This window comes from Mya arenaria, chromosome 9 (assembly GCF_026914265.1).
Source record: "Mya arenaria isolate MELC-2E11 chromosome 9, ASM2691426v1".
Classification (NCBI taxonomy): Eukaryota; Metazoa; Mollusca; class Bivalvia; order Myida; family Myidae; genus Mya; species Mya arenaria.
In genome coordinates this window covers 70,287,835-70,359,923 of record NC_069130.1, presented here as the reverse complement: position 1 = coordinate 70,359,923, position 72,089 = coordinate 70,287,835, and the positions used below count along the sequence as shown (strand labels likewise).

Here is a 72,089-nt window from a genome sequence, read left to right as displayed (position 1 = left end):
TTTCAAAAACTTAAAGCACGCAAATGTTCACATATAGTACATGGCTAATCTGGAGTAAATTTATTTTCTATGAATAAGGACCATTTCCAAAGCTTAAAGCTCGCAGATGTTTACATATAGTGCATGGCTAATCTGGAGTAAATTCATTTTCTCTTGATGAGGACCATTTCCAAAGTTTAAAGAACACAAATATTTACATAATCAATGTTTGCCTGTGTTATCTTCTCAACACATGTTCGCTTGAGACTGTAATCCACCAGATCGTGTGTTCAGTTAACCATGGGGCTCCAGCAAAAATTGTAAGGTTGGATCATTAAAATAGTCATAGAACAATAGATGGTTGACTATTCGAACCAGATTAAAAGTTATAGCTTATCTCAGCCACAGATACAATTCGGTTGGCCTAATATAGGCAGTGAGGATAGTAGGCATTCAGACAATTATTTAATATGTTAGATAGTGACAATCTCAAAATTGAGACTATTTAATGTTCATCATCGCATGTTATAACAAAAATGGCCTCTTTGACAGAGTACACACATAATCAAGGAAGCGCAGAGGACATGGTAATGATGAAAAAAGGAATAAAGCGTTCAATTGGACTGTTATACATTTTTTCGTTTACCAGGAAGGGATTGGAATATTCCCAGGGCTCCGAAACAGGTGCAGGCTTGGACTGTATTTGTAAATTAAAACACAGATTGATCTGAGTGAGAACGTTGTTTGCTTACCAGTCACCGGCCTAGAAGCTAGGTTTTAAATTTCTGTGAAAATTTATAATGTTACGTCTGTATTATGATTTGTATGTGAAAATGAAACATAATTCGAACTACATCAGAAGATTTTACAATGGATGTTTTATTTTCATTTCATCTTACAGTAAATAAAGGCTCTTCCGCAATGACTCGTTGGTATAATCGTAGTCCATGTATTTTTACACTAGAGACTTTGACAGTGAAGGAAAAGTACGCTATAATTGGTACATTCAGTTATACTAATGACTAAAATGTGTCAATTTGACCCTTGTGTGCGTCTGTAGAATACTAATGACCGTTTTATATCGCCATCTATCATTCGGAAGCTTTATATATACAGGGACAATTCCACATGAAGATGTGCACGCAAGAAACAGCAATAGTCTCCTAATTATGCTTTGTTCTCAGTAACTGTTTATGACCGGATCTCTTGGGTGTCCATAAGGACCTTCTGCAAACCCATATTTATATTTTCAACTGTGTCATAAGTCATATATTATTTTAAGTATACAAAACTAAATGCAAAATGCACAGATATAGATGCTTAAAAGGTATGATATGACCCAGCGGTATTTCTTTTACTAAATATTTTTTATACGATTGGGGATATTTCAAATGCAAGAATGGATGGATTTTGATGAATTTACAGTGTTCCACAGCATATCAAAGACTGTAATGGATCTTGAAGAAAAAGTTCTGCTGCAATCGATATCTAAGGGCAATTTTGACCGACACATACCTATTAGGCCAAAAGAATACATATCATTATTGTTATGGATTTTCTATAATATTCCAATTACAGTCACAGTTTCTAACATGTGACACTATTTCGACCTCTTCAAGGTGACATCTCTGTCCAACCAAGAAACAGGTCCTGCATGTATTTAAGGAATGAATTGCGGGCTTGATGTCATTATCGGGGTATGAACGCAATTGTGCTGGTCAAAGTGTGTGTTGTTCGAAGGACTCCACGCGTACTTTGACCAGCCCAATTGCGTTCATATCCCCGATAATGACATCAACCCCGCAATCCATTCCTTATATTTACACATTGGAAACAGACCACTTCTATGTAAATATCACATGAATAACCTGCTGTGTTTAAACCATAAATAAATAAGCTGGCTATTTCATCCAAGTTCTGACGAGGAGACATCAGAGGACAATTTAAGAATTTGAATATATATATATTGCTTTACATTTAAATACGTATGCACGTGTCTAAATTGAAGGTAAATTGGCAAGAGATGTGTGTGTATGAGTAACTTCAGTACACATTTAATTCATATCAGGGGTTCCTTTCTACATTCCTGCCGTATGTTTTCATGGAGGTTCAACAATAACTTTGCTCTGACCACAGACGCTGAAGAATATTGATACACTTTTTTCTAAATACAGATTAGACTACAACAAATAACGAACATCACTTAAACAAACCATTTCTATAAGATTATTCAACAAAATATTGATTTCTGGTGATAGGTTAGAATGAAACTGTGATCTTACCCTTCTAGTCGAAACAAAGAGAGGTACAAGATAAAGACCCAAACTCCAATGCAACTTCTAGAGACTCAAATGCACCATAACCACATACACAAGTACAAACACCACAAACCAACCACATACACAAGTACAAACACCACAAACACAAGTTCAAACACCACAAACAGACCACATACACAAGTACGAACACCACAAACAGACCGCATACACAAGTAAAAACACCACAGAAACAAGTACAAACAACACAAACAGACAACATACACAAGTACAAACGCAACAAACATACCACATACACAAGTACAAACACCACAAACAGACCGCATACACAAGTACAAACACCACAAACAGACAACATACACAAGTTTAAACGCAACCAACAAACATACACAAGTACAAACACCACATACACAAGTACAAACACCACAAACATCACATACACAAGTACAAACACCACAAACAGACCGCATATACAAGTACAAACAGATCGCAAACACAAGTACAAACATTACAAACAGACCACATACACAAGTACAAACACCACAAACACCACGTACACAAGTACAAACACCACAAACAGACTGCATACACAAGTATAAACACAACAAACAGACAACATACACAAGTACAAACACCAAAAACAGACCGCATACACAAGTACAAACACCACAAACAGACCGCATACACAAATACAAACATCATAAACAGACCACATACACAAGTACAAACACCACAAACAGACCACATACACAAGTTTAAACGCATCAAACAGACCACATACACAAGTACCAACACCACAAACACAAGTACAAACACCACAAACACCACATACACAAGTACAAACACCACAAACAAACCGCATACACAAGTACAAACACCACAAACACCACGTATACAAGTACAAACACCACAAACAGACTGCATACACAAGTACAAACACCACAAACACCACGTACACAAGTACAAACACCACAAACAGACTGCATACACAAGTACAAACACCACAAACAGACCGCATACACAAGTATAAACACCAAAAACAGACCGCAAACACAAGTACAAACACCACAAACAGACCGCATACACAAATACAAGCACCACAAACAGACCACATACACACGTACAAACATCATAAACAGACCACATACACAAGTACAAACACCACAAACAGACCACATACACAAGTTTAAACGCAACAAACAGACCACATACACAAGTACCAACACCACAAACACAAGTACAAACACCACAAACACCACATACACAAATACAAACACCACAAACAAACCGCATACACAAGTAAAAACACAATATACAGACCACATACACAAGTACAAACACCACAAACACCACTTACACAAGTACAAACACCACAAACAGACTGCATACACAAGTACAAACACCACAAACAGACCGCATATACAAGTACAAGCACCACAAACAGACCACATACACACGTACAAACATCATAAACAGACAACATACCCAAGTACAAACACCACAAACAGACCACAAACACAGATCACATACACAAGTACAAACACCACATGCACAAGTACAAACACCACATACACAAGTACAAACACCACAAACACCACATACACAAGTGCAAACACCACAAACAGACCACATACACACGTACAAACACCACAAAAAGACCACATACACAAGTACAAACACCATAAACAGACCACACAAGCATCATAATATGAAGTGATTTTCGCCTTGCAACGGTCAGTGAAACGCTAGTTCACTAGGACACCAGTCTATCAGGGCTTACACTAGCTTGTATGGCCACAACTTCAGACTTCTCAAACAATTCTTAACAATTTCAAACATAAGCTTTATTAGAGCTAGCATCAACTTCAGTAAAAAACATTTTGATTATTAATGTACGTTCAAGAATAATTTTGCTCTATCACAACGATGAAAAAGTTATGTTTCAATTTTATTCTGTGACTTATTTATAGTACCTTACATTATGAAATAATTCGTTTACAAACAGGTTTTATGTAAAAATATTGAATGCCATATTTTCGCAGTTCTGTTTAAACGTTTTCTGTGAAGGTATTAAACGTTTATTTACAATATTTCATAATTCATTCACAAGCAATTTCTATGATGTCTGTTTGTTAAAGCTTCTGTCAATAGTTCATAGCTTGGCTACATACATATTCAATTAAATTCTCAACAGTCATTTAAATCAGTTCATTCTTCTTTAATTATCATTTTCTTTCATATAATCAACGGTAACAAACATTATTTTATGATTGAGTTACAAGCAGTTTTACGTGATAGTATTATGTTTTAGATTTTCATGTAAAATAACCATGAAAATGTATTCCTAGCGTTTTAAACTTAAAATGCTCATTCACTTATTATATGTTTACTGACTGATTAATTCAGGATGATGCGGGGTTGTTTGTCGTTGTTATCATGACGGCTTAAAACACACACTTTCTTTGAATAATATGTAATATGTAAATTACAGTTTGGTTAATAGGAAATAAATACTTGAATCTACTGTATTAGTTTATTAGTTACTTACACGGCTATTGTGGTTACTTGATTATCGAATGATGTCTTAAGCCTCTTTATATAAAAAATACGTTAAACATAACGCAAACTATACAACAGAGTAACTAATTTAACTAATGATGGCAAGAAAAGGTACACGCGTAAAAACTAAAAATCATGATGAGACGTTAATCATTTTTTTTTACGAAATTATTAAAAACAATATTCGTTCAACATTTCACGATTTGCATCAAGTAGTTACAAAGACAAAACGTATTACTGAAATGGCGATTGAAAAACTAACATAGATGTACCATAATCCGTTGGGCACCCCTATATTCATGGACTGTATATATATATAAATATCCATATAATTATATTGAATTTGAGCAATTGTAATATAAACTTTTCCCGTTGATTAGTATGTGTAGAGAAGCGAACTACGTAATAGGAATATGTAAAATCTCGACTTGTACGCGATGGTTAGTGCGTGTAGGTAATCAAACACTGCCGCAGAGTAAAAAGGACATGTAATATCGCACCTTTTTCCTGATGGTTAGTGTGTATAGGGAAAGGAACACTGTCACACATTGTTTTGACAATATGTAATATCGCAAGACATGCGAGTTTGCACTTTATACCCGATGGGTAGTAATTGCGAACATTGTCACAGTGTAATACAAACATACAATAGTGCACCTTTTATCCAATGGGTATTGTGGAATAAGGTGGTGTAACGTCGCAACTTGTACCCGACGGAAAATATGCGTAGAAAAAGCGAGCACTGCCCCAGTGTTATAAAGACATGTAATATCGTCATTTGTACCTGATGGTTAGTGTGTGTATGACAAGGCAACTGCCACAATGTACTAGTAATATCGCACATTGTACCCGAAGTTTAGTATGTGTTGGTAAATCAAATGCCACACTGTAATACGGACATGTAATGTCATAATTTGTTCCCGATGATTTGTATGTGTGTGTAAAAAAGCGATCACCGCCACAGTTTAATTTATTATTATATCTAATACAATCCCATAAAACACAATTTTAAAAGGTTGTTCAATGTTTTGGAAAACATTGATCAGTTATGTTCTAGGCATAACGTGTTTTATTGCCGCATTTTATCGGCTTTTATCATGAAATTTTGTTTTGTCCTAATTGGTAATTCCGTAATAATATTTAATATATAGTTCTTAGTCACGCTATGTACTAGCGCATATATCTTGCATTCTGAATTAAATATTCGAGCAGTTGCATTGCTAATTTCGTGAAAGATAATTTCTAAATCTAATCTTTTTATTCTAGCTAACTGTATATCTTACTTTCTGGCTCACTTTCTTTATTAGATCAATTTTCAAATACTCAACTTGAAACAAAATGTCAGCAAGCATCAGAACAAATACCACGCAGCCTATTTTGTTTAGCAATGATCTATCGTGATATTTACGAGTGTCAAATATGTTAACATCGTCGGCACAATGCTTACAATGTCTTTAATTTCCGTGAGTTTTTCAAAATAGGCTTTAGACATCCCTCAAGCTTTGAGATATATATATATGTTGGAGGTGTTCCGATTGTGGTTTAATTTCAATGGTTTCAGTTCTATTTCTTTACAGATTGCGCCCTTCTTGTGTAGAAGTCGGAGCGATTTTGAGTGCTTTACATTTACATTTTGTAATATAGGCAAAAACGTCGATGCGCCAATATTTGAGTTTGAAAAGATGTCCGTTGTTGCTGTTGTTATCTGTCTAAATTCCTTCTCATGGTAAAATGTTAACACTACTGTTAACAGTCTATCAAAATAATTTCAATACCGTTATGAAGCTCTTTGCAAAAACAAATAGAACGAGCATTAGGACAAAATACCACGCAGCCTGTTTTGTTTAGCAATTATGATATTTACGAGTGTCATATATTATTACACCGTCGGCGCAATGCTACAATGTCGGTAGTTTCCGTGAGTTTCTCAAAATAGGCTCCATCAAACTTGGGAATATATATATCTATGTTTGAGGTGTTCTGAATATGGTATCAGTCGACGGTAGCAAGAGGTAGTAAAGTCAGAACGCAAGATGTACAAAAGTCATAATGAAAGATGTACAAGTCAAAAAGCAATATGTATATATTTTTTTTAATGCTGTTCAATCACAGGTCGGTAAAATGCGATGACTCTAACACTCACTGATAATTATATATTAATATTTAAGTAAACAGTCTCATAAGACCGGGTCATTGTGCCTTTCAAAACAAATCGCCTCTATTATCAATTGCAGTATTGCATATTCGGAATCACGGAGACAACACACGCCATAAAGGATATTTATAACACCGGATTTCAGGCCTGTATATGGCGAAATAACCTGTCGCTTGTGATTGTATAAGATATTATCTTAACATAGCCAGGGAAACAAATGGCCATTATGATATGTTAAAGTAGAAAAGTCATGCATCACCATCTGTTCTTCCTTACAGAGATATAATCAGCCAAGTAATGGCAGTAAAATTAGAGTATCTGATACGTAAGAGATTATAATGTGGATGTCTTACATTACTAAAAGGGTAATGTTGAAACTTATTTTAGTAAGTATTTGTTTGATAAGAAAAACGTTAAAAATGTTTCTAATATTCAGAAATCAAAAACAATAAGTATTAGCATATCCATTTCAGCAATCAAGGTACAGGGTACAAAATAAGTCCAGGGCGTGTTTTGAGCGAGCCTAACATGACATCGTTGTGGTTATGCTAAATCTGGTATTCTGGCTTCAGTCCATTTCTCAATCTCTCCATATCAATCATTTATTAATACAATATAAAATAGATTTGCCATTTGAGTGTTTTCTTTTGTCCATTTTATTGCCGATTTCAGGCAACCTATCGTTCCACTAGGTTTTTCTTAGCCCATTTTAAGAACACACTTGAAATGTTAACGTACAATATAGGTCATATATTGAAGAAAGCAATGAAAATGCCACAACGGGATAGTGTTATTAACTTCCGTGTAGCCATTTATGGAATGGTTGTATATTCATGGTTGTCAAATGTTTTCTGAAATGAACTCCTTTAACGATCCTGTAAACAAGGAATTTAACTGCCGTATTGTCATCAATCTCTAGATATTGATCAGTTTCGAATCCTATGTGGAAGTTATTTATTAACTGGTTCCTTTGCAAATTGTACGTTTGTAAATTATTGATTTGACATTTTTTGATTTGGACAATAACCATACACGTGTAATGCAGTAGTGAAATTTTAAAACCGACCCGTTTGAAATATACTTTCATTTGATTTGATTTTTGATATATTTATATATTTTTTATGTGAATATATTTTTTGTACCAAAAGCGGCCGTGCTGTATGTAGGAAACACTATTGTAGTTTTTTAGTCTTTATTGTCTCTCATAATTACACAACAATGTTAAGGAACGTCTGGCGACCTGACTGACGTCGTCTTAGGAATGCTCCTTCAGACTCTCTCAGTGGTTCTCTCACGGTGATATGTGTAGAGCTGCTTAATTACTCAGTAACTGGGTGGAACTGGTTATGTCGTTATAGGTTTGATACTAATAGATATCTCGACGTCTCTCCTTTTTATGAACTTGCCACTACCAAAGAAAACCGGAATCGGAAGTACATAACTACTGTAAAACGCTACCTTACTGCTTAAAAATACAACCGTACTGTACAAGTACAGGTTACACATAACCATAAAATATACGACCTGTTACATACTACCCCCTACAAAAAAATCAGTCTCCTGACTGATCATGGTGACTTATGTTAACTACTATTATAAAAACGTGTCCTCTAGAAGGTAATCTACCTATCTATCTAAACATATCATGGCCTTGTACTGATTTAAAAACAAAGAAATGTATAATGTACATGAAAATGTACTAATAACATGTCTTATAATTTGCTTAGACAAAACTTCTGTCAAAAATACATTGAACAATACAACATCAGTAGTGCACTATACTACTGACAAGTAATACAAACCAAAGTTAATATTACATAATTTTAATGATATTGTAAAAAATATTAAAAAAAAATATAATAGAACACAAAATCTATATGTTCCATATTTTCTCTCCTCCAACAAAAATTTTTTTTTTTTCTAAAAATTATCTTACAAGAAAATAATAATCTACAGATTCTATCAACAAAATCCTAATACAACAAGTTAAAACAAACTTGTGTTGGACAAATAAACTGTAATGTGTCCTAAAGATTATCTAACAATGTTTTAGAGAATATTAAGAACTATATAAAAAATACAATGTCAGTTAAAAAAAGAGGAAATAATACTAATAGTTGTAATATGAACTTATTATGAATTAATCACAGACTTGAGCAGTTCTGTCATTGTTCTGTTAGTCTCTTTCTGTACATCTAGGTACTTGTCCATAACTAGTTGCTGCCACATCTGGTAGGTGTCAAACCAAGCAGGTATTTTCTTCACTCTCGACGATCTTCTTTGCGGTACCGGTGGAGGTGTTCTTAAAGGTTCAGTTGCTGCTTCTGCACCTTCTTCTGCATCATCTACTTCATCTTTGTCTTCTGCCTCTTCTTGAGTCACTATATTTTGTTCATCTTGATTAGATTCTAATTCTACTATATCTTCTTTTTTTTCAGTAACTTCATTCTGACCGGCCGGTCTCTGTACATTTTATTCTCTTCTAACTACAACAATCTCTTCTTCTGAATCACTCGATTCATCATCTTTTGTTCTATCCTCATCATGTGTGATATTCCCCACATTTTCTGGTTTAGAGGCCCTTTGTGTAAACCTACGTGGCGTTGGCACTGGTCTCTCCTGCTTCTCTGCTTCTTTAATTTCTTCTGTTTCTTCGTGTTCTTTCACCAGTAAGAGATGGTTTCGGTGAAGTTTCTACTCACTCATATCTTGGCTTCTTACAATAAACACCGGTATGTCTCTGTTTGGTTGACTTACAATATCATATACGTCTTGTTCAAATTTGTCTGACAGTTTGTGTGGCCCATTGAAAGCTAGTATTTTTACTAATACTTTGTCACCTACATTAATGATCGCAGACTTTGCCTTTTTGTCATAATATAACTTCTGTTTGTTTCTTTTCTGTTCTAATGTCTTGTTGGCAATGCTTCTAGCAGTATGAAGTTTCTTCTTTAAATCACTAACATAATCTGTTGAAATCTGATCTTCATTTTCAATATGGAATAGAGTGTCAATTGCTAGTTTTGCTTTTCTACCGTACATCTATTCAAAAGGTGAGTAGCCAGTTGACTCGTGCTTCATAGCATTGTATGAAAATGTAAGTGACGGTAAGTACTTTTTCCAGTTTTCTTTCTTTGCCAGTTCTAAAGTTCCAATCATGTTAAGAAGTGTTCTGTTAAAGCGCTCTGATATGCCGTTACATTGTGGATGGTAAATTGTAGTTCTGATCTTCTCTATTCCCATTAACTGACAAAGTTCCTTGATAATTTCACATTCAAAATTTGTTCCTTGATCTGACAATAATTTGGTCGGTGTTCCAAAAATGTAGATGAAATTGTTTAGTAGAGCCTCTGCAGTTGTTTTCGCAGTCTGGTTCTTTGTTGCAATCGCTACCGAGTACTTTGTGAAGTGGTCTGTTATCACAAGAATGTTTCTCATTCCTCCTTTACATGCATCTACTTTAAGGAAGTCTGTACTAACAATCTCCAATGGGTATGTTGATTTGAGTGGTGCTCTTGCATTTGTTGGCGATTTTCTTCTGAGACATCGGTCACATTTCTGTACCCAGTTTGTGGCATCTACAGTGTATCCTGGCAAAAAAAATCGTTCGGGGATCAATGTTATTGTTCTTTCTCTTCCAGGGTGACCGACTTCATTGTGTAAACCAGCCAGTACTTGTTTCCTATATATTGATGGTAATACTAGTTGTTGAACCTTTTCTGTGTTTTCTACTATTTCTCTGTATAACAGTCCTCTTTTAACTATAAATTTCTCAAAATGTCTTGACATAGATAAATGCTCTCTGTTTCCAGTCTCTATTGCTCTCTTCGGAAATGTTCTGTCTATGGTGGCCCGTAACCAAACTCCTATAATATCATCTTCTCTCTGCTGTCTTCGAAGTTCCCTCATTTCTATCTGTGCCATGGTTTGACTTAGGTCGTAAGCTACATCCATGATGTTCAAGTGTTGGCAAGGTAAAAATTCAACTTTGGTGTGTTATAGTTGGCATTACACATAGCTTTTATGGTGTCACCTTCAATTCTAATTTCTTTCATCTCATTTCCGTCTTGTATGGGGTATCTTGACATTATGTCTGCATCTGCATTTTTTGATCCAGGTCTATAAATAATGGTAAAATCAAAGTCAGTTAATTGTGAAACCTATCTCTGGCCAGTTGCTTCCAGTTTTGCTGAGCTCATAATGTATGTTAATGGATTGTTGTCTGTATATGCCACAAATTTTACACCAATTAAATAGTCTCTGAATTTTTCTGTAATTGACCACTTTAAAGCAAGGAACTCTAGTTTTAATGCTGAATAGTTCTTTTCAGATTTTGATAAGCTTCTGCTAGCGTAGGCGATAACTCTTTTTCTTCTTTCTTGTTCTTGGTACAGTACGGCTCCAATGCCACTATTCGAAGCATCTGTATGCAGTTCAAAAGGTTTGTCGAATATGGGATAGCCTAAAACTGGTGGAGATGTTGGTAGCTCTTTGATTTTCTGGAATGTTTCTTCATGTATATCTTCCCATTTCCATTCTAATTTCTTTGCTTTCTTGTTTTTCTTTGAAGTTGAGGTTGGTGGTAAGAAATCTAGAAGTGGTTTTGCTATCTTGCTGAAGTTTTTTATGAATTTGCGATAGTATCCTGCTAGTGCCAAAAATGATCTCAAATTGTCCGAGTTTGTTGGTCTTGGGTAGTTTTGGACTTTTTCACACGTTTCGGGGTCTGCCTCTACTCCATCTTCTCCTTCGACATGGCCAAGGAATTTAACTTTTTGTTCAAGAAAGAAACATTTTTTTGAAGATAATTTGATCCCTGCTTTTTGTAATCTAGTCAAAATGTTGTAATCTTTCTAAATGTTCTTCAAATGTGTTGCTCATAATAATAAGGTCATCCAAGTATATTATGCATATGTTCATGTTGTAATCGCCTAAGATCTCCTCGACAATTCTCTGAAATGTAGCCGGACTATTACAACAACCAAACGGTAATTTGTTAAATTCCCAGAATCCCAGGTGTCCTACAGTGAAGGCGGTTCTCTCTTTGTGAAACTCTTCTACCTCAATGTGGTGATAATCACTTTTCATATCAAGTGTGCTGAACCACTTCGACCCATGTAAACAATCTATTACATCTTCTATTCGTGAAATAAATAATAAGATGCCTTAAATTTCACTGTGCAGTCCACACAATAATATTAACAAAGACATTTTGAAATACATGTATTCTTTATATGAATTAAAATAAAACCTATACAACACTATATGTATGATACATGTTTAATTCTTTAGACATACAAATATATCAAAAACAAGGCCCTGACAGGAATGTTTGACAACTTACTTAGGAATGCTCCTTCAGACTACCTCAGTGGTTCTCTCACGGTGATATGTGTAGAGCTGCTTAATTACTCAGTAACTGGGTGGAACTGGTTATGTCGGTATAGGCTGCAAACATGCATATCAGTATTTTAGTTAAAGTTTAGTGAAACATAAGATAAACGAAGATTCATTGCCCAAGTTTCAGAAGAGAAATAAACATAATTATAATAAATAAGACCGTTATTCAAACTTAGAAGAAGAGACCAAATATTCTTTTCAACTTATGGAATATAAAAACATGAATATGATACAAACTTACCTTGATACTAATAGATATCTCAACGTGAATATATTTTTGTACCAAAAGCGGCCGTGCTGTATGTAGGAAACACTATTGTAGTTTTTTAGTCTTTATTGTCTCTCATAATTACACAACAATGTTAAGGAACGTCTGGCGACCTGACTGACGTCGTCTTAGGAATGTCCTTCAGACTCTCTCGGTGGTTCTCTCACGGTGATATGTGTAGAGCTGCTTAATTACTCAGTAACTGGGTGGAACTGGTTATGTCGTTATAGGTTTGATACTAATAGATATCTCGACGTCTCTCCTTTTTATGAACTTGCCACTACCAAAGAAAACCTGAATCGGAAGTACATAACTACTGTAAAATGCTACCTTACTGCTGAAAAATACAACCGTATTGTACAAGTACAGGTTACACATAACCATAAAATATACGACCTGTTACATTTGTAAAGCCGTATGTGTCATACACATATTGCTTAACATCTTGAATAGTATTAATTTGATTACCGTTAATACGTTGCCCTTTAGATCATAAGCTTAACAATATTTTTAAAGCCGTGCTACGGGAGAGCTTTCCCCAGAAAATTATAAATGTATTCGTATACATATATTCAGCAAACTGTTGCGATTCTGACAATTTATTTATAAATGAAATTCCATGGTTTACTGTAATTTATTCTTAGGAGTTGTCTATGATAGTGGACTCTGGAGTACCTAGTTTCGGTATTTAAAATAAAGCCTAAAAAGGCACTGAGTTCGGCAAACAAAGGAGACGCGACGAGAGGCTATCACATTTAGCCAGGGATACACAACCTTACTGACATCGTGTTTGTTGTAGTGGGGAAATTGAGCAATTTGAGAAGAAGTTTTGTGTATTACCAGCTGTTCCTCTCTACAGAAATAGAAATAGCCGAGTAATCGTAGTACATGGTACGTTAGAGATCACAGTGTTTTTTTTAATCTGCCAAAGAAGTTAGTTTGACATTTATTTGTCTTTAATGTATTATTGTTAGTTGAGCAAAGTAGTAAGTCATGCTGTGAAAGCACATATTATAAGATTAAAATATATATAGCCATAATAGGAAATCTGTCGTACTAAACAAGCACAGGGCGTGTTGGGAACTAGCTGAAAGGACTAACCCTTTCGCTGTGTTTATGTTCGTGCTTCAAGCCATATCTTAGTTATTCTTCATCTAACAGTGAGTTTAATTGTAAACCCATTTTCTAAGTAATAGTCACTCTCCGGACGCCTATCTACCAATTATTGATTGGATGAGGAGACGTTATAAAAGTTCAGAGAAGAATAAAACGTTATACTTATTATTATAAGAAAGTCATTTACTTAACGTTGCAAGCAAATTGATTCTGCACGAACAACGTTTGTAAAAAAACAGCTGTGTAATTTGTTTATTTGGCATGTCTTTCTTGTTTCGAGAATTAACGATACATGTATAATAAAAGACTGCAAATTAATAAATTGTTTTATAACGTGCATACGTGCAATGTTAAAACTTCTAAATTATTCTTTAGGCAAGTTTTGCAAATCGTCAAAAATGATCAGAATTTGATTACTTCAGAAACGTATCACGTTTTAACAAATTTCCTCTTGTTTCAACTGCAATAGTATGTATCAGGATCATAACGAACTGCTGATTGTACAGGTAATTGCCTAAATATAGCCAGAGATACGCCCATCCATACTGATATGGTGTCCTTAGTACCGGGGTAATTGGTCTATAAAACAAGATAATCCATGCATTACCAGCTGTTACATTCTGCTGAGAAATGGCAGTAACATTGCGGGTAACTGGTTCGTAGGAGATTATAGAGTCAATGATCACGTAATTCAAGTACGCAATACACATGTCATTATTCCGACATTTAATTGACATTTTTTGTATATTATGATTTTTATTTCCTTAATTGGCTGCAAATGAAAAGCTTTAATGACACAGACGACATCTTTGAGCTTCATTAAACTGTACGTCAAATCAATAAAACTTGTTTGGACGTATCATATTAAGGCTCTGTTTCACAAAGTTGATGTATGTTTTCTTGTTTTTCGAACAACACATTTTTTCTAAAGCCCAGCTTTTTTTGTCAAAATATTGCACCAAATGTCATTATTTTAATGTCTTCCGACATTACCATCCTTCTGTTTCCAGTGAATTACGCAAATAACTCAAAAATAAATATCTGCTAATATGTTTAAGCCAGTCTTGTTATGACAAGTTTCGTTTGATTTGATATGACACATTTATGTGAACAGTTTCTATTAAGCTGCCAAGCGCGATGTATTGCAGCTTGGCAGATTTTATCTTTACAGGTTTTTCCACACGACCTTGCGAGCAGTATAAAGCTAATTGATTCAGGACAGAACTGGACATGTATCTTTTTCATTACGAACTGTGTTTTCGATTATATGTTGAAATATTATCGAACTATCATAAAAAGTTGTATTTCTATTTTCAGGGTCAAAACTGTTTTTACCTAACTTAGGCAATAGGCATCTATTTAAAGTAAGCCAGCGACAGCTGTTTGGATTTTCATCATAGATATGTACTGTAAAGTCTTTCTGGTTAACAATATTGGTATCGTTCCTATCAGTATAATATCAAAAACCTTTTGGAGTTCTTTGATCAGAAGCATAAAACTACCAACAGTAACATATATATGAGTAATGACTTATCAATGAGATGTCTACGATCCGTGCAGAGATACTATTATATTACTATCAAGTTTACTTTTATTTATCGTAATAAAAAACACTCTTCCATTAATTATGATCGGGACACATGAGTTTGACTTAAACAAGTCACTGTAAAATATCAGACATGTTACAGTCCGTCCAAGATAACACGAAACGGTATTTTAAAGGGTTCTTTATTTAAAAGCGACAGATTATAAGCCAGCAGTAGTTTTTGAAGTTATGTTTGTTGTCATTCTTACATTATCATATTTTGTCGTCATAGACTAATCAGATTGGTGTTTGTAATTTCCATGTCATAACGGGGCTGCTGAAGTGTAAATGTTAAATGTTTTCTTTTTGTGCACAAATTATTGGTTTAGGCTTCAATGTGGCTAACATTGGTTAGTTTTGTTCTTATTGATAACTGTTTAAAAACGTGTACGGTTGGGTTTCATGAACTAGTTAACCCTACCCAAGTGGATTAGTTGTATTACCTTTATTGAAGGGCATTGAAGCAAAAAAAACATCGTTCGTTTTGACTTGTACGTAGCTTTTATATGTATATATCTTGCTATATTGTATCCTGAATTCGTTTGGCGAGCAACTGCATTGCTTGCTTCGTGAAAGATTATTTCTTAATTTCAGATACAATCGTGTTTAATCTATGTTTTTAGTCCAGCTAACTGTATATCATACTTCCTGGTACACTTTCTTTATGAGGTAAGTTTTCCAATACCCACCCTAAACGAATTATGTCAGCAAGCATTAGTACAACTAGCACGCAGCCTATTTTATTGAATAATCATGATATTTACTAGTGTCAATATTATTACACAAGTCTACGAATGTCGGTTAATTCCATGAGTTTTATTTTTATAATTAATAAATATGGTTCAATAGTCATAACAAATCCGTCAGGCTTGGCTGTGTTTTGGCTGTGACTTAAATTTCTTCAAATATTTTACGTTTTCAAATCATTTGGAAGGAGAGAATAGCATATACTAGTCGCTTTTATTTTTAATAATGTTTTTCTTTATTTGTTCCCAGTTTTAGTACAATGATGCTTTTTATTATGAAACTCTATGATCACACAGTTTTAAACCTTTTAAGGTAGACTGTGTGAGAAGCGTTTGGTTTCTAACGATGACTGCATCGTATCTTTGAAAAGTATTTGCATTAGGTGCTCTGAATTGTTTTCCTCCGTCTGCAGATAGAGTTGGGATCTCTAAGCATTGAAGTACTTGAGGTTTACCTTTTCGTTTTTTATTATTATTTGTTTTATTGATAAGTTTCCTCAAGTTAATGCATACTTTGATAAGATTTAACTTTTGCGTTTAATCTTTATTAAGAATTGTTGGGATAAGAGTGAGGTTTGTGCACATAAACTGGTTTAAACCCCCAGTAAATTTACATTTTACTGACCGTTTTAAGGCGGTACCTAACAATTCTTAATAAAAATACCAATTATATATATATATATATCTATATATAGTATTTATGCACTGTGCTGTTTGTAGAGTTGTGTGCTGTTCTATGTTTCTTGTTTGTGAATTTGTGTTCTATGTCTTTGGCGTTGCCCATTGCCACTAAACCGGGTTTATGTTTAAACTTTGCTACTGAGCATGTTACTGTAGCTTGTTGCATATATACTGGGGAAAGATATATGATTGAGGTGTTCCGAGTGTGGTATATTTCGATGGTTTCAGTCTATTCCTGTATAATTTTTCGATTTTGCGCCATCTTGTATAAAATTTCGTGCGATTTTGAGTGCTGTTTTATGACTTGTTACGAAGATATAGTAAAGTCTGATTGACAGATGGATAAAATTAAGAATGAAATATGTACATGTCTGAAAGCAATATGTATATTCATCTGTCAATGTTGTCCATATACTGACTGATAAAATACGGTGAATTCAATATTCATTGGTAATTTTATATAAATATGAATGTTATCTGTCTCAGTAGGCCTTGACAATTGTGTCTTTCAAAAAAATAATCGCCTCTATTTTCCATTGCAGTATTGCGTAAACCGAATCGGAATGATAGCAGGTTTTAAGGCCTGTATAAGGCTTTCGCTGGTAAGTGTACAAGATAGTGTCTAAAAAGATATAGTTAGCTAAGCAATGGCAGTAAAACTGGGGCATCTGGTACGTAACAGATTAAAGTGTGGATAACTTGAATTACTGACGAAAATATTTTGAAACTTGTTTGTCTTTTAAGAATTCGTTTGAGTAGATCAACAAAACAATTGTTTCTAATATTTCAAAAGCACAAACAATACTGCTTAACATATCCATTTTAACGATCAATGTACAAAGTACTTAATGAGTCGATGGCGTATGCTGAGCGAGCTGAAAGAACTTTGCTTCGTTGTGTTTTTACAAAATTTGAAATTCTGGCTTTTATCCATTTCCAATCACTCCATATTGATAATTTATTAAAACCATATCAACTAGATTTGCCATTTGATTGTCTTTCCTCTATCCACTGTATTGCTTATTTTCGGTAACCTATCGTTCCAATTGTTTTTTCTTAGCTCCCCTCAAGAACACACTTGAAATGTCCGCCAACAACATAAGTCATATATTGGAGAAAGCAATAAATGTGCCACAACGGGATATTGTCATTAACTTTCGTGTAGCAATTAATTGAATGGTTGAATATTCGTGGTTGTCAAATGTTTTTGTAATGAACCACTTTAACGATCCTGTAATCAAGGAGTTTAACTACCTTATTGTCGTCGATCACGATATCTAGATCAATTCCAATTCCCCTTCTGGAAGTAAAATAATTGATTTGGCCTTATCTGTTTTGTAAATTAACCATACAGTCACGTGTTATGCAGTAATGCATCTTTAGAATAGAGACCAATTTGAAATTCAGTTTTCTTTGCTTTACGTTTTGATATTTTGGTAATTACATATATATGAATATCTTTTAAAGCCATCTTTGTAATACAAATATTGCAAATTGATATTTGATTATCGAAAATATAGCACTTTAAATCATGAGCTAAACAATATTAGTTGAAACGTGCTACTGGAGACTTTTTTCATACGTCTGCAGGTATTCAGCAAAACTGTTGCAAAACCGTTATCGTTTTTTGTGTGGACAACATTTTCATGATACTGCTAACCTCTACTCAAATACGAACGACCGACATTTGTGAACTATTTGTCCATTTTTTCACAATAAAATTTAAAAAGATAATTAAGTTTAACTGTTAATCAGACCTAAACAATTTATTAAATTAAAACCTTCAATAAAGGCTTTAATTTTAATAAAATTGAATTTATACCGTATCGGTTTTAGTGAACCAGACACATGTCAGACGGTTTTACTTACGGCCTAAAAAGTCGTAATTATGACCACATGACATTATATGCAGAGCAATAAATTTATAACGAACATTCCCATACATAAATTGAAGTAACTGTATTTTGAAGTTAATCTTATAACACGTTCAGAATAACTCAACAAAAGGTTGGACTGTAAACATCACAGACTAAATCACAGAATTTTGGAATGTTTAAGCACTAATGAAACGTTAATACAAACAGAAATCTTACCCAAAGACGAAGGATCAGATTGGCTTGCACTTATAGTCTTAAAGAAGATTGTTCTGGAACATTATACCAATAAAAAACTTAAGAGTTTTCGAGTAAACACTATCAGAATTGTGTATATTCTAAACCGCTACACATGAATAATTCATAATATTCTAGAACATCCTTATGAAATCCTGACATGTATTCTGAAAATATCATAGAGGGAAAATATATAATCAATCAAGTTCACCTAACAAATGAACTAGGTTTTTAAACAATGAAGTACTGAAAAAAAAGCATTTGCATGTAAAATAATATTAATGTGAGTATTTACTGGTTAAGGTTTGGCATATGTTGACTAAATCTTAGAAGTCGGAATGCTTGAAAATGGTTCTTTCGATAGTGATTCTTCAAAAAGAAATAAAGAAAGACCTTATTCTGATTATAGATACCCTCAATTGTAGAATCCGACCTCATTTTGTTACAGTCATGAACCCTAAGGTTTATTTCAATTATAATAAACACGGTATGTTAAGGGGCAGTTTCCTAAAGCGCAATGAGTGCAACATTTATGCTAGGGTACGCGGAGCAGGGCCACACTGCATTGCATTTGTACGTCTGTTCAGTTCCTGTGCATGTGTAGTGAACTATTTGACCTGTTTACACATAAAGTGCTGACGTCACTGGTCTGTGGGCAGATCTCTGGGAGTTCGAGATCAGCTGTTGTACAAGCAAGACGTGCTAAATAACTGCTTAATAAAGACTTCACGTGTTTATCCATAGGATTAAATGGTAAGTTGGGTTTGGTCCAGATTAATTTTAGGGAATTCTTTACATGTGCAGAAATCGGCGGGCAATATCCGGCCGAGCAGATTTTTATGCAGCACTGGTCTATTATGGCTGTACCCGATCAAGGGGAAGTTGCTCTGCATGAGGTACCTGCGACTTCCTCCGTAGTCGTAATTATAAACTTCTCACTAGTAGTTTGACATGCAGTTATTGAATCTGGTGCTGTTGTTTTTAATCGAGTTGCTGTATTGTTTTCTTTTTGTTGTTGGTTGCTGACAGAGGTTTGGGTCGTAACACTTTCAAGATAAGTAGACTTAGGGGTCGTCGTTAATGCAGTGACACAAGTTCCGAGTGTGTCATAGATATAAATGTCTGCGCAGTTTCAGCAAAAATTCCTGCGCATTACCACAACAGATCTAGACGCAGCATTCTGATTCGTCACAAAGTACTAAATGAGTCCAGGCGTGTGCTGAGCGAGCTGAAAGGACTTGGCATTTTTGTGTTTAGGCTAAACTTGACATTCTTGCTTTCTTTTATCCATTTTATTGCCAATTTCCGGCAAGAACACAGTTGAAATGTCAGCCAACAATATAGGTCATATATTGAATAAAGCTATAAAGGTGCCACAAAGGGATGTGTCATTAACTTTCGTGTAGCTATTTATGGAATGGTTGGTTGTATATTCATGGTTGTCAAATGTTTTTGTAATGAACTCATTTAACGACCCTGTAATCAACAATACGAATGTTGATGTTAGGCATCAAAGACGCGGCTGAATGGGGATTGACCCAAATGGACGTCATTATCACCGTTTACGTTACCATAGTAAACATCAAGCATATATTGCGGACAAAATAAATCATTTATAAACCTTACGGATGTTGGCAAATCATTATGCGATAAATATCGAGCATGGTTTATACTTTCGACTACGGTAGAATACAAAGCATTTCCCTCATTCAGTATACAGTCTACACCGACAGCCGTTAATGAGGACATGTGGTTTTGTTCGTAACTAAAAAAAAGCCAATAATGCAACCAGAGCCATAGCGGTTCATTGCATGCCATTGTATGGAGAAAACAAAATTTGCCCTTGGTGAAAATGTCCTAAAACACCTCTTACCATAGTGAGTTTTCGCGTTTTCTTTCCCCGCGAAAAGATGGGGGAGGATGCTGAATTGTTGTATCACGTGAAAAGTATCGATACCCAATTGGTCAATAAAGTCATGTGACAATATATACAATTGTTAACATTCCGAATAAACACGGACATAGCCGAACTATGACGGTTTAATAAACTTTCTAGATCGTAGTTACTCGGTCGTCTCCGGCATGCGTAAATTATTTAGACTGGTACCTTGCATTTTCACCGATAAAATATTGGTGTCGTGTCGATTCGGCCGAGATATCATTTCTGCCTGATCCTATTCGGCCTACTTTTATACATTAATGTTTGTTTTAAATCTTTTGAATTACGCTTTGAACTTTCATTTTATATCAGTTAAATTTAAATTGTGTAAATTTCGTTATTGCGACTTATATTTGTTAGTAAAATCGTGTGAATTAAACTATGTACTTCCATTTTATATCACTTAAATTTAAAATAGTCAATTAATGTCAAATTAATGCACTTATATTTGTTATCAAATGCATAATTTAAACTATTATTCACAATATGCCCGTAAATTCGCACATGCTTATTTACTACCACAGCGTGTATATAAATCGTTTTCACGGAAAGTAAATTTCTAAAATAACGAACTCGTATGACCGGCGACCAGTAAATACAAAAACACAGAAAATAACTTTTTTTAATTTCCTGTTTTAAACATTAGGCTTATTCGTTTTATATGACGTTTTGGAAGTTTTACACGCATCAAAACGGTTATTGACGACAAATTTTAAGTAAAGTTGAATAAGAGTTGATATCATTTACAAATCTTCTTTAACTAAAATTTATCCGTATACACTTCCCCATTGACAATTGCAAACATGTATCCTTATAGACGCGGCCTCCAATGAGTATTGTCATCGGTAACGAGATCTTGATTAGTTTTGAATCCTCCCGTGGAAGCTATTTATTAATGGATTCCTTTCCAAATTGCACGTTTATAACTTGTCTAATTGAATTGACGTTATTTGATTTGAAAAAAACAACCATACCTGTGACTGTGTAATGCATATATAGTTTCCTTTGTTTTTTCTTTATTATGATTCCTTTTGTTATAATTGTGATTATTTGATTACTTTTATCTGAACCTTCTGGATAATACAAATATTGCAAAATATTTCAATAATATTTATTTGATTGCCGTAAATACATAGCCCATTAAATCACGAACCCATCACTACTAGTTTGCAATTGCTACGGGCGAGTTTTCCAGAATATTACACATTTGCGTGTATTCAGTACAACTTTGCAATACTGACAATTTATTTGCAAGCATAGTTCTGTTGATTACTGTAATTTATGCTTACTCTATTTATGCTAGAGTTTGCTATAATAGTGAAATTGCGTACCTAGCTTCGGCATTTGGAATACAGCCTAAATTGGCACTGAGTCCGGCGTACCAATGAGAAGCAGCGTGCCACCGTCACATATAGCCAGGGATACACAACCATACTGACATTGTGTGTGTTTTAGTGGGGAAATTTAGCTATTTGAGAAGAGGATTCGTGAATAACCAGCTGTTCCTCTCAGCAGAAATAGAACTAGCCGAGTAATCTTTACATATGGTACGTAGGAGATCACAGTGTCCTTTTCTCGAATCTGCTTAAGAGGTTTGTTTGACATAAATTTGTGTTCGATCTATTATTGTAGAGCAAAGTTGAAAGAGTAAGTTGTAAAAGCACCAATTATAAGATTATGATTAAATATAGCCATTATAGGAAAGTCCGTGGAACTAAACGAGTCCAGGGCTTGCACGGGGTAAGCTACAAGGAATGACACTTTAGCTGTATTTATTTTGAGATAATTATTCGGGCTTCCAACCATATCCCAGTTACTCTACATCTACCAGTTTGTCTTATTATAATCCCCGTTTTTTATCCACGTAATAGCCACTCTCCGGCTGCCTATCTACACATTTTTTTTCTTCGCTTACAAGAAATCTCTTTGAAATTCCACGAGCAATTATAGGTCATGTATTGGCGAACATTCTTGGATCGCTTGTCAGATTGTTTATACTGAACTGCCATTTCAATTATGTAAACAAGGCATTTAACTGCTGTATAGCAACTTCTCATTATCATTAATCACGAGGTATAGGTTGGTGTAGAATCCTTGATAGAAGTTCAAGAAGAAGAAAACGTAACATCAATTCATGTGTAAGTTATAAACATACAGTTGTAAGAAAATTCCTTCCGCACAAATACGCTTCCAAATAACAATCGTGTATTTTTTTCTTTTGACATTTCTTTCTTTGTTCGAAATTTAACCATTACGTATAATGCAAAAATGCAAATTTAAAACATAGTTTTATAATGTGCAATATAATAACGTCCGAGTTTTTATGATACATTTGAATTCTAACTCGATTCTAATGCAAGTAATGCAAAAAATCCAAAATGATTCAAATAAGAAAACGTCAGAATCGTATCTTGTTTAAACACCATCCATTTTGTTTCCATTGCAGTATTATGTTTACAGAAGCAATCATGATAGCAGATGGCATAGTCTTCAACATCAGTGGATTTCTTGACGAAATTTCATTTCACAGGACATTGTCGAAATAAAGCTGAGATTCTCCCATCCATACGGCTTAATGCAGTAAGCGGTTAATTGATCAATAAAAGAATATTGTTTATGCATTACCAGCTGTTCCTCTCTGCTGAGTAATACCAGTGACATCGGGGCAACTGGTACGTAGGAGATCATAGAGTCGATATCCGATAAAAATGAACAAATACATTTTTAAAATTATACGTCTCTTTGAAATGCTTGTGTTTATAGAACATTGTTAAAGTGGTTGGTAATATTAAAACAGGACAAATAAAAATACGAAACGTACATAATATCTATCGAGTTCATGTCGCGTACCGAGCGAGCTGAAAGAACTACTTTTTTGTTGTTGGTGTCGTTATGTGCATGCTGTATTTGATCTTCAAGCTACGTTTCGTATATGTTAATATATCGATAAATTTATGAATTATTGGTTATGACATTATTTGTTTTAAAAACATACTTGTAATGCAATAATGCGAATTTAAAAGAGCAGAAAGTTTAATTTTTTTTTTCTGTAGGTTTAGTTTTGCTTTAACGCTACAGGTCCAAACATTTTTAAATGAAAAAGAAATCAATTTAAAGACTGTTATTTTGAATATATCTGTTATAACTGATAATAAGTTTTAGTCTGTCTTGGTATGTCAAGTTTCGTTTGATTTGATATGACACAGTTTCTTTTAAAACCTTTAATCTGCTATACGCGATGTATTGCACTTTGCAGTTTTCACGTTTACATTTCATTCCATTCCATTTTGCGACCAGTATAAACACTAAGGCGGCATTGTTTAATGTTGTTTACTGCAGGGTAAAATACAAATAACAGTTGTGACACATTTTCTACACGCTCAAATAATGAAATGGAAATATTCAGACAAACGCATTATTGATTATTATAAGGATAACGCAATATAATGTTTTCTGTTTGAAATAGGGTCTTTATACTTCGTGCCACGTTTGTAATTCAACAACGTCTGAAAGTGTGTTTCTTTGATAGCATTAAAGGACACTGCATTGTAAAAATAGGCAAAGTTAAAGATTTCACCGAATTCATGATTTTATTTTAAACAATGGCTTATATATTTTAGCAAAACAATATATCCTGGCAAAACAGTTACTGTGTGAACACAGTTTTAATAAAATAACAATTAGGGTAATTAAGTTGTCATGGGCGTAAAACGCACGTGGCTGCAAAACGGAGTCGAACCATTTTATATTAAAATTTGAAAAATATTGTTTCTTATAGTATGCCCAGGTAAACGATGTTTTGTCAGAAACATGTGGACGACTGAAAAAAGTGCCTTAGACAAGTAAGCATTGATTGTTAATGATAGCGCATTTATGTTTATGAACAGAATTTCAAACTTTGAACTGCATTCATTTTTTTTATGAAACTGTGGCCTTGACATACATACGTAGTAGGGCCACACTGCATTGCACATGAACGCCTATACCGTCCCTGGACATGTGCAGAAATCGGACGGGCAATATCCGGCCTCGCAATTCGTTATTCACCACTAGTCCATTATGGCTGTACCCGACCAAGCGGAAGTTGCTGTGCATGTGGTACCTTCGGCTTCCTCCGTAGTTGTAATTATATACATCACTTTAAGGGTTTTGCGTGTTGTTGTTGAATCTGGTGCTGCTGTTCTTAATCGAGTTGTTAGGGTTGTTTTGTTTTGTTATTGTTGTCTCTCGTGTTTCCGTTGCATTTGGTGCAGCTGTTTTTGCTGCTGGTGGACTGTCAGGTCGTAACGGCTTCAAGAGTAGTTGATTTAGGGGTTGTCGTTTTGACGTGACGTTAGTTCCGGTTGTGTCGTCATAGATACGAATGTCTGCGCAGCTTCAGAAGTTTTCCTGCGCATTACCACATCCGACGCAGCATTCTGTTTCGTCACATCCCCAGTAATTTCTAAGCCAAATATAAAGATAACTTTATTTTCTTCACGAAATGGATAGTAAATTAATGTCAGCAATAAAAGTTTACTGTTCCTTTATATGACTATACTATCTGCTTAAGTATCCAATAAGTATAATATATGACGACTATTCATTTTTGTAAAAATGTCAAAATAATTCATAACCTGTTTATTTTCCGAAGTCGACCAATTAATGATAAACCCAATTACCCCGAAACCGTCTAGTCTTCTGTAAACATAGTTGATACTAACCGGCCAAATATTTCCAGTGCAGGACGCAATATTTACACGTTACGTCATCCGGAAGTTGAAATGTCACGTGAAAGCTGCTCGCACCTTTCACGTAGCTCTTTACGAGTTCATAGGATGCACGGTCGTCTTCGATGACAAACACATGCTGATCCAGACACTCTACGGACACGGCAGTATCGCTGTTAGGAAGGTGACACACTTTGCAAAAATAAATGATTGGTTGATAAAATAAGTTTAATTATTTGGTTAATCAATAAAGTTGGTATTTGAATCGGTTTTCTCTGGTATTGTAAATAAGGATGCCCCGTCCCAGGTTTGATTACCGGCCTGGTTGTATGTAGGTTTAGTTGCGGGTCACCAAATCGGACAAGTGAGTTTCCTCCGGGTGCTCCGGTTTTCCCAACAAGACAATACCACACTTTCGCATAACATCGAGCTAACGGAAATGATATACTGTGAAATCATTCATGTTCGTGGGGCATTAATGTTCGTGGTTTTCGTGGGTTGGGTAATCCACGAATTCAAGATCCAACGAAATATACACCCTTTATTCACTTTTTCAATGGCCATGTTATGTACATACTCTAGTTTATTCGTTAGAGAGGCCGCAGTATACATCGTAAATATCCATCTCACTGTATATCTTACTATCATTGTTTTGTTAATATATTATAAATTATCTTCCTTTAACAAATAATAAACGAAATCATTTTAAAGATGTGCTATTCATGAAAATCTCCAGGTTCACAAGATGTTACTGAGCACCCATCGTGACAATGTACAAAACAACGCGTTCAATATACTTATTAAACATTACGTGTGAATAAATATTGAAATGAGATGATATTCTCTATAGACCTTCTGCTCTAGTAGGGGTACCAGTGTTGTAGACTATTTGCTACTTAAATACGATACATTTGATTTTATTGACAAATTCACTGTTAATGAATTAACGAGTTTTCTGATCATGCCTGTATTTCTTTCGCGTTAAGTATAAATACAAACGATGATAACGATGCAACTACAAGTGAGATCCCCCCTAAAAAGGGAGAGTCCAAAATTATATTTGACAATGAGAAAATCCCGTTATTTCAAGGTCAACTCATGAGTAAGAGTGACGTATTATTGCACCTTTCCGCGTCATTTCACACTGAGCCGGTAGAGAGCGTAGTAAATGAATTCTCTGATCTATTGTTTACTACCGCGGACACGATATTTGGCAAGACCGTGGGAAAATCTAAAAGTACATATAAACAATCAAACAAAGATTGGTTTAATAAGGAATGTTTTGATGACAAACGAGAATTTAAGCGTCGGAGGAATATATATAATAGAAATAAGACTGACGATAATAGAACAAACTTTATTGCAGCGCGCTCTAGATATAATAAAACCAAAAAGAAGGCATTTATGAAATTTCGAAGAGAAGAAGGTATAAAGATAAATAACTTGGCGTCAAAAAATCCAAGACAGTTCTGGAAAAAAATAAAAGGGAGATCTCGCAAAACGAATGTACATGCGGATACTTTAACATTGGATGACCTGTATACTCATTTCAAAAACTTGGCCGGCGACGGCGTTTCGCATCCAAATAATACTCCGAGATACGCAGACCCTAACAGTTCTAACACGGCTCGAGATGTATTACTCGACACGGAAATAAATGAAACGGAAATAAGAATTGCCATAATGTCCCAAAATAATAATAAATGTGCAGGCATTGATCAGATACCAGCCGAAATCTTTAAAGCGTCAATAGATATAATTCTTCCATTTATGAAATCATTGTATAATCATATATTTCTTAATCATGAATACCCTGCATCGTGGGGTAGGGGTATAATTGCACCCGTTTTCAAAAAAGGAGATGCAAACGAGGCTAAAAACTATAGAGGTATCACCCTTATAAACACAATAGCTAAGATTTACTCGCAAATCCTACTTAACAGGTTAACCAAGTGGTCTGTACAAAATGAAAAACTTACAGAAAATCAATTTGGTTTCCAAAAGGGCAAATCAATCTCAGACTGTATATTTATCTTACATTCGATCATTATGAAGACTCTGAGTGAGAAGGAAAAATTATATTGTGTGTTTATTGATTATCAGCAATTTTTTGACCGAATTGACCACACCTTTCTATGGCAGAAGTTGTTAACTGAAAATGTAAGCGACCACTTTGTTAAAGCTCTTCAAGCAATGTATAACTGTGTCAAATCGTGCGTCAGATACCAATCGTCGTTGTCCCCCTTCTTTGAAACGACCGGACTTGGTGTTAAACAGGGGGATCCCAGTTCGCCTCTTTTGGCAATGTTTTTCATTAATGACCTAATTAACAATATTAACTCAGATTTACCCGGAATAATTACTTTGGAAGATATCAAACTTTTTCTTCTATTCTATGCCGACGATATGGTGCTCTTCGCTAAATCTCCTGAAAGTCTTAGAAAAATGTTACACGACGTTGAAACCTACTGCAACGCTTGGGGACTAAAAATAAATGTATCAAAAACTAAAGCTATGATATTTGAAAACGGGAGGGCCACGCATGTGAACTTGTATATCTACAATGAACCTATAGAAGTCGTTAATTCATCTAAATATTTGGGAATAAACCTTTTTAAGAACGGCAATTTCAACAGGTCTCAAAAAATGATTGCAGAGCACGCATCGTTTTCTCTTATTAAGCTATACCAGATATTTAATACCGTTGAATTACCTATTCATCAAAAAGTAAAATTGTTTGATGTTTTAGTAGGCTCTATTCTGAATTTTTGCTCGGAAATATGGGGAATGAATCCCGCAACGGATATAGAAATGATTCATGTGAGGTTTTTGCGTTATATTTTGGGAGCTAAAAAATCGACGAATCTCAGTGCTTTGTACGGTGAATTAGGAAGGGTTCCTCTTTCTATTTACAGAAAAGTTAATTTAATTAAATATTGGAATAAGGTTATTTCACTTAAGGACAACAGTCTCGTTAAACGCACATATAAGCTTCTACGAAGGGACGATTTTGATACTAAGACATACAAAAATAAAAATTGGGCTTCTCAAGTTAAAACTATTTTGAACGAGTACGGCTTCTCCGATATTTGGATAAATGAGTCTATAGATATTTACACACTAGAAGTAATTAAGAGGAGAATAATGGATACGTATTGCCAAAGCTGGTATTCTGAGATAAATAATTCGCCTAGACTAAGAACGTATGCTATTTTTAAGCACACTTTTATACGAGAAAAATATTTAGATGTAATTCATGAATACAAATTCCGACATGCTTTAGCAAGATTTAGAATTTCCTCTCATAGATTGGGTATTGAGATTGGCAGGTATACCAACACGCCATTAAATGACCGAGTATGTACACTATGCAACATGAATCAGATAGAATCAGAATATCATTTTCTACTTGTCTGCCCAAAATATAGAGACCTAAGAGTTAAATTTTTTAAACCATACTACTGTCACTGGCCTAATATTAACAAATTTGAAAATATTATGAATAGTAATCATAGAACAACAATATACAATTTGTCAAAATTTATTTTCTTTGCTACTCAGCGTAGACACTCTTTTTTAAATTAAACGTCTTTTTATATTTATGATAATGCCTACAAATGTTTACTGTTAATGTTACTAACATTTATTCAATTGTCGCAGGATGTTACATCTTTCCTGTTTGTTTATATTCTTGAAAATTTTCAATGTACATGTACATGTACTTTTCTCCATTCACTGTTTGTTTTTGCTAAAAACGTTGTATAATGTTTTCATGCAATAAACATATACATACATATTCAAAAGTGATTGATTTTGTAAACATCAGCTGTCTTTAGGGATTGTTTACTTAAATATACGCACCTTTTCGGTGTTTTCACAGTTTGCAAAATTCTTAATTGGCATTCAATGGTTTCGCCTTTCTGTATTTAGGATCAGGGTACATCTTCTTTTATGACCTTAATTTCCAATTAAATCGATAATTGACATGGATATATGCACTAATTGGCATGTCGTACCACCTTAGCGAGTTTCATAAACCGAGTGACGTAGAAGAAAGAAACCACAGGTCAGCGCGTGGAGGTAATGAAGTCGATCTAGGACGATCGCAGTTTCGATTTATTTTTAAAAAACCACGAATTCAAGTACCCACGAAATTGTTATTTTTCGGCAAACCACGAAATTTCATGACAACAAATATAAATAATTTCACAGTAGCATATTAACATTAATATAACCTTCTTCACAGTCGTTGTAAACCAAATAAAGTTTTAACTAAACTTGTTAAGGTAGTCTTTATGGTTTCGGGCATGAAACGAATCATTGATATTGAATAAATATGTATACTTTATAAGACAATATTCAAGTCAAATTCAACAAAAAAAGATATACTCAGCGGTGACGTGGGTTCAAACGTTGGCAGAAAAATGTTTATTGTACTATTACGGGAGTTTGATCAAAAGCAATCTACTGGAATTCCCGCGGTCAGTTTGATGTTGACGTTAATATTACTTCCCATGATGTTACTGCGCCTGTGACGACTTTCATGCCAATATCCTCGTTCACTTTCAAGACGTCATCATAGTTTACCACCACACATCACACTGTTGCTGACATTCTGGTTCCATTGTACATGCAGTAAAAATCGCATCTTGTGTAAAATGAATTACAGCATTCAAAATCCAATGCTGACGGATGTTTCCCAACATAACTGTTAAATTTATTTGATAGTTTGTTCGTAAGAAGTTTAAGATTTTTCATTTTGTCTTCATTAATTTTACGTCAGACCAACGGTGCTTAGGAACAACGTTGAATTGGTTCCGTAATAAAATTTACACTCGTCGTAACACAACGACTATGCTCAAAAACATTTTATTTGTCAAAACAAATCTAAAAACACAGTTTGATATACAAAAGCTACGGGAAAAAAACACCTTAACCTCGTTCGATTCTACACAAGCCAACTCCGATTGTTTATCCTGCGATATTCAATCATATAATAATTATAGTTTGTACTTAGTCTTATTTCTGTCATTAAGGCAATTATATAATGTATGCGATAGACAGTTTAGTGTCTTTTATGAAAAAATGCAATGGTCGAATAAAGTATAGCTAGCTAATTAAGGAAAGGGCGCATTTTGCGTAGCCACTTCCCTTCAAATGTTTTTGATAACTGTTTGATATGAGATTCAGTAAAATGAATAAGGAAAATACACCAAAATGTATGATTTCAGTCTAAATATAGGTAATTGTTCCACGGCAGTACCCCCAGCCCCCTACCCACTTTTAAACCATCATTTCCCTGTTTTTGAGGAAGGGTCGCATTAACATATGATGCGTCCCGTAGGTTGCAACTAATCTAACGCTAAATCATGGAACTGCCCCTTTAATGAGATATATATATATATACAGAAATAAGTTAACGTTTCTTATTACCAAACCCTTTTAAAAACAGGATAGTTTTTTATTAACAAAAGCAGATAAACAGTTATTTGTTTTACTTTGGTGCCAGTTTACAGTGAACGATTATTATACATACGAGTAAATCTGTCATTTTGAGGTCATGTTAGACTGATATAGTACCCCATGAACAGTACTCATTGATTACAATATTAAACTGACTACTATCGTGTTTCATTGTCGAATATTAAAGTACGGTCCTATTACTTCATATCGATAGTAAATTTCTGGCTGGTACTTCCTAGTTGCTTGCATCGTATCATTCTCTGTACTATTTCACATAAAGAAACTGAAATCTTTTATATAACCACCAAAATAGATTGGTTTGAAATAAAAACAACTTTCACGATAATAATAGTCTGTACGTGAAAAAGGACAAAGTCACTCTAGTCCCAAATTACGTTATTTTAATTTTATTTTGATTTCGTGATTTTGTCCTAAAATCCTCCCGTCCCAAATTTATATTCGAAAGCCTACCCAAGCGCCGTTCAATTAAGATCTTAGTTAACTGCATTCGTAAAATGAATTTATCCTGGGGTTAAAGTTTTGTTATTTTGCTATATATATGAGGCAATGTAACCTTAGCTAGTATTAAGAAAGTTCAGGGAATCCACGTGTTGCTACTTGTGAAGTTAAGTAATGGCTAAAGATTGATAAATGTCTTTATTGGTGAGATCGTCTAACTGCTTTTGACCGAATTTAAGATTTAAACACGTTTTAACCTGTGTGTTTACAGATTGAGTCGATTTAATTACATTTTTCCAGTCGTTTGGGATAGCTTTCACCGGGGAGTATCACGTGATCTCTATAGTACATTGTCCGCACAACATGGCTGAAAAAACCGTCGATTCGACCACGAAATAAGGGGTATGCTCATTGTTACTGATATTTCAGGATATGCAGAATAGGCGCAGAGTACCCGCCTAATGATATAATATACTTACGTGCCTTTCGTTCGTCCGAGGGCTTCTTGGTTTAGGCCTGAAACTCGATACAAATTTTATTTTTGTATGTACATCGTCTGAACAAGTACTTTATTCGGGTATTTCAGCGCTAAATGCAAATTTAAGTCGAGATCTTCTACAAAAAAATGATTTAATTAGTAAATGTATCATTCGTGCCAAGTTTCCATTGTTTTCTCGGTGTTTTAAGAAAGTTATTGATTCCTTTCTTACCGAGTACACAGTCTGAACAAAATATTCATGAGTACATCGTCTGAACGTTTTTTTTCAACGCATCTATTGCTGTCACGAAGTCATTAGGACTTATTCTGAATACAAAATACTACGAAAAAGTACTAGAATATCACAGAATATCTCTTCGATGTGATAATGTCGTTACACAACTGATTCTTAATTTATTCAACGCCGTTTTTCTCATCTATACTTTCTTCTTTGTAGTTTGGGGCAACACAACAAGCGTTTCGTTCCTGCTCTTGCATGGTTACCAAGGGATACACAGATAAGAAGGTAATATAAAAAATTATAACAAGTGTACTTGTGAAGTATATCTGGTCTACTTTACACGTTATACGAATATAGTTTAAACCAATCTGTTTCAATCGGAATCGTACTATCTTAATGAAAATGAGTCAGTCTTTGGTTAACAATAGTCATATAACAGTTTTTGTAGTTTTGTGTTGTTGATTGAATATTCCTGTAGTTGTATAATATTACCCTAAAATATATAGTTTAATTGTCGACACTTGAACAGGAATAAACTCACCATTTGCGATTCATATTCTTATTTAGCATTTAGTTTGTGTTCATGTTCTTGTATAGTAAAGTCTTTAAGAATTTAAAACCAACTGATATGTAGATGCAATTACATAAGTGGTCATTCAAAACGGTCTTTACTGAACTATTTTCTTGTCTAAATTGATCAACGAGTTTAACAAAATTTGTATTGCATGAACACGGATGAAATACTTAGTATTATTTTTATAAAATACATATCTGGCTGATGATTTACAGCGCTAAATACATGACACGTCCTTTAATATAGCGCTGATAGTTAAAACGTTTTTCAATGTTACGCCAAATGATATTATTCCAAACACAGTTATTACACTAGATATAAATTCAAAATATATACTATCGTACTTAGTTATTTATATCACATAGATGTCGCCGTCTTGAAATTACGTCGTTATATATATTTTTATATACGATCTATTACCGTTTAACTAGTGTAATAAATATGCAAGTTAGTATAAACGTATTTGACGTAACAAAATAAATAAATAGCAATGACAATATGCGCTATATATAGGGACGTGTTATGTATTTAGCGTTTATTAGAATATCGAATTAGTGTTCTTTAAATACGAGAAGGCTCGTTTATACCAAATTTAGAAGAAAAACACTCGTTTTATACATTCCGTATTAAATGACCACTCATGTCAGATCGTCTATTTAAACTCAATATACAAATAATGGTATATTATTTTAGAATGCGCCGAAAGAAGCCGTCGTTGTCGCTTCATCGACAGAAGAAAACACGGGCGGAGAGAAACTCATTTGAAAGATGCTCGAAAACAACGGTGGCACAGCTGAAAACAACAAAACGGAAAACATTTTTTTCCCCAGCCAAATGTCCTATTATCGTGAGTTTACAAGAAATGACCCCAATACTGTCTCCGATGAAATCTCCATTTCGTTCTCCGCTTTACAAAGCATCGCCGCCCAAAAAACGTGCAAAGAAAAGCACGTCAGCAAGAATACTCTTTGAACAAACTGACTGCAGCATTTCCCCAGAACACCAGAAGAATAACATAAGCTTTCCTGAACTTGATATATTAGAACTCGATTATGACACTGCAATTGATAAAACTGTGCATTTTCTTGAAACCATTGTTGAATCAAGCCCTGCAAGCATCAATGAAGAGGTTAAAAGTTTGCCAAACAGAAAACGTCAGATTCAAGAGGGCTCTATCGAATCTGAGAAATTAGAAATATGTGATACTGCGTTCAAATGTAGGACTGTGAGTATTAAAAACAGTGATAAATCAAATCTTGAACACAATACGGATATTGCTGAAGGTGTCCCACGTATAACAGTGACAACTAATAAAGAAACAGCATTAGACAAGTCAACGAGTACTTCGACTGAAAGTGGAACCACTAGTATAAATAAATCTTCCAAATTGCAGTACGCAGATACAAGCCTCTCAGAAGTAACTGGTAAAATTCAAAAGCTTACTCCAGAAGTAGTCAAATTGTTAGCTTCAGAGGACAGACTGGACCTTGTTTTGCTTCAGTTTTTAGAACAAGTGAACGACAAACGCTTTCCATTGGACAATATGGCATTTCGGCTTTGGACGGAAGTCGTTAAATGATTTGAGTGTAGAACCTCGACTGAAATGCGATATTTAGAAGATACAAAACAGTTCTGGAGACTAGGCTACAAATTGTTCGGAGCACGATTTACCAATTTTATGGGCGGATACAAACACCACGGCCAAGTCGTTAGAAGTGAAACTGTAAAGGGTTATTATTCTCCAGCTTCTGCAAGCATTAACTTTGCCGTCCCAAATGACAAAATCTTACGACAGTTTGTTAGGTATGAAAATTGTGGGGAACGCACACCGGGCGTATTTGGGGATGTCATTGAGCGATTGAGTCAAAATCTGAAGCAGAAATCATGTTGTCTAACATTCGACGGGAAGAAGTTAAAACAAGGCCTCACGGAAAAGGCAGGGGATGTGGACCTGTTAGGATTTGAACCGAATGCAACACTAAATGAGAAAAAGATGGTTTTACAATTTGGACTGCAAACCATTGAAAGCATGCGCGAATGTATATCTGTTTCTCAGGATTTGTTGACAACTAACAATTCAGAGATTAACACTAACTTGACATCCTTGCTGTTTGAATTCTTGCAAACAGCAACACAAAGTATCATCGAAATAAGAAAGTTGCGATCAAGGAAGGAGTACGCAAAAGGCAAACTGATTGAAAGGGGTGGTAATTTGGACTGGAGACGAGGGAGATACGCGTTTGCCGTTAGCGCGATCATTGCTTTCCTGTTTGATGTGGACACTTTCCTTAACGAAGCTGTACGTGTCACTGACGAAATAAATAGATGCATTGCGTTCTTCAATGGTCAAGTGTACAGCAACGTGAACGTTATAGACGTCGAAAACCACACAAAGTATTTCGGTATAAAGGATCAATGTGGATCTAGCGACAATACAAGACTAGTTCCTCAAAGAACAGAAAAATGGTCGGAATGTAGAAAATTGGCGCGTATAACAGGAAGTACATTGCATTCTGCTTTGGGGTTTGAAGGATTAGGCAAGCAGAGAAATCATTTTGACAGAGTAATTTGTAAGATTGCAGATAGTGAGCCATCACCTCAGGTAAAAATATTTATGGAACATGGTACTCGCAATGAAATAAATGCTGTTTCAACACTACTGGGTAGGATTTTGCCAGTACTGGAACCGGATCTCAATTTTTGCGAAGAAGGATTCGTCAGGGCTCAGTTTGGCGATCATACTAGCTTTCTTGTAGTTTCGCCAGACGGTAGCTTACGGGATGACAACACATTAAATTCCACTCGCGTTGCAATTGAAATCAAATGTCCGTTCACAAAACTTCATGAAGAGTTTCCATCGCGCTACTATTTACAATGTGTGTCAGAAATAGAAGTATTAAACGCAGACTATCTCTTGTTCATAAGTTGGACAGAAACAAAACCCTGGTTTACAAAGTAAACAGAGACAAAGAAATATTCAAGAAAGCTCTGAAGTTGGCTATGTCGTTGTATGGCGCTGATAAACCCAAACGTCCAACTAAACTATCTGATGAACAGAAAGCTTTAAAGCAGGAGATAACAACTGTCTGTAAGGATATTCCTGTTATCGGACGATTTGCCTCATGCAAAGCAGGGACTATTTCCCCTTCAGAACATGCAACACATGAAGTAACCACAGAAGGTGTTGATGTTCTCCTGAATGACATGCACACACTAAACAAATCCCTGTATCAGTTGAAAAGAGAAAAGGCATCAGAAGCGGTGGTGTTCTTGGTAGCGGACTTAGATCGAAGCTGGGAGACTGAAAACATCCGGGCAGGTCCTGTAGCATGGTTTCCGAAAGGATATAGCCTTACGGTGGAGACTATGAGACGCATTGCTGAGTGTGTACACACAGAATGTCACAGGCAAGGTATACACATCCCTTGCGAATCATTCGATGGGCAGTGGCATAATATAGTAACTCGCACGACAGAAAATAAGCCACTTACAATTCATCAGCTTCAAAGGGATGTTTGGCAAGCTGTAGAAAAGTTAAGCAAGAAAGATATTGTGTCTAAAATCAAAGAGGTTAACAAGGTTCCACATTGGAACAGTGAAAGCATTTGTGACGACAACACAATGCTACCTAGAAATATTCTCATTGCCACAAACTGCGGTAAACGTCTACCAAAATTGCCAAAAAATCTTCCAAAGCCGGTTACCGAAGAAAACGACGCAACTGGTGATACAGGAAAAGCTATTACATTGGCAGATGTAATGCCAGATCCAGTTCAGAACACGTGTGACCTGAACTCAAACGTTCTGTCAATGACTACAGTTGCAGAACATCTTGAAATGGAAGCCTACTCTGGTAATATTAATGAAACGGGATGGGCGATGGAATTGAACGATGACAATAATGAGAATGGACAGATCGCAACAATGGAAGGAGATGTTCATCAGACAGAGAACGACGAGAATACACAATTGCTCAACTCTGACGAGACAAACCATACTGGAACACACACTTCTAATAAAGAAGACTCAATACACAAATCATTAGAATTGAAAGATTTGGAATGCATTTTAAGTTTATTGCGAACAACGGGAAACTGTTGCAAAAACGGTAAATGGGACAATATCCGAGCAGAAGATATGATGCACTATTTTGAGTCGAAACAACAGCTTGTATCACTTCTCGATTCAGAACTACGAGTTGTTCTTAAGTATTTGAAAAAGGTTGGAATCTTGAAAAGCTTAAAGGAGTCTGTTCCAAAAGGTGTAAAAGTAAGAGAAATATCAAAGGTGTTAAATATTTCAGGGGAATTGCCACAACAACTTACAAAAAGAAAGAGCTCTAAAACATACAATGTTAAGTCCTTGACGGAGATGGCCACCAAAGAGATAGCAAAATTTAAAAAGGAACACTTGAATGTAATTGAAGCTGAATATGAGTGGCCTGAAGCGTACAATGAATGGCAGATGTCAATGGTTGACGTTACGGTAGATGGAATCGAATATGAGTGGTTTTATCATCCCGAATACAGCATTGAACGACAACAATATGAGGTCCGATGCATAGATTCGACCCATTTATTAACTCGGGCCAGAAGGAAGAGTTGTTATGGGGGTCTAGACGGATTATCCAATGAAGCATGGCTTAAAGTGGCAAAATCAAAAAAGACATTATTAACACCGATAATGATAACCGAAGTCACCGACCCAATGTCAGCTGCAATGTCAAAAACACATTTTTCCTCACATGTTGAAGCTGAGATGAGGAGTAATGGTGACATAGAAAGTGCAGACCTGTGCCATGATATCAGATGTTGGTGGGAGGCTGAGGATAAGCCGGGTATAAGTGCACAAGACAGAGTTCGGTTTCGGCAACATCTAAGGAATCGGCTCCTTAGTAGAAAAAACTTTTATGAATTCCCACCTGCTACAAATTACGCTCGAGGTTGGCCCATCCAACTTTGGGAGGGAATCCTAGCAAGTATTGACGCAAAGTGTTTGCTGTATGCCATGACGAAAACAGGAACGTACAACCAACGGGCATTCAGTAGTATGATTGGAGAAACGTTCTTTTCGGAGGTCTCCTTGCACGACAAGAGGGGACAAGGAACACTTACATCAACGGAGTTTGGCATGCATATCGGCAATACGATCGAACAAATGCAGACGAGGTTGGATCCTGATAGGTAATGACTTAAGTACATGTATCATATTTTAAGTAGAACATTTATATAATGGCTGTTCTGAAATTATAACCGTAATTATATTTTGTTTTCGATTGTCTGACAAATTGTTGAAAGTAAACGCATTTACCACTTTAAACCTGGTTAGGTCTTTGTATCGCATTGCAGTAGCTGGTCACATATGAACATTGAACGAACAACCCATCATACTATTAAAGACATATTTTAAATTTTAATTTGTTAATATTTAGCATGCTTAAGTGGTATTTTTATTCACAGATCTTTTAGCTACTGCACAAGTAAGAAGGCGGTGTATGAGATGGTCGACAAGGCAGATAAGGAGCACTATCATACGGATGTCGACGAGTCATATCCTGGTCAAACGATACCGTCAAACATTATAACAAGGTAATTTATATAGCTTTTCTTTCAAATTATTAACAAATTCAAATGTTTATTGAAATTAGTTACATGTATATACATTGTGATGAGCGTTTTAATGACCAACGCATTGGTATCAGCGTCATTGATATCGACGCTTACACTCCTTAAACGTGTACTTCGGTATAATTTAAAACCGTTCAATATATGTACACGAAACCATTGACTCAAACCATACGTGTAGCAATGACCAAAACCTAGTTTTATTACCTTCAGCAATATTCGTTTCAACCAATATTCCATTCTATGTTCGTTAAATCTGTCAGGTACTTGTTAATGTACCATTTATGTTGCTGTTTGGTATTGAATCTATTTATCCATATTTTTCCGATCCAATCAACAACAATGTAACTAGGTTAAAGTCATAAATATGGACATAGCATTGCAATTTAAGAACAAAAGTATTTGTCTTCGCTGATAACCTTCAAAATACAGTAAAACAATTTTCTTACAGGAACCATCATTTTGACTCAGCGCAACGTGCACGGGTGTGCGGAAGTAAGAAAGTTGGCACCATTTCAACTGAAAGGAACGCTCTCCACAAAGGTGCACTTGGTGTCCGCTGGGAGAAGGCTCGCTGTAACCAATCTAAGCTGTTACCGACCTCAAAGATGGGCATTGAGTAGCAATATTTGTCAAGGGCTCAATTTCCCGAAACCTCTCCAGCTTAACATGCGTATCTTATTCCATTAGCCAAATGACAAAACTTCAACTTGATTTGAATAACTTAAACTTTGTTTATTATGATGATCATGAAGATTATTGCCATTAACAGTCTACATATTCTTAAGAAAGTAAATATTACATATATACCAGATCGAAAGTAGCGAGCTTAGTTTAGCTTAATGCTGTTATAAGTGACTCAAAAAGTTACGGGAAATTTGGACATAATATTCAGACGGATTTTACGCTAGTATCATGTTGAAAATTGATTTGACCATTACAGTTTTCATTATTTGCTTTACTTTTAAATAAGTGTTAGATCTGATATATAAAACAGTTTGTCTTTGCATTGTGAATCTCTGAAATGTAATTTGAATACTGCACACTTTGCGTACTATTAGGCCAGAGATTTTTAATAACTTGTTTTACGGGATTCTTTTTAAGAAAAGAGGTTCGAAGGCCTTAAAAAAGACATAAAATGTGCCGTAGAAGAAAAAATATAAATAAAACAGACTTTCCTTAACAAATTTTTTATTGTAATTTAAAAAATGTTCCCTCCAACTATTGATGGCTACCTTAATATAACGTTCAATAGCACTATCTGATTTTTTTACTGGAGAAAAACGGATTAAGCGTCGGAAAAAAACATCAAAAAAATCACGAATTTTCTTTTTATTTGAGTTTTGCCAATTCAGGTGCGGCGCTCCCGTACAACAATTTATAAGAAATACTCTGGCCTTAGCATTTTCCTGACATCTCTATGTAAACGTATGGTCATGTTTATGTGAACTGTTTGAAACACTATAATATTGTATTGTTATGAACTATATTGTATTAACTTCGACATGTATATTTTATGAAACCTCTTACTGATGATATGTTTTCGTATCATGATACAAAAAACATGCTTGTAACTGAAATTAAATGTCTAGGAAATGAATCATATATTATTATTGATTACATGTTTCAGTTAAAGATGATATTGGTGAATTAAATTCTAAATTGCTGAAAACAAAGTTTTTTAACTGAAACATTATCTCAATTTGAATTGTTTTGCTTTAAGATTAGATATGCGTGTATGTGTTCGAATGCTATGCTGTTGGTAATCGACACAATATGTTAATTAACGAATACGGAAAAAACAAATAAATACTATATTAAAGAATGTATTATTTATTCATTTTTATTCATAACAGTATATTTTTACTTTATAATCACAGACAAATATCACATTTGTGTAAAATCAAATACATAATTGCACAATAGATCATGGCACTGCACTTTACTAGTGGATAATAAAAAAAATAATATCATATGGTAAACAAAAACAATACACATTTAAAATGTGACAGTATCTTTCAACGAGAAATGTTATTCACGTATTGCTAAGCATAACTTTAATTTCTTACATGTTAACATGAATGAAATCAACCATTAAATACCGAATATACGTTCAGCACCGCTGTTAGTAAGACAACACGTACTACCAACAATTACACAAATACACAGAATAAAATACATGCATTACACGTTTCAAAATCATATCAATTCTTCAATCACGCTTAACGTTTAATATAATATTGTTATATTCATCAATGTGTAATACTGAACAATTTAATTTATTGTACCGGGATGATTGATATAGACCAAGTATACCTAAACAAAGTACGCTTTAGGAAGCTAACGCATGTCTTCGAAATAGTCTACATATCATGAAATTATGCTTATAGTTGAAAATGTGGACATGGGCCTATTAGGTAGGCCTTCATAGATACCAGTTGAGGGCATTACCAACATTTGAATAAAACTATGGATATGATATGCATTATATGTGAATGTTTAAAACTCGCGTAATGCTGTTAACCAATATCATGTATGGAACGTAAATAGAAGCACTTAACATGAATGCTCGTATATCAAAAGTATATGTAAACAACTGAATACATACATGGCGTATTCATACTCGAAATTGTTTTCCAAGTGACGGGTGAGTTTTCTGCAATTGAACTACTGTGATCCTTTTCATACGTGTTTAACAACACAAAAGTAAAAAAAGAAGAAAATGTCTAAAAACGAACCCGATAATAACATAATCGTCATTATTTATGAAATCAGACACAGCATTTAAATCAGATGCAACAAAAGGCCATGTTATTTTTTTGGATTTGCTACAGGGCACTTTGCCTTGTGGTTACTTAAACCCTGACTGTATGTATAGGCTTTTCCACACGTGCATTGGTGTTTCTTTACACCCGTATGAGCGGAGAGATGGTCCATTAGGGCCGACTTCAACCGAAACGTCTTGGTACAATCGTTACATTTCCACTTTGGTTCACTATGATGGACCTTGTGCTGATTCAGGTCACTGTTAGTGGCAAATTTGTGACCACATGTGTCACAGCAAAACAACTTGGGACCATCGTGTACCGAAGCCCTAAAATTAGTAAAATGTGGTTATCAGTGAAAACACATTGCTTAATACAATACACTAACACATTACCAAGCACAAACTTCACAGCATTGCCACACTGATAATTTATGTTTGGGTTTCTGCCCTGCTATTAATACACAACTTAATTATATTGAAAATAATGCATATAAACAATGCATTTTTGATACTGTTATATTAACCATGTGCCGTCCACAAGACAACACTCATGTATTCATAGATACTGTATAAATAACATCTATTGACCAGATTAAATCATCTTTGCCTATTGAAATACTGAGTAAGAAAATAATTGTGCAAACCTGTGCCTCTGAACTTTCGACTTGCTGTAGAAAAGCTTTCCACAGCATCTATACGGCGCCTTTCCGTCATGGCTTTTCTCGTGCTGATAAAGCCCAGATCTGCCTTTATACGACTTTCCGCAGTGACGGCACATCAACTCCTTTCCAGATTCCTGAAATTATACGTTTTCTACGTATACTTTATATATCATTAGACGTTTATGATCAATTTTTTTACAAACATTTACAGGACTTTATCTTTATATCATACAGCATTTCAACGTTTGCACAAACAACATTAACAATCAGTTTGACAGTTTGCAGATTAACTGTATTGTCATATATGATCATTAAATCTGACGCTCTTTACAATTTTCGTGAATTATGCTTACATCAAGAAAATAATTCCGTAAGCGAAAACAACTATAATATTTTTAAAAGACGTTTAATGGTAATTATCATGTAGAAATACGTACCATTCTGATAGATGTATATCGGATTCTGAAATAAATTAAATAATGCAATTAAGAATCAGATGTGAAAAGACATTACCACATCGAAGAGATATTCTGAGATATTCTAGTACTTTTTCGTAGTATTTTGTATTCAGAATAAGTCCTAATGACTTCGTGACAGCAATAGATGCGTTGAAAAAAAACGTTCAGACGATGTACTCATGAATATTTTGTTCAGACTGTGTACTCGGTAAGAAAGGAATCAATAACTTTCTTAAAACACCGAGAAAACAATGGAAACTTGGCACGAATGATACATTTACTAATTAAATCATTTTTTTGTAGAAGATCTCGACTTAAATTTGCATTTAGCGCTGAAATACCCGAATAAAGTACTTGTTCAGACGATGTACATACAAAAATAAAATTTGTATCGAGTTTCAGGCCTAAACCAAGAAGCCCTCGGACGAACGAAAGGCACGTAAGTATATTATATCATTAGGCGGGTACTCTGCGCCTATTCTGCATATCCTGAAATATCAGTAACAATGAGCATACCCCTTATTTCGTGGTCGAATCGACGGTTTTTTCAGCCATGTTGTGCGGACAATGTACTATAGAGATCACGTGATACTCCCCGGTGGCTTTTATTATTGTGTTTACCTCTGAAATCCAGTTACATTTCACCTTTAAGGTTTGCACAATTCTTCTCACGTCTATCTCACCAGATAATGAAATTATATCGTTTAGAAACATAAATCCAGAGTCAATCCAGTGTTTGAATAGTAGACATTTATTATTGAATTTAATATATTTATTTCCCCATAAAACTTGAGTTCGAATTGAATAAAAGTCATTCTTAATATTGTTCGACCTTGAAATTGATTTAAATTCTAACCACGTGTTGACCAAGTCTCGGTAGAAAACAGAGAGTTTCAAGTTCTGTCCAGATAGGGATTTAAGAGAGTCTAAATTCATATTGAAGACAATATAATTTGGTCCGAATTGATCAAGAAAATATGATGCGATTATTTTCCAATTTGCATTTGATTTTGATTTTAAGAAATTTACCCATTTAAGTTTCATACTTTTAGAATAGTATTTAAAGTCAGGAACTTCCAGACAACCTTCGATTTTATTTCCTATTAAGGTTGTACGCTTAATTTTATCCCTTTTGTCATTCCAAATGAAATTAAATATTAAAGAGTTAACCGTTTTAATTATATGATTGGGAGTTAAAATATTTTGCGCTAAATATGTAAGTTTGGGCAGCATCAATGATTTTATAACAGTTATTTTGCCAAAAAAGGTTAAGTTTCGTTTCTTCCAATTGCTTATTAGCTTTTGACATTGTTCAATTTTTTGCGCCCAGTTTAAATTAATGCATTCAGTTTTGTTGTTTCCAAAATAAATACCTAAGGATTTTATATATTTCGACGTGAAATTGATATTGTAAATTTTATCAATGCCATTGTATTTTGAAGTACCTATCCATAGACCTTGTGTTTTAAGTATGTTGAGCTTCAGCCCGGAAAAATTGCCGAATGTATGAATTATCTCCAGGGCTACTGGGATTTCAGTTTCATTTTTAAAAAATAGGGTTGTGTCGTCTGCAAGTTGTGTGATTTTTAAATGAGTGTTTTTTACATTCAGACCTTTAATCACTTCACATGTTCTTATTTTGAGTGCAAGGACTTCTACAATTGTTATAAATAAAAGAGCGGACAGGGGACATCCTTGACGAACTCCTCGCATTATGCTAAAACTATCAGATATCCAACCATTATTAGAAATTTTAGAGGAAATATTTGTGTATAGTGTTTTTACCCATTGCAAAAAAGAATGTTTGAAACCAAACTTGGCAAGAATGTCGAACATAAAAGGCCATTCAATGTATCAAAAGCCTTTTTAAAATCTAAAAACAAAATGGCTCCTTGCATTTGATATAAATCAGCGAAATCGATGATATCTTCTATTTGTCTTATATTAAAGCTAATGTTTCTACCTTTTATGTACCCCTGTTGGTCATTATTAATTATTGTCGGTAAAACAGATTGCAAACGTTTTGCAAGTATCTTTGCGGCAATTTTATAGTCTAAATTAAGTAAGGAGATCGGTCTCCAATTTTCTAGATTATCGGGATCTCCCTTTTTATACAGTAAAGAAAAAACACCTTGTTTTTGAGTATAAGAAAGTCCACCTTTCTCGTATCCTTCATTTAGAGAATCAATTACAAGATTGCCAATTAAATACCAAAATCGTTTATAGAACTCAGCTGTAAGACCATCTAACCCGGGGCTTTTATTTAGTTGCATTTCTAGAAGTGCGTTTTTGCCTTCATCATATGTAAACCGACCTTCACAGGTATTTGCCGTTTTATCATCAATTGTATTTTCTAAATCAATGTTGTTAACATAATTTAAATAGTTCGTGTTAATCTCTAAGTGTAACGTATAAAGATCTTAAAAGAATGTCTTTTCTGCTTTTAGAATTTCTTGTATATCGGTAACTCTTGTATTACCAATTTTTAGCGAATTTATAACTTTTCTAGTTTGCCTCGACTTTCTAATCCTAGGAAATATTTTTTTCACCTTTTTCAATGAAATCGACCTTGGAGCGAATTTGTGCTCCAATGGTTTTAATTTGATATATATCATTTATCTCTGTTTCAATGTTTTGAATAGGTATCAATAGACTTTTGTCTTGATTTTCATCAAAGGTTTTTTGAAGATGTTTAAGGTTTTTTTCTAGTTGATTCAACCGATTATTTCGTTCTCTCCCTATTTTTCTTGAAAAATCTATAGTAGTAGTTCTTATTTCAATCTTACATAGTTCCCATTTTGTTTGACTTGTTATATTTGATTGAATGATTTTTCTTAAAACATTTTCAATATGTGATATATATTTTGCATTTTCAAGAACAGAATTGTTAAATTTCCAGTAACCTGGTCCTCGTTTAGACGGCGCTTTAAGTTTAAGAGAAATGGCCATGTGGTCTTTAAATTGAATTATTGCTGACCTTATATCTGTCGAATACACCTGTGGTACTAAGTTTTTTTCTATCAACCAAAAATCTATTCTACTTTTGTCCGTTTGATTTTTTCGTCTCCACGTAAATTGTGTTTTTTGTTCATTATAGAGCTTCCAAATATCACACAAGTCATTTCTTGAAATTAATGTCTTTAAATTTTTAACCGGACATTGTTCGCGTTCGTAATTGTTTGAGCTTGATCTTCTATCATTCTAAGATTGTCAGTATGTCAGTATGTACTAACATAAATAAATTGTTGACGCGCCGCCATTGATTTTGCGTACAAATAAACTAACAAAGTTTAACCTTTTTAGTGGTCTACAATGTATTGTGTTCTACACCCCGTCGCCGTCACTACACCTCCTGTTAGCGTTTTTACCACCCATTGTCGGCGTTGTTTTCGCCCCTTCGCCGTTACTTCCCCTTCTGTCGGCGTTTTTACCACCGATTGTCGGGGTTGTTTTCATCCCTTCGTCGTTACTTCCCCTCCTGTCGGCGTTTTTGCAACCCATTTTCGGCGTAGTTTCCGCCCATTCGCCGTTACTCCCCCTCCTATCGACGTTTTTACCACCCATTGTCGGCGTTTTTTCGCCCCTTCGCCGTTACTTCCCCTCCTGTCGGCGTTTTTAACACCCATTGTCGGCGTTTTTCGCCCCTTCGCCATCACTTTCCCTCCTTTCGGTGTTGTTACTACTCTTTGACCATCACTGCCCCTCCTTTCGGCGTTATAGCCGCCCCATAACTCATGTCGGCGATATTGCTGCCCCATCACTGCCACAATCCCTCATGTCGGCGATATTGCTGCCCCATACCGGCCACACTCTCTCATGTCGGCGTTATTGCTTCCCCATCACTGCCACAATCCCTCATGTCGGCGTTATTGCTGCTTCATCATTGCCACAACCCCTCATGTCGGCCTTATTGCTGCCCCATCACTTCCACAATCCCTCATGTCGGTGCTGTTATTAACTTTCACAGTCATAAAACTCTAATTCCACCGCTTTATCATTATTTTTCCTCTCCTCGACGTTTTAACCAAGCCTTCACCATAACTATCTGTCCTATCGTTTGTTTACCACCTCTCCACTGTCACTACCACATCCTGCTGACGTTTTTACCAACCCTTTCACCATCGTTTTCCCTCCCGGCAGCGTAATTTTGACCCTTTCACCATCACTACCCCAGCTGTCATCATTGTACAACCTATCGCCGTCACTACTCCTCCCGTCGGCGTATTTATCACCCTTTCATCATCACAAGTCCTCCGCTGGGCGTAATAACCACACCTCCACAATCACTACCCCTCGGTGTTGTTACCACACAATCACCGTTGTTGCCCCTCGAGCTCTCCCGTCGGCCTTGTTACAAACCCTTCCCCCTCACAACCACTTCTGTCGGCGTTTTATCACCTCTTTGATATTACTATCCCACTCGTCTCTTTTATCAGCGTTCCTGTCACCATGTCTGTGCTATAAGAAGCCACATTACTGTCACTAGACCATTATTCAGTATTGTCAACTATTTTTCCGACGTGACTACCACACCCGTCGTCGATATTACCGTTCAAAGCGTGTGTAATACATCTCCGTCACCGTTTCAACCCTTAACCGACGTCGTCAATAGCGCTCCATCGCTTTCATTCCCCTCACCCTCCGTCATCCCCCTCCGTCACCGTTTTCCCCCTCCGTCACCGTGTGATCCCCTTCCGTCACCGTTATTCCCAACCGTTACCCCGTTACCCCACCCCCTCCCAAAACTACGACTGCGCTTCATTCACCACTGCCCTCCCCAGTTACTTTACTTCTTAAAAAAAATATAAGCAGGGAAATACAAACAATGTACTTAAGATGACTTTATTGAAGATGTTATTAAAAACAATTTCATATTTCATTTAAACGAAACAAAGATATAAAATAAAATCATTAGCACGGTATAGCACAATGTATGGTTATTCATATTGGAGACAGTTTCTGACTGTTAGAACTTTCGATCTGTATCGGGTCCAAAACATACATACAGTTGAACAAAATACAGATTTGTGCACCATAAAATGTTAATGCATTTTATGAAACCGTTGTAAATGATATATGAATCTTGTTTGACAAAAATAAGTTGTGCAGTATGACAGGTCTTTTAAATTGAACAATCCTTTAAGGAACTTGAAATCACAAACTGGCGAAGAGTGAATTACAATTTTCCACTTAAAGATATGAATGACGCATTGATAATTCAAATAGATTAATACTCTGATATTTGTTTTGTGTTGGCATCATTGCTCATAACAAGGTTGCACAAAATGAAAGATCATTAAGAGGCGAACAATATATGTAGGTTGATGGAAAAAACATAAAATACAACACAAAATGAAATAAAAACAAAACAAAAACAATATCTTACACGATGTTCACTTCGTTTAAAATAAATGAGATTCTGTAGTGTCGCCATGGCTGTTTTTGTTTCAGCGACCGTATGATTTAACTTAACAACATTACACAAAATATGACAATAATAACGTTTATAAACGAAGCAAAAAGGGAAAAAAAATACAAATCCTGTTCCCCTCTCAAAAAAAAAGATTTACCGGTAGAACCGGAAACAAAACAAATATAAAAGCGATTATCATGACGTGCAATACAATGGGACGCGGAACTGTTGCAAAAATAACTCACGCAACACCACGCGGGACAACATCACGCATTCTTATTAATCGCCTCATTTTGCATTGCATGAGCATATGGTGGTAGGACAGTTGGATGGCGTGGCGTTGCAGCTGTCTGTGCACCATTGGTCCATGCCGGCCTGGGAGGCGTAAGAGCCAATTGCTTGGCACCCCTTTGTTATACTTGGTGTAACTGACGGGGACATTGTTGTAGCTGCAGCTTCTCCACATAAGCACATGGCGGGCGGGCAGAAAGATGGCGTTGCGTTGCAGTTGGTGGCGCACCATTGGTTCATTACTGGCTGAGATGAATGAGCGCCAATAGCTTGACAGATTTTATTGTAGCTTGGTTGGGTTGTTGGATCATCTGTTGATGAAGGACCGCCTGTTGATGTTGGTGAATTAGTAGTAATTGTAGCTGCTGACGTTGGCGATGTTGATGTTGTTATAGTCTCAGTCAATGGTGTTGAAGTTTGGGGTGGTGCCGTTGTATATGTACTGTCAGTAGTTGTTGATTCCCATGAGGTGGATCCAGAGGTAAGAGCAGTCAATGTGGCTGACTTGGTGGTCTTCTCTGTCGGACCGGATGTACTCTGAGAATTGGAACCGGAAATTTGTATGTCAGCGCAGTTTTGGAAAGTCTCCTGTCCGCTTCCGCATCCAGTACAACACTGCACTTCACCGTCAGGGCCAATGCTGCATCCCCAACTGTTGCCTGTGATATTGAAGTAATTTTTACGAGAAACTAGATAACCATAGTAAAGATCTTGTTATACATGAATATAACAATTGCTTTGTATATTAGCTGAGTAGCAATCATAAAAACTTTCACAAAAAAAATCAAGGACTATTACTACGAAAAATGTTAAACGTAATATTGTGGAATTTGCCAATCATGCTAATGTGTTATGAACTTTTATGAAGCAAAATACCAAGTTCGATGCTTACACAGACGCAAAGACCAAGAAAGAGGAACATTTTCAACTCCAATTAGTCGAAAATAACAATATAAAAGTTATTATCAGAATAAAAAGTTATCTACTTTACCCGTGTAGTATTTCCACTGAAGTACACAGTTATCACACGTGACGTCATCAGGCAGGTCAAGTTTCACCTTGTAACTCTGCGATTCTAAGAATCCATTATCTGCCAGGTAGAAACGAGTCTTCCCTACATCGGAGAAGTTGAGAATGTGCTCGTCCAAGCAATCTTGAGTAACAACATTGTCGTAGTTCTTGAGGGAACATAATCTGAAACGGGTTGAGAAGATCGTATTTATTTTCATGAGAATAACTAATTGCATACTCCATTTTGAGATAACCCAGAGACTGTGTAGAAAATAAACCAAAAATCCTTCTTGTTTTTTTCATTTCAAAGAATTAACTTCTTTGTATTTGGTTTTTTTGTTTTTTTTTTACAAGAATAAATGAAGATATATAGTATATACATTGTCATACTGTCTCCCTTGAGGGGAATTGTGCATCTTATCAACTCGGGAAACACTGTCGACTAAACATTTAGGCGAAGAAATGTGACCCTAGCTTAACTCCCAGCCTATGTGTATGTGAGTTTGGTTGGTGTTCATCAAACCGGAATTATTTTTTTTTTAAAGGTTCAACTGTTTCCACATTAAAAGACCAGTCTTGCGTGCAACATTGTGCCAACGAGAGTGTCTTTGTACGAGTTAACTTTTTCACAATCCTTGTGAAATAAATAAAGTTTCAACTAAACCACGTAACACATCTTACTATGACAGGAGCGGGTATAACAATACTTATGTGACGCGCTATATTTATCACAGCCAGAATGGAACATTATTGAGATTCTATATACTTGATTTATATGTTCATAGTTGAGTAGTTTAGACATCTGTTCAGCGGTGTTCTTCTTTGAACAAAAGCTATGCTTACTTAAACTCCCACCATCCCTTGTGATTGGCTGTCAGCTTAACAGTGACCTCAATCGTCCGACCTCTGACGTAATATCCGGTTATGCTCCGGTTGATGACGTATTTTCCGTTTATGCTTTCGTTATCCTTGATGACATCAGCGTAGTTGTCACCACATACACCACATTTCCCGCCATTTTGATTCCATTGAACCTGAAATGGATAAAAGGAAAGCCCTTAATACAGTTGAATGTTAAGCCCAATTAACTGAAATGTTTTCTGAATTACTGCTTAGGACATATAATAACTATCCTGTGCAAATGTGTGCTTTAACTGTGACTTTTAGAATATATCTCGATATTTGTGAAAAAAACAACACCATTGCAACACACCACTTCACGGGAAACAACTTGCCTTGGGTGTCTAACTAGTACGAAGTTCTCCAAATTGACCAGTACTTTAAGGAAAGAGAGGTATGTGCACTTTTGGTAAATGTATTTTGGGATGTCGATGGCATCAACATTTCTCTCCCGGAGCGACCTTCCACACCCAAAGCAAACGCCCTACCACAATACTTTCCAGACAGGTGGGGGAATAAATAACAACACTGTGGCCATTTCTTCTTTCTTTCTGATATGTTTTAAGGACTGTCCGCGCCATATCATGGCTGTATCATGTTTTGACACCGTCATATCCCCCAAACTGAGATTAGCGAAAACATGAAGACATATGAGGAACTTTTTCCCCACTGGTTGGGGGTAGTTTTGCTTTAAGAGTATTTTTTACCCACAATGCCGTGATACCTGCACAAAAGTACATTTAGACTTGTCCAATAGGTATTATTATTTCTAAGACATAGAAGCTGCGACTCGGGACATAGGTGCTTAGCGCATGCCTTTATAAAATATCCCATTCAGTGAACTTGATTTCCCTTTTTTATGCTGATTTGAATACTTCCAACGAGAATAAGATCCAATTATCTCGAAATGGGTTGAAGTATCATAATTTATGTAGACAAAAAACTTGCGTAAACCCTGAACATAATTTATCATGATTACTTTTAAAACATTTCATTGACACGCTTTGGGCTCGGTGTTTAAAGCATTTTTACAATTCGCAGGAAAACATAACATTTATAAAATAGTCTGCATAGCAGCCATTTGAATGTATGAAAATGGTTCAAATTCATACATTTATTGAATGAAGGCCCATATGAACTTATGTATATAATACATATCATTCAACGAGAAAAAACTATTTGATTTGGTGAACGTTAGCCAAACATATTCACCCCATAAATATCATTAATCAGCTAAATGATTTCATTTGCAGACTAGTCCGAATTTAACCTTTGGACAACTTGTTTTACAGAAGTGGCAGCAGCAAAGTGTATTAAACTGTTAAAGTCTCTACTGGGTCCAATGTAGAAAAAAAAGCCAATCAAATAGTTTGATTGATGAAACTAGCCTTAAGTTTACCATGGACAAGTTACTATAGTTTTATACATCTGGCTTTCAGACTAGGAAGTTCAAAGGGAACATTTAGCTGAAGCAGGCAGTTTTACTGCGCTTTATTATCGACAATTAACTTTGTCCGACATTGGGTAAGCCATCCCGTCATTATTTGCAAGGAAATGTAATTATACTCCTGTAAGCTCACTTGATTCGAAAATAAAGTCGCTTCCAAATTTCGCCTTACCTTATTTGTTTGAATTTTTGAATGGCTTTTGTCTCAATGTATTTCTTTAACGTATGCTGTTTATTTACATTCATTTTGAATTTATTTTGTGCAAACGTTTGGCAGTAAATGAGCAGTCAGCAATCATTGAAACCAGCTGTTACAACCAGAGGCTTAGACAGATGATAAAATATAAGATTGAAATGTTTGTTAATTTGAATTTATCAAAAACGAATGGTCGCCCGACATGCGCCAATGCTTGTGACAATCAAAAGTGCATATCGAGACACGGAAGCAAGAAGGTCCTAAATGACATTGGATACAGAAACAGATGGAACGTTTTCGCGTTCAACCCATTGAAGAGAACGTTTTTTGTTCATTATTTTGTAGGTAAAAACATCTACTCTTATGCAAGCTCACATATTTATATATATGAACAACTTTTTAGATATCCGTACTTCGCGGTGTGCATACTAAAAGTGTCTTTTTCATTTATGTTCACTTGATAGATAGGTGAAAAGCGATTAATGCAAACTCACATTTTCTTCAGAAGGCTTCATTGGAAAAAATACATGTGATATGTTTGTATGGTATGTGATGCGTCTGTCCTAATGCTACCTTTTATATATATATTTATTACAATGTATTATTCTTCCCCGTTTTCCTTGCTATTCACTATTAAAGGTAAATACTGTCGAAGTCTCAGAAAAAAAAAAACGGCAAAAGAAATTGCGTCAGCATCCTTTTTGAAAATGTTAACGTTACCAACCCGATGAGAATTAAAATTCATATTGATATATATGGAAAAGAAACCCAGTTGCCTCCAGTTTTATTCTTATCACTTCCACAAACTAATAATGGCGGTTATGAAATTGATTATATCAGAGGGCAAGTAAAGTTTGTACATTGTCAAGTAATTAGTGTAATTTATTAAAATGATCGCAGTATAACTACCAAATTTAAAATTGGCAAGAAAAATAAGGGACACTGCCGGGACAAGTCACATTGAACCGTAGGATATGTTGCTCATATGCACACTATGCCAGCATCTTCTGAAATACTTTATTTGACAGCCGGTGCACCGGACGATTACATTGACCCAGGCCTACCAAAGACTTATCGAGAGACAAATACGGTCACAATATAAAACACACCAACACAACCAAATTAATATTGACCAAGGGTCTGTAGGGTTTAGAAAAGAATCTGAGTGTTTTGATTGGGCTGTAAAAATATCTGGCCAATAGACTGAATGGTCCCTGAACAAATGAAATAATATTCTGCTCAAACTAGTTCATAATAGATGTGTCTTACGTAATAATACTATGTTTCCACTATCCTGACAAACCCTATTTTCTCTTCCCGACCATACGTATTTTTGCGTTTTGATCGATATTTACTCCGGCACCATATTCATGCCTTCTTTAGGACAGGTCATGCCGATTGGTACAGAAAGCTGGTTCTCAAAAATCGGTGCTTCAAGGTAAATAAATATAATCAGTTTGTCAGCTGATACAAAACTCAGTTTTTATTAAACGGTTTAATTAAAATGGTATGGTAAATTATTTTCTAACTCTAAATGTACTGAGATATAAATACTCACGGTTCTGCCACCGCAAAAGAGTTCATTATCGTTGTAGTTCCGGTCTTCAACCGGAAGTGGATACCCGCGCCGCCACGCTGTGGACCTCCCTGGTGGATCCCAGAGCATACCGTGACCCTTCACCTCTGATTTACTTCTGATTGTGAGAATCGTAACAACCAAACATACATTTGATGAAAATCTGCCCATTTTTGAATGGATGATGGATGATTAGTTTTGAAATATAATCTAATAAAATACACTATCCGTGAAAATAAATCGAAATAGTATAATTATTTTTTAACTTTTAATACTTTTGTTTCTCCTCATTCAATTGAACTTCAGTAAATTATGGTGACTGCTTGCACTCACTGTCCGGCCAATTTGATAAGCTTGGAGGTAGGACGATCATTTATATACCCAAGCAAACTAGCCGATTTTCCGCGTCACTTTTACCCATGATGTAAAGTACGTGTACCGATATTATTATAGCAGGTGTCGAGAAAAAACACATCACTGTGACGCAGCTGCGCAAGGATTTTCGTATTTTAGCACTAGGTCAACCCGACACACAGTACTTACGAAGGCGTATTTAGTAAAGTTAATGCACTGGCAGGCACAACTTACGACACTTGATACGGGTACATCCTATATTATGGAGATAATGTATTTAAGAGTAGGGATGGCTGAAGCATAAGTGGTTATTTGATATTTATTGATACCTATTGTCGTGTCGTATAAAATGCTTTTGGCGTGATTCACTTTAATTTACATTTTTTTTTGTTGTTAATTAAGGTCAAAGATTAATATTGAGTAATTGATTTAAAATAGCTGAATGTGTTTGCGGTACTGATTGTTTAGATTAGAATCACAAAAGAAGAACTTCATTTTACATTTACACGTACGCATATTTGAACAATTTAAGTAAACAAGTTCTGCACTCGCTTATATTCCAGATGTCATTTATAAACATGTGATTCACAATAAATATATATTTATGAGTTTTAGCTTAAGAACTATAAGAGGGTGTTACACCCTAGCCTATTTTTGGAAGCACTTGTCTGCCCTCTTGAAGACCAGCATGGGCATTATTCTGCCTTCAAAGAAATAAAATGCTTTAGATTATCAAATATTTCCTCTTTTCAAAAAATATAATTATATGATTATGAAAACATACGAACTCATTATATCTTGCAGTTAAAAGCGGAAACTACTTCAATTAAACATATTTCTAAAAGTTTTCGTCAATATGCAATGCAAAAGATTTTCAAAGTTCAATACAATTTGTCCTTTTCACACTTACCACCATATATACCTTTCTGCAGCACCCTGTCATATTCAAAACCAGGGATTGATTCACTATCGTCTTGGGTCTGAGTTTAACATTCAGACTCGGAAAGTTTTGTTCTAAAATGCCATTAATTTTCAGAAATTGATTTAATAATTGTTAAACATGATGATTGGAGCACATTTAGTCAGTTTAACTATAATTGCTCCTCTAATTAAACTTTACAATACCATGAATAATTGCGTTTTTGAGTCTTGAGTCTCAAGACGTCAGTGAACACGGACCCAGGCTTAAACACTTCAACAATATACACGCATGTTCTACATTAAAGCCTACTTATTTGAAAATAAGACTCATTTTATCATAAAATGATAAAATAAAACAATATTGTTTTGATCCGGTGATAATACCACGCCCTACTTGAGGTCTACCTGGACCTTACGAACAGTCTCATGTCCGATTCTTCACTCAAGACTCAATTTCAAAGCAATTCTATTTAACTACAAAAACATCTTAATATCATATTAGTATTACAGAATAAATATAAATAATTGTACACTATACAATAAAATTAAAATTCAGAATTTTCTCATCCAAACTTAACTCGATCAAGTAACAAAGAAATGAAGAAATGCAGTTTTTGGCACTTGAGTTTGAACTCAGATACTGTAATAATGGCCCCAGGAGTGTCATCGTCAATCATAAACGAACCCGGTAGTGAAAAACATCGCATACTTGATAGATTTCAAAATTAAAACAAAATTCATACAGTTTATCTATCCCAAAAATCAAGCTTCAATCACAGAGTATCATACTTGATATTTGATACTGTTGACCACATCTTGCTTAAGGGATGAACCATTTATCAGTAGAATGAGAATGAACGAACACGCGCGTATAGCGGAAATGAAATTGATCCCGACTGTGTGTTTGTCTTGTATTCAATTTCCATGTACGTATTTATCATTAATATTAAATTTCAAACGTATTCCATGTAAGCAAACGTATAATTTAAAGATGTATACGTTGATATGTCGTTTGGACTGTATATATATGTTTATTTTTATTCGTGTTGCTATTTTTTTATATATATATTTTATATTATATTCATTCAAGCTACATACACGCACGTTCGCCCGCCCGCTGTACGCACGACCGCCCGCCCGCCCGCCCGCCAACTGTCCGCGCGACCTGCAGCCGGCCCGCGCACGCACGCATGCCCGCACGCAAACACACACACACAGACACACACGCGCACATACACACAGACACACACACTTATATATACTAAGTAGCTTCATGCTACCGTATGTAAATAATTAAACTGATTAAGGTAAAGTGTAACTACGTGTCTCATGACTTATTGAATCGAATTTTATTTTAACTGACTCAGGATTTTGAGTACAACTTTTAAAAAGAATATTATTGCACGCGAGGGCATTATAAACATGTATTTTATCCACTAAATTACGACGTCATAAACCTCAGATAGCGACACAGTTGAATGGTATTAGAAGGAATGACAATTATGATAAAATAGACGGCCCTGGAGAAAAAATTGGGAAAAGTTTAGTATTCTCGTTGAACTGTTATCAACTGTTTTATTATTGGAGCTCTTCATTTACCCATTCATTGACATTTAAAGCTGCTCTCTCACAGATATACCATTTCTTACAACTTTTTTTATTGTTTGTCTTGGAAAGAGCAAATATTTGCTCTTAATATAAGATTGTTGACAAAAACTCAGATCGTAGATTTTCATATTTCCGTTTGAAAATTAATTTTTAATGGCTTAAACCGTTACTTACAGTTTAAGAAAAATACTTAAATACCAATTTGAACTTATAAATATGTGCGATTTATTTTTTGCGAGCTCGCAGACGACGCATGGCAATACGACCCGTTAGTGTCTGCAAAGAAAGGCTACGACAGCTAAATAATTATGATAGCAATGGTAAATGGTTTATCTGGTACAAGTATACATATACAATTGTAAATAGTTGCCGAATGTTAAATATAAAAACAATAATCATGAAATAACAATGTAGTGATAATCACAAACATAAAATCATAAACTATTGGACAGGTGACTTCTCTTCATCTAACGTCTTCTGCTTTATCCTTACATGGAACTTCCAATGTGTTAACATGGGTGAAGCTGCAACTCGCTACGGAGCTTCCGCTCTGAAGTCATAGTTTCTGTTTAATCCCTGTACGGAACTTCCGGTTTGGTATCACGGAGGAAGCTTCATCTCAATACGGAGCTTCCGGTTCGGACATGTGGTGTTTGTTTGATTACTATACGAAACTTCGGGTCTGGTATCATATTTACTTTCTTTAAACTATATAAAACCGGTCTTGTCACGCGGTCTCCGCTTGATAACTGCACACAATATTTGGTCTGGTAGGGTAACGTGTGTGCCTTTAACTCACTTGGTAAAAAAAGCTGGTTGCACTGGATCATGATGCGCAACTTCCGGTCAGGGTCACGGGCTTTGCTGGATTACATAACGCAACGTCCGTTTATGTATCTTGTATTCTAATGATTTACAACGTCTACTGTTGGGACCGTTGCGCGCAACTTCCGGTCTAGTGTCACGGTTGTCAATGGCTCCAAACACAGCATCACCTTAAAAAGAATCAATTGTTTTGGTTGATGGCAGTTTATTTATCATTATTTGAAACAAGTACGAATAATGGTATAGGAATGAAGATCATCCAGTTTATTTCGCAAAATTGTATTTCTGTTGTTATTAGGTAACGAGTGACGGAATGTTGCTTCGATCTGTCCTCTTTTGGTAGGACCTTTTTGCCCTAATTGAGAGTAGCACGGGTATTTTTCTGTCGTCATCGAATTAAACGCTTATTACTGTCATTTTTTTATATATTATATATGTAGTGTGTTATTTGAGGAGTTTTAGCATAATAAGCTACATGCAACTACATTCACTCTGTACATAGTTGGTAGTTAAAACAAATTAATATAGATATAACTATTTATATTTCTTCGAATAAACACAATTTCTAACATTTTCTGTAAAATTCAATTTTTTTAAGTTCTTCACATTCCGCTTCAATGTACTATTTTCTGATGTAGTAACATGTCCTTTTAAAACCTTAAGGAATATTCTTACCACATTGAACAGTTTATTAATCCACATATTGCATTGTAGTCACAATCATTTATCGACGTTTTTTGCCTGTTCAAACCGTTGGGTGAGGGTGGTCTACTAGTATATGTCTCCGCCCACTAGGGGTATTTTCTCATGGTCTTAACTGCGCGAAGAGACACTTTTGATACCAATATGCAATGAATTATTGTAATAAAAACATACAATGTTCAAAAATATTATTTTGTTTGGCTCTAGTGACGATGTTATCATGATATGCCCCCCACCCTCCCAGATAAAGCAACAACACAAGTATAAGGTCCCGTTCTTTTTACTTCAGTTGATCAGAGGAAGACGTCCATTTTAAATAGAAATTTTACACATTGACAAATTCATGTTTGTGTTTTGTTATTGATAATATGTTTTTAATTCTTATGTGACTATCTCAAACTGTAAATATTGTTGACCAACTTCAATGATTATTTTCACTGTTAACAAGGAATATTCTTTTTTCAACACTGTCGTGCATGTATTTTAAGTACTTTAAGACTAATATTACCTTCAATCTCCAAATAATGCCCTTAATATATTTTACAAACAGTTTGGGTATCAATATCGTGTCTTACACATAACCATGAGTGTGTTACTGTGGGTTATTTAACTTTTGACCACATGACCTACAATGGTTTACCCAAACATTACCTATAGTCGACCTTGACCTATATATGAGAGATTTACATAATTTAACCAACATTTGTGTCATCTGGGTTGGAAACAAAAGTTGTTCAGCATTTGAATAAGAAACCTTGTTGTTTATTCATGAGACGTTAACATTGCTTATAAATGGCTTTAATATATTTAATACGGGCTTGAAGACAAACGCGAAGCGTTTGTCTGTACAAGCCCTCTTACGGTTTGTACGTGTATGCAAGGGACTACTTCTTTTTTGCCGGAGTGATAGGCATTAAAAAATTGGGGCACCACTAAACCGTGAAAATGAGAACCAGAAAAGCTCGTCATACATTGTTCATATAAAGCGCGTGCATGCCAGCAAGCAAATTGTACATGTTTAGGGCGGTGTTTGACCTCCGTTAACCAATGAAAATCAATACGGAAATACCCGAGGTATATGTACAATCCACCTTCGGCACTTCCATAAAACCAGTGGAGAACACATATAATAAATACACGTGTAAAGAGTACTTCTTTTGACCGAAAATTATATTTCATAACTCTGCAATAATAATACAAAACGAACAGGGTTTGTCATAACAAATGTGTTTTTTTACCCCACATCTTAAAAAATACCGTTTAAACTGGATATCTAAATAATTAAGTTAAATGTATTTATGCGCATTTTACGACAGCTGATGTAAACAATGATTTGCATATAGGCACATTGCAGGTGCGCGTGACGTCTTCCTTCAATATTTCTATTATATTGAAACTTTCATCATGATGCAATAACACGGATTTAAAACGTTGCTTTCACGGTGAGTTGTACTAAGAATTATACTTGTTATTGTAACTTTCAATCGTTCATACGTTGCTGTTTGGACACCATAATGACATAACGTTGTTTTTTTACGGATAATGAACAAGCTAAGTTGATGCAATCGGTATCCAGATATGACCTTCAGGTCATAATTTATGACTCATCACTACAGTATACTAGTCCACCTAAATGGCCGTCAATGAGTCTTTTGACGGTTTTTAGACTATGGCAGACTCGTTACAGGGATACACATGAAATGTCAAAATAATAAAAAAGTATCCCTGATCGCTCATTATTGTAGCTATACAGTATACATGCCAAACTAACTGTTAACTGTGCGATTGTGTACTTCGTTTATTGTATTGTAAAATTAAAGTATTGAATAAAAATGTTAAAACTTAAGTAGTGAAAACTAAATCTAAAAAAACATTCCTTTTTCATTAAAAATCATTGTGCATGCTAATGGTAAACCTGAGAAGAAAAGTGAGCCTGGTGTGGGGCTCAGACTCACGACCGCAGGAACACTAGCACGGCGCTCTTGCCAACTGAGTTAAATGGGCAGCTGGTTTCAACTCACACAGACTAAACTCGTCCGCTCATTAAAGGGGCTGTCTCACAGATGATAAAATAGCGAAAAAATTGTCGAAAAATATCATAAATTTGGCATCAATGTGTACAATGCATTGAAACTTACTTACTGAAGTATCACATAGTTTATTTAAGTTCAGGAGATATTTCATATTTTCCATTAAAAAGATTACCAGGTAGAATTCATTCCTTATAAATGCGTGATTAGCTAGTCGGTGTCTTGAGATTCGTTACAGAAAAAAACTTTTTTTGGTGATTATAGTTCTGTGACACAGTCCCTTTAACCATTTAGGCCGACATGTAGGCACTTCTGCTCTTTTACTGCTGCCATAATCGTGGGTAACCTGAGTGTAATTATGCCCAGTGAGGTGATTAAACACAACACCGCAGCCGGAGTTCTATATAGCTAATCAGAGGTAACTCGGCGGCTGGTCCTAACCCAAACACACTTCAACCCAGTTTAAAATTAAAAATATTTATTGAATGAAACATTTTGTCATGGCAGAGTGGGACAGTTAAGTTATTAATTATTTAAATGGTGTGGGTTCGGGAGGGGTTTCCCCTCCCGACAAGCAATGTTAATAAAACCTTTTTTCTCCTGCATATAATCAGAAAATGCGGGATCATCAGTTTAGCACAAAAACAGTGGCGGTTTTTGCAATATTTTTCAGAAGTTTTTAACATGCTTGTAGGTGCGCAATTTACTCTTCTTAACAGCTGTTTTGACTTGAGATAAAATATGGTAGAGAAATATTTTCTTCTCAATTTGTTCTTAAAACACAGTCTATATGAATTACTAAAACAGCAATATTGTTCATGTAAAATTAACAAGACATTTACAATGCCACTCTAATATAGTAAAGCATAGTCATAGCAAAATTCAGAACATTTTTATTATATATGCTTTGTGGTGATTTATAGACATTTATAAACAATAAAAACAATCTTTCACTGTTTCAAACATCTTGATATATTTTTTACTGTGTGAAATTAAAGCCAGCTCTCAAATAGATATTGAATCCCATCAATTTAAACTGTTATGCCAGAAATGTGTTGATTGAGTATGTTGTATAGGCTATAAGGGTGTCAATGATTGTATGTTTGAGTAGGTGTTGAGCGGTTATTTATTTTCCTTTCTTATTATTTTAAACAGACCCGGGATGAAACGATGATGAACCAGCCAGACAGCACGCCCGCCACCCGGCCGAGCTGTACTTGGTGTATGCCAACATGCCGACATGCTTAAATTTGTTAGCACTTCAAGATCTAATAATGGAAAATTGTATCCAAACTGAAGTATAAAGTGAGTAAGTTTGGTCATATAAGACCATTGATACTGTTTGTTCCATTCCTAATGAATTTCTGTTGTTTGTCAATCATTTCTGGTGCGGCTTTGATAATTATAAATAATATTATTTTCTTATGAAACTGCTGACTTGAAGTAGTCTTTGGTCTGTATTGTGCATCTATTCGCACATTTTGTTTGCTCTTTTCAGCAAACATTACATTAATTTCAAATTCTGTAAGCCATTAATCAAAACTTACTACACACTTGACGCAGCATGATGTTTTCTTCATGCACCAGTCAATTGTAACCACGCCCCCCCCCAGGTCCGGGGAATAGCCGGGACTTTGATTTTGGTCCAGCCAACCCTGGGTAAAATCCCGGCCTGCGCTGACAAAATGCCCCCGCACACCAGAGATTCTATATAAGGCCCAACCAATCTCCGTGGTCACCCGGCCCTGCGGGGCCACCTGGAAAGTCAAAACCCGGCCCTTTTCCCCGGTATACCCCCAGACCTGAGGGGGCCATGGTTACATTTGACTGGTGCATTAGTGTGCATATGATTTTCAGCTTATGGACAAAAAAACATCTACTTCAACAATCACAGCAACACAATGAGATCCCTATTTTAAAGAAATAATGCCACCTTTCATTAATTAATTCATATATATTCATTCATTTATTCAGTTTATACATTTAAAAACTTGCCATTTCTCAAGGCAAAAGAAATGACAAAATGAGCCGCTTTCATAAAGATTAGAGCCTTTTCCCTTCATGCATTTAAAAAACCAACCTTAATACATTATAAATGTCTTAAAAACCCTAATTTATTGCTTATTTCAATAGCCAGGCTGGTTGCTGTAGCCACAGAGGAATTTTCAAGGACAAGAATCAGTGCTGGTCAAAATGTGGTCTCGTGTGGTTTTCCATACCGGTTCTCGGCAAGGATTTCCGAGAAAGGAATACCGTCTCCGAGTAAGAAGAAATTCTAAGCATGTCTGGTTTTAATGCTTTCAAAATGCATCTGGGTTCTCAATAAGATGAGATTAACCTTTGAGTTGCAAATCAAATCGTTGTTTACCTTTTGTTACCTTTTGTCAATTTTCGTCGGTCGTCACAAAAACTCCAAATAAGGATGCAGGTAAGAATGTATCTTTGATCAGACACATCGACATCAAGAAATTTATCTCTACTGAAACATCAAGACCAAGTGTGACGAAATTTAACCACCCTAAGCCTTTACCAAAACTGCATTAAGTTAATCCATGTAGAATAATAATTGAAAATATAGTAAACAAAGACATTATGTTATCCTCATAGATAATCGGTAATCGGATTTAAAATGGCTAACGGACCTGAAAGATATGATTGCCAGGTGAGGGTCCTATCCCCCTATCCATATATATATCAAATTATTTTCTGAAGCATACACTTTAATTCGTTGTGAAATATCAGGCTGAAATACCGATGTTGATAAGAGTATCAATATCGTTTCCCGGGTGATTTTCAGTTCTCTGACCTTAGGTGTTTGGAAGAAGTGGCGATGCTGTACAATTTTCGCCTTATTTGGTACGCAGAATATTTTTTTTATATGATACTCATAATTCAGGTAGAAAATGAAAAAGAATGTTGGGTGGTGAAGGGGAGTACATTCGTATAGGTTTATAAATCCAAGTATCATTTAAAAGTTAAATTGATTCAAAGAGACGGAAATGGTGTTCCTTGGCAGAGAACTCATTTTGACATTATACAGCAAAAAAACGTGGATTAGATGTTCTTAATTAATATGAATATGTTGTGATACAATAATGTAATAATGTGATGATGTGCAACCTATCTGTCTATCTGTCCTTCCATCCGTCCGTCCGTCTTGTCTGTCTCTCTGTTTGTCCGTCCGTCCGTCCGTCCGTCCCGTCCGTCCGTCCGTCCGTCTGTCTGTCTGTCTTGCAAAGTTCGTGGACACCTAGTAAATATTACTTTCGAAGGCTCATTTCATCCTCACTATATAATACTTAACACAATAGTCCACAATGATTATGTGAAATACAAACATTAACATCTATAATGGAATGTGTGCTATTTCCATTCACAAACTCACTCAACTTGTATCTATAACTTTTCATTGAATTACATTAAATATGCATATCCAAATGTGCTTCATATGTCTGTTTTTGTTTTTAAGGAAGCCGATGTCAGAAGAAGGTAAAATTAAAAGAATAAGTACATTTGTCACAGCATATCATAACAATGAGTTGCAAAGTAAACTTCATTACCATTCACAGAACTTAGGTGTATATGTACGCTTATGATGAGCTACACTATGATATACTTGTTGAATCGAATATACTTTATATGAAGTCAACAGTTGTCTGTAGACTATTGTACTTAATAACTGAATATTTCATCCGAAAATAAGTGTGCTTAATGTATGTTTACACATATTCACACTTACTGTACAGGTATACTCATAATTTCCTTCGTAGTTATCAGCTTAAACAAAATTAAGAAACACTTCATAATATCAAGTGTCAAACTGTGTAAATGTCTGAATTAGGAATGCTAATCGAATAAATGAAAAAAATTGTTTTAACCCAACAACACAGTCTTTACTCGAGTATATAATTAAGTGTTTACCATTGTTTCTATTGAATGTGCATGCCTGCGATTTCAGAGTTGTGTTAATACCTCAAAATATTCCCGGACAACTGGCAGGTTTAACATTTCTCTCCCTGGCAAGAATAATGACCATTAAGCGCTGTCGCCACACATTTTCGATTCCTAAGAGAAGCACTCGTAAATTCCCGTTCTAAATCTATGCTAATGATCTTGCAATATTTCTTACGATATTTTCTATCAAAACACATTTTACGCCCAAAAGGATGTTACGAATAGAAAGGTACGATCTTTATCCTTTCGATTTCCCTTCAGCCAAGACCTTCATTTCTCCCACCAAATGGTTCGTGTAGTGATGTACGGCTTTAATTTTGAGACTGCTGGCCAATATGTGCGACATCATTTCTCCTTCTTGTTTTCCTCGTTTTCCAAGAATATTGATTCGTTTTAGTAAAGTAAATCAACTCACTTCATATGCATAGCCTTGGTGAAAACATTATTCAATATTCATTATTACCAAGTTTTAGTTTCTTAGTTTTCTTTTGTTATAACTCAACGGATCGAGTAGCCAACTTTAGTCGTCATATATTACCGAAAGTGCTTTGTTATCAACAATAATTAAACTACGACATGGAAACAACTTAAGCATATAAAATAGTTGTCTTCCAATCCATTAAGAACTTAATTTGCTTTTTATTTAAGGATTAAATTTCGACTTTTGTATTTTATTGGGGTATAGTATGCAATGAGGCTGTTCAAAATGGTAGGAGTACGGATTTTAGACTTGCGCCATTGCATACCATAACCCAATCAAATGCAAATTGTCGAATTTTAATACTTATATTCACATTTATTTAAATGTACATTTCTGCTAAAATAAAAAGATTTTTCAAGAGTATTTTCTTATCTGATTAGTGTTTGTAATCGCCATTTGGGCTTCAGAATTGCAGATATTCCTCTTATGCACACAAATGAATGGCTTATGAGTCGAGCGAATGTTACCCTTGCTCTCATTGATATATGAGTAAGACTGTGAGGCTGAGTCCCATACGCTATTCTACTCTCACTATTTTCATTCCCTGTCCGTTTTAGGTTGTTGATTTTTACACTGTGTTTTATAATCCGTCTCGTTAGGCCTGGATCTTTGTGCCTTGAAAATGGCCCATCCATAAATGTTTGTCAAATGAACGTATCCCTACATTGTAGTAGTATGCAAACGGAATTATAATGATAGCAAATACCATAGATATCAACAGCACCTGATTTCTAGCACGCATAAGATTAAGACGCCTTTCGCTGTTGATTGTACTGAATAATGCCATATTTATGACTATTTATTTATTTACCATCCATAGTTATATGGTGTGTGCAGTAGCGGGGTTATTGATAAAAGGATGTACCTCATGCATTACCAGCTGTTTCTCTCTGCAAAGATATAATCGGCCGAGATATGGCAGAACAATGGGACGAATGGTATGTAAGAGAATATAGCTTCGATATATAAAACTACTTAAGAAGTAATTCTGAAAGTTATCTGTCTTTGAAATATTTGTGTGAGTAGAACAACTTTAAAAGTGTTCGCAATATTCCAAATGCACAAAAACATTATACTGAACATAGCCATGATGGTGATGTACGCACATAATACTAAACAATTCTAATGAGTTATCAAGCGAGCTAAAAGGACAAATACTTTTGTACTCATCATCATTTTGTGTTTGCTTAAATAAATATTCCGGATTGATGTAATATATCATTAACTCTATATTGATCAGTTTATCAATTATATCTGCCGTTTGGGTTTTTCATTAATCGACTTTATTGCGAATTTATTAGCCTCCATCGCCCTCATTTTTTTACCGGCTGATCTTAGAGCACTCTTGAAATGTCACCAGACAATACAGGTCATATATAGAAGAAAGACATAAACGTGCCACAACGGGATTGTACAATTAACATTTTGTGGAAGGGTTGTATATGCCTGCTTGTCATAATTTCTGTAATTAACTTCTATAATAATCATGTAAACAATGCATATAAATGCAGTAAAACAACCTCTCGTTGTCGTCCACCACTAGGTCTTTATAAGTTTTGATTCCTTAAATTATCGCAGGGATAAACACATCGTGTTAAAGCTAATAACATACTGATATCTTTGCAAATTGCATTATCATTTTGTCATTATTTATAATAAATAACTTATCATGAACTCACACAGAGACTTTGTTATTGATATACGGGTCTTTTCAACATAACCATATTGATACCGACATGTAAACACGCAACACACAGGTCATTTAAATAAGGATTTGATTTCCTTAAATGTCAGCAAATTAAAAACTGAAAACGACTCAAATACATATTTATATGATGTTTTATTTGAATGTTATTTAATTGTACGTAATTTCAATCAGACTACTAAGGATTTATTATATTCAGGCTCTGTGTCACGAGAATTAAAACAACAACATTTTTTCTATTTCTAGCAAACGATGCTCAAAGTACAGGGTAATGCATATATTTTGTCGAATATGACACTAAACGTCTTTATCATAGCGATATGTACATATTTGGTGTATCCATTTAATAACGAGCATAATAGGTTATAATTAATAGTATATTTTACAGCTGTTTTGTTATTTCAACGTTCATACGATTTGATTGGAATATTAATATGAACATCCGTTCGCGCGATAAGTCGCAACTAGGAGGATATCAAGGAAACAAGTATTCTGCGCCGCCTGGCTGCCGGATTTTACTTTTATAGGACAATGTTGTACTGTTTTCAAAAAGGCTAATAAAAGGACACTATTTTAAACTCTTTAATAATACAATGCAAATTTTACGACATAGGCTTCGTTCATAATAAAAGAGATATGTTTTGTTGTAAACATAAAGTCAAATTACTTCATTAAACTTGTGTTATGTAATAACTTCTGCAAGTGCGATTCCGTTGGGTTAATGCATTTAAAGTTCCGTCTTGTTTGTCAAGGTTTATTAATAGTACATGATTTTCACAAAATGAATAATTATATTAAAAGAAATATTTAACGATATTTTGGCAAAAAAGCGCACGTTGTTAAATCAAATTAAATCGTTCTATATTATGACAACAAATGTAGGAGCAGTATGCTTTGTAAGAGACGCTATTTCAAAAATATGGACGATTGAAGGTGTTTTTAAAAAGTATGTAGCGATAATTTATGATTGCACATTTTTTTACGTACGTGAAGATATATGATTTAAAATTTAAACATTACTGTCAATGTTTTCGTAAAACTGTTTACTATTGTCTTTGATCAACTGACATCCTGTCCTAATAGTGGTCATTTCAGTCAAGTGCTACACATCAGTAAAAGTTGGTCAAAGTTAATGTTATTGATTTATTTCGAAAAAAAAAATTCATAGAAGTGCTTGTACCCTGGCAAACGTCTAAATCATATTTATAATAAAACTGATTTAATGTAGAAATTAACATACATTTTTAAATGTTTTAGTTGCGATGTATTTTCATCTAAAACAGTTATTTTACTTAGATGATGCTAAAGCATATGTATTGCTCTAGATACCAAATTTAATTAACTTACTGCAATTCCTTCTTGGTTTTCAAGCACATATACTAACACATGTCTACATGAACGCTTACTTGAACCACTGCACCCATAAATAATTGTCTTGTAGAAATGTCTCAACAACTTTTGCATGCATTCTAAATCCCAATGTATTCTTGAGATGTTTCTCAGGCATTCTTTTCTAACGTTTTTAAGCACATCTTAAATAAATTGATTCCTCTTTTGCATCACTTTTCAATTAGATTTTAATCAGATTCATTGACAATTTCGAGATGAAAGTCAACTTAAGCCAATCCTGTCTGGACAAAAACGTGTACAACTGTTAACGCAGTAATTTGCACATTCTCACTCACATCCCTAGTTTTTATATAGTACATGCACTGAGCTGTTTGTGGAGTTTTGTGCTGTTGTTCCATGTTGTTTTTTTGTGATTTTTTGTTTTTGTGTTCTTTGACTTTGGCGTTTACCCTGTGCCATTAAACGAAGTTTATGTTTAAGTTTTAGGCTACTGAGCTTGTTTCTGTGGTTGTTCACATAAGTTATGACATACTGTGCAACTTAGTTTAGTTTTTCATTATAACTTAAACAAGAGTATTTATAAGTTTAATTGCCGCTTATTTTTATATCTATATTCTGTTCCGACTAGTCAAGCGGTAAATAAAACCAGTTATTTATTCGGATAACCATAATTTGTTCTACTTGAAGTTGCTCTTCATTCGCAATATTTATTATTAAGATTATTCTGTCTTCATTTCATACATAATGTAGAATGCTATAGAATACAAATTTGCGCAGATGTATGTACATGTACGTTTTTTTAAACCTTTATTTGAAATATGAAATATATACTCAATCATGAAAATTATGTCTACGAATCAGATACAGATACAGCCAACCTATAAATCACTTCTTCCAACCTCAGACTCTTCCAAATGTGTACAACCCGATTTCCACTGAACTTGATATGTCAGCACTACAAGACATTGTAATTTCAGATCAAGACTTAATTGATGCAATACTTGTGCAAAAGACCGACAAGGCAACTGGACTGATTTAGTGAATAGCTATATTCTGAGAGAGTGAATTTGAAATTTCCAATTGTTGAACTTTTTTAATATTCACTTTTTTGCTTTTAAGGTACCAAGCAATTAGCAAATAGCTCATGGCTGCTTTTCTTAGTCCGATTCCCAAGATGTTTTGAATGATATCTGGTTTGTTCCCGTCGATTAAGTAAGTTATAAGTAAGTTTCGTTAAATAATTTTGTATAAGTATACGTTCAATTTGCATCAAAACGACTATCTACTGACATTTCAATCTAGTTCTGTTTCTAAGGACTCCTCTGTCACCCAGTTCGTATCGATCTATCATTCCTTTTGCCACCCAAAACTTCGTGAACGTGATATAACCGATTCTTTATTGTCAAGAAATTGTAAATAAGTTGTCTGGTTCTATGTCCAATACAGTAACAATATCAGCTGGAGACCCTTAATTCTTAAGCCTCTGATCTTTCGTGTCTACAACCATGACATTTCTGCGATAAACTATAACATAAACGACCCTTCGCAGATGATCCAATCATGTTTGCTGTCAATCGACTATATAATGACAGAAAAAGAATTTGGGCTGTAAGATAGCTTGTTACGTTCAATCCTGTGAAAATCAAATCGCTCCTCTTCTCAGAAAGTCTTATAGGGATTTGCAACCCAAACTTTCATGAATAATACCCAATTGTATGACAGAAGTAAAAACGAATTCAAATCAAGGTGTCGCACGCTCGAGCACTTGTTCACAGCACCATCTTATACAATCCGTCGAACAGGAGACTTCGAAGCATATTTACTTCACAATCAAATACGTTCTTGATCGTAAATCACATGTATTTTGTTATTTATTTGTTTCTTTATTAGGCCTTTGTTTGAATATGCCTGCATTGCCAAGGATAACCGGACGCAAGCTGACAACGATAAGCTAGAACAATGCATCAGTAATTATATCTGGTGCAGCAAGTCTAGTGTCCTACCAATCTTTATGTTAAAACTGGAATCAAACGTGTAAAGGGAAACGTGACGTCAATATAAACTTATCCTATTTTACAATTTGTTCAATCTTTAATATCAGCATGTTTCAACTATACTGATTCCACCAAGAGTAACCGACACCACTTTATTATTTTCGAAAACCTGTGGAAAATTTCATGCAAATAACAATTGTTGACGAGTTCATTTTTGGGTTTCGTGAACTTATAATATATACAGCAGAATACCACCGCTCTATCGAAAGATATCAAAGATTGCATGTTTACAAGTTTATCAAATATAACTATTGTCACCATTCACCACAAATATAGTTGTGATAAAAATCATATTTCATAATATAGAGATAAGTCAGAGACAATGGCAATTTAAAGCAGAATAGAATAAAACATCAATATATAACACGTACACTGGTTAATTAATCCATTTAACATTATGATAACATGTGACACAATTTAATGGAGGAGACATTTAGAATAACTATCATTTTATTGCACGTGTCCATCTCTGAATAAAACATTGTTTCCGTTATAAATTTACATACTTTTCATAATGTATAGGTTGATCTGAATGTATTCATGGCATAGCTTGGTTGAAATTAACGATATATGCGTATTGTATATGTATAAGATAATTTCCAAATTCAGTTTATTTCTTAAAACAATCTGTAGACAATACATTCTATTGAGCTATTTACCCTAGAAAAGCAATCCAAAATGTATGAAAAATTTCATGACTCTGTCAAATGTTAATACGCTCACGTTATATAAATATATCGTGTATGTGATGTATCCACTGAAAGTGTAATTGTCAAGGATTTTCATAAAACATAAAACTGCTCAAACAATATTTTACTGTGGCACTGTAATTTGGGGAAAAGGTCGGCTTATTGATGTAGCCCAAAGTCAATCAACCGAGTGTTTCTATCAATCTGTAATAGGTTAACGTCAGTTTCGCCACGTACAATACAGTCCGGTTTACTATTTTAACACGTAAAACATATTAAACAATTAAAGCGGAACGTTTTCAAGAACATTATTGTTAAAATATCCCCTGCATTCACACCAATGTATCAAAATAGGTTTCACTATCTTGTTAAATAAAAACATGTACATCGATCAAACGACAGTGATATCTTGCTTTCTTAACAAACAAAACATGATTAAGTAGCTTGCTTTTCAATATACTCGTTTGCCTTAAAACGAGCCTCTTTTACTTTTGAAAACACTTAAATATTTATTTTCGTTAACTGATGTAGTCAATCTATATATCTATTGTAATTTATAACTCATAATAATTTCAATTTCGGGAGCCTTACATTTTATAGACTATTTTCGTTTCAAAATGATTCAATTTAAGCATCAGAAATGAAACACAATGTTGTTTTTTTTCTTCCGTAAAATATGTAATTTTGGATAAAACTATACTATTTTCTGTCGTTGATATCATAGATATGTACACTTTTCGTTTTCGTTCCGATTATTAATTGATATATACTTTATATTGTCGTTGAGTTAAGGTAAGATGAAATACGTGTAAATGTATAAAAATAAATGAACGGCATTATCGTAAATCTATTGATCTAATGGTATGCAATTTTAAAATAGATGTGTTAACAATGCGTCTGATGTCTTTTATTAGAACGGGATTGCCTTATCAAATGTATTCCATTCATACAATTACGACGTCATTCACTTTCTTTAAGAGCACAAGTGAATATTATAAGAAGAGAAAACACACCTGACAAAATACTAATGGAGGTTTTCAATCACCTTCACTTCATTGTCAAAATCAAATCAGTCGAACTAACTGGAACATAGCTCACGCAATTGCAGTAAAATGTTACATGAAGGGCAAACTTGTTGCTATGTTGAACAAGAAAATCTGCCAGGAAACCCCATTAAGGACAATAACTAAGCTCAAGTAACGATCAACCTGATGTTGATTAGGTGACGTTCTTTTTTAAATATACCAAGAAAATCATAGAAGAAAATACACCTGTAACTCACTTTATTATATGCCTATAGTTCATTTTCCATATCAAACAGTGAAAATACAGCACGTCGTATTGAAAAATCCGTATCACCATACTGTCGTTTTCTGATTCCGTACCATGCGATTACCGTGTGTATTCTCTTAACTACTTTCGCGTTGCTAAAAATAACGCGCCAAAAAAACAACTGGTAAAACCTGTCAACTTTTAAATACATAAAATTATCTAACCTGACTCACGCTCCAGAAGCATGTCAATATTCAGGAACATGGTTCTTATGTTTATCAAAGGACCACGAGGATAAGCACGAAGCAGAGAACACTTCCAATCTATCTATAAATTGTGTTTGAACTATTTTTATAATTAGTAAGACATAAAAGGTGTTGCAAAAGCACAACCTGTAAGACGAAACAGTTCCAAAATAGAAATGCACTTAAGATTCATTTTGACTTGCAGGGGCGTAGCTTGGCAAAAATCAATGTGTAGGCCCCGTTTTGTTCTAGTGGGACTCGGGGGCATGCACCCCCCCCCCCGAAACATTTTGAAATCCTATATCGCCGCAGCTGTATTTTGGGGCATTTATTGAAGGAAAAATAAATTTTATAGATTTGCAGTTTTTGTCAAGGTAAATAGTATATTCCATACTTGTTCTAAAGCAGTTTAAATTTTCAACAAAAAACTAAATTAACGATAATTGAAAAACTCTCCGTACTGTATTCAGAATATTTATGACCTGAATATATAACTGACCATGTCAATACAAGTAATCAGACTAAGAAACCGAAACTACGTAGAAATCGTACAAATCATACACTTTCTGTAGCAAAGGTCGGCTACACTTGCTTTAGAAAAAGTTCAGCTTCCTGCATTTACTTGAAGCGAATGTATTTATAACATTATGATGTCGACGTCCATGTCCTTGTGAATATGCAGTAATGCCAACGATGACATCCTGTATGTGCTCATGGTCGACCGCAAATAGTTCTTGATTCGCTTCATAGCACTAAACGATCGTTCGCATGATGCTGATGTCGGTGGCATTGTCAAAAGTACTCCGAAAATTCCA

The 72,089-nt window shown here is 35.0% G+C and overlaps 3 protein-coding genes across 4 annotated transcripts; 1 reads left to right on the top strand and 2 right to left on the bottom strand.

The window, feature by feature from the left end:
• The first annotated feature begins 35,031 nt into the window (after positions 1 to 35,031).
• Positions 35,032 to 39,718, top strand: LOC128246428 (uncharacterized). Its single transcript, XM_052964621.1, has 3 exons — positions 35,032 to 37,922; positions 38,199 to 38,327; positions 38,815 to 39,718. Exons 1-3 carry the CDS (start codon positions 35,614 to 35,616, stop codon positions 38,984 to 38,986), a joined length of 2,610 nt encoding a protein of 869 aa, XP_052820581.1. The 5' UTR covers positions 35,032 to 35,613; the 3' UTR covers positions 38,987 to 39,718.
• Positions 39,719 to 41,174: 1,456 nt separating this feature from the next.
• Positions 41,175 to 46,008, bottom strand: LOC128246325 (zinc finger protein 724-like). The gene is made up of 3 exons (XM_052964516.1): positions 45,721 to 46,008; positions 41,775 to 41,926; positions 41,175 to 41,457 (listed from the first exon to the last, which is right to left on the bottom strand). Exons 1-3 carry the CDS (start codon positions 46,006 to 46,008, stop codon positions 41,175 to 41,177), a joined length of 723 nt encoding a protein of 240 aa, XP_052820476.1.
• A 1,076-nt stretch (positions 46,009 to 47,084) lies between these two features.
• On the bottom strand, positions 47,085 to 53,423 carry LOC128246466 (uncharacterized). 2 transcript variants are annotated; one of them, XM_052964684.1, is made up of 5 exons: positions 53,360 to 53,423; positions 53,067 to 53,202; positions 49,809 to 49,999; positions 48,946 to 49,148; positions 47,085 to 48,613 (listed from the first exon to the last, which is right to left on the bottom strand). In XM_052964684.1, the coding sequence occupies exons 2-5, from the start codon at positions 53,172 to 53,174 to the stop codon at positions 47,952 to 47,954; spliced, it is 1,164 nt and encodes a 387-aa protein (XP_052820644.1). In that variant the 5' UTR covers positions 53,175 to 53,202; positions 53,360 to 53,423; the 3' UTR covers positions 47,085 to 47,951. The 2 variants fall into 2 exon arrangements, with proteins under 2 accessions (XP_052820644.1, XP_052820643.1); XM_052964683.1 differs by having other exon boundaries at positions 53,067 to 53,417.
• Between the last annotated feature and the right edge of the window lie 18,666 nt (positions 53,424 to 72,089).

Bases quoted from the DNA above. Each gene is read 5' to 3' on its own strand.
- LOC128246428 (XM_052964621.1), top strand. From the start codon at position 35,614: ATGTGTGTCAGAAATAGAAGTATTAAACGCAGACTATCTCTTGTTCAT. The intron at 37,923-38,198 runs GTAATGACTTAA...TTTTATTCACAG, and splicing joins ACGAGGTTGGATCCTGATAG to ATCTTTTAGCTACTGCACAA. The intron at 38,328-38,814 runs GTAATTTATATA...ATTTTCTTACAG, and splicing joins CCGTCAAACATTATAACAAG to GAACCATCATTTTGACTCAG.
- LOC128246325 (XM_052964516.1), bottom strand. From the start codon at position 46,008: ATGGGGCAGCAATATCGCCGACATGAGTTATGGGGCGGCTATAACGCC. The intron at 41,927-45,720 runs GTAACGACGAAG...GTATAATTTCAG, and splicing joins AAACGCCGACAGGAGGGGAA to GAATCTGGAAAGGAGTTGAT. The intron at 41,458-41,774 runs GTTTGCACAATT...TACTAATTTTAG, and splicing joins TCGAAAGTTCAGAGGCACAG to GGCTTCGGTACACGATGGTC.
- LOC128246466 (XM_052964683.1), bottom strand. From the start codon at position 53,255: ATGGGCAGATTTTCATCAAATGTATGTTTGGTTGTTACGATTCTCACA. The intron at 50,000-53,066 runs GTGAGTATTTAT...TATCCATTTCAG, and splicing joins TCTTTTGCGGTGGCAGAACC to GTTCAATGGAATCAAAATGG. The intron at 48,614-48,945 runs GTAAAGTAGATA...TCAATATCACAG, and splicing joins TCAGTGGAAATACTACACGG to GCAACAGTTGGGGATGCAGC.